The 72,089-nt window shown below is 38.9% G+C and overlaps 1 long non-coding RNA gene across 1 annotated transcript; it reads right to left on the minus strand.

The window, feature by feature from the left end:
* Nucleotides 1-14,710: 14,710 nt before the first annotated feature.
* LOC118574357 lies at nt 14,711-32,538 on the minus strand. The gene is made up of 4 exons (XR_004943722.1): nt 32,436-32,538; nt 31,170-31,335; nt 17,082-17,170; nt 14,711-14,826 (listed from the first exon to the last, which is right to left on the minus strand). It is a non-coding gene; the product is annotated as an uncharacterized LOC118574357 (long non-coding RNA).
* Nucleotides 32,539-72,089: the final 39,551 nt, after the last annotated feature.

The raw sequence follows: 72,089 nt of genomic DNA on the forward strand, positions 1-72,089 counted from the left end.
ACCATTTTCGTCTTTCTGGGTCTGGGTTACCTCACTCAGGATAATTTTTTTCTAGTTTCATTCATTTGCCTGAAAATTTTATGATGTTATCATTTTTTTTTTTTTACTGCTGAGCAATACTCCATTGTATAAATGTACCACATTTTGTTCACCCATTCTTCAGTTGTGGGGCATATAGGTTGTTTCCAGGTTCTAGCTATTACAAATAATGTTGCTATGAACATAATTGACCAAGTGTCCTTGTGGTATGATTGAGCATCCTTATACCAAATACTCCCAATTAAAAAGTGGGGTACAGATCTAAACAGAATACTTAACAGAATAATCTCAAATGGCTGAAAGACATTTAAAGAATTGGTCAACATCCTTAGTGATCAGGAAAATGTGAATCAAAACGACTCTGAGATACCATCTTATACCTGTAAAAATGGCTAAGATCAAAAAATACTGAGGATAGCTTATGTTGGAGAAGATGTGAAGTAAGGGGAACACTCCTCCACTGCTAGTAGGAGTGCAAACTTGTACAAACACTCTGTAAATAAGTATGGCAATTTCTCAGAAAATTGGGAATTAATCTACCTTAAGACCCAGTGATACCAACTTCTGTCTTAAGTAGGGTTTCTGTTGCTGTGAAGAGACACCATGACCACACCAACTCTTTTTTTTCTCCTTTTTAAATTTATTATATTTCTGCTTTAATTTTACACATCAGCCATGGGTTCCCCTGTCCTCCCCCTCTCGCCCCCCCTCCGCCTTCCCCCCAGCCCTTCCCTTCTATTCCCATCTCCTCCAGGGCCAAGACTTCCCTGGGGATTCAATTCAACCTGGTAGATTCAGTACAGGCAGGTCCAGTCCCCTCCTTCCAGGCTGAGCAAAGTAACCCTTCATAGGCCCAAGGTTCCAAACAGCCAGCTCATGCACTAAGGATAGGTCCCAGTCCCACTGCCTGGATGCCTCCCAAGCAGTTCAAGCTATTCAATTGGCTCATTTATCCAGAGGGCCTGATCCAGTTGGGGGCTCCACAGCTTTTGGTTCATAGTTCATGTGTTTCCATTCATTTGGCTATTTGTCCCTGTGCTTTTCCAATCTTGGTCTCAACAATTCACACTCTTACAGTCCCTCTTTCTCGACAATTGGACTCCTGGAGCTCCACCTGAAGCCTGGCTGAGGATCTCTGCATCCACTTCCATCAGTTATTGGGTGAGAGTTCCAGCATGACCATTATGGTGTTTGGTCATCTGATCACCAGACTAGGTCAGATCAGGCTTTCTCTCAACCATTGCCAGTAGTCTACAGTGGATGTATCATTGTGCATTTCGGGGGACCTCTCTAGCACTTTGATTCTTCCTGTTCTCTTGTGGTCTTCATTTATCATGGTCTGTTATTCCTTGTTCTCCCTTTCTGTTCTTGATCCAGCTGGGATCTCCTGCTCCCCTCAGCTCTCTTTCCCTCAAACCTCGCCCTTCATTGCTCCCACTGTCATCCAGGTTGTTCATGTAGATCTCATCCATTTCACACCAAATCTTATAAAGGAAAACATTTAATTGTAGTGGTTCACTTCGAGTTCAGAGGTTCAGTACATTCTCATCATGGTGGGACGTGGCAACATGAAGGCAGACATGGTGCTAGAGAAGTAGCTGAGACTTCTATATCTTGCAGGCAACAGGAAGTGGTCTGTCACACTGGGTGATATCTTGAGAACAGGAGACCTCAAAGTCTATCCCCAAAGTGATACACTTCTTCCATCAAGGCCACACCCACTTCAACAAGGACACATCTCCTAATAGTGTCACTCCCTATGAGATTATGGGGGCTAATTACAAATTATCACAAATAGCAAAAGGCTTATATCCAGAGAATTTATGAAGAATTCCTGTGTAACAACTCTACCCAATATAAAAAGTTAGCAATAGTTGAACAAATCACCAAAGTAGATATTTAAATGGCCAACACATATTTTGAAAGTACTCAAGTTTAATATACTATTAAATGTCACTGCATCTAGCAAAATGGCTAAAATTAAAAATACTTGTAGTAAGTGCTGATGAGGATGTGGAGCAGTTAGGAACTCCCATCCACCACCTGTAGTAGTGTGAAGTATAAAGATTACCATGCAAGACTGTTTGGAATTAACATACTAAGGCTGATTTCTCTACAGCCTATAGCCTAACAATTCTGCCTCAAGGTATAATTCCATCCCCAGCACTGTCAAAAAGTAAACAGAAGTTCACTTATGGATTAAAATGAAGGCATGAAAATAGAAAGCTATACCTACACACAGTATGAATAAACCTCATAGATACATTTTTAAATTGAAACTATTTTTCATAGTACTCAGGGGTTAAACTCAGGGACTCAAGTATGCTGGGCACATGCTTTATGACTGATTTACATCCACAACCATTCTTTACCTTTTTTCCACTCCTTCTCCCTTTTCCTGTATTTTTTTTTAAATTTATTTCTAACAGAGTCTCATGAAGATTAGGGTGATCATTGTTAATCAAGGATGAGCATCAGTTTCTTTTTTCCTCTCATTTTTTACTGACATGTACATGTATATAATGGATTTTAATTGTTCACACTCCTCTATTCCCCCCCTTATCTCCATCCATCTCACTGAAACATTTTTTCTCAACAAGTCCCTCTCCTACTTACATATCTTCTTTTTGTGTGATCCATTGACTTTAGGTTACTTATTATTATATTGCCTAAGGTTATTTATTGGAGCATAGCCAACTAATCTGTAGCTACATCACTAAAGAAAACGATTCCCCTCCCTGAACAACCATCAGTAGTCTTTTAGGAAGGGGTAGGACCCTTTGGGCCCTTCCCCATGCATGATGAAATTTTGAAGGGTCCACCATAGCTGCAATGAGTTCATGAGTGTAATACCTATGCTATGTCTAGAAGACATCTTTTTGTTGTACATTTCATCAATCCTTGGGCTCTTACTTTTTCCCCAACCCCTTTTCTGGTATGTTCCTTGAGCCTTTCTAGAGGACATATAGATGTGTCATTCAAGGCTGCACACTTATTTTCTGCACTTTAACCACAACAGTGGTAGATTTGAACCTAGAGATGACTTCCCAAGCCATGAGCTCTTGACCAAGTTTATAGACCCGGATCTGAGGGGATTTGGGGAGTTGGCCTCAAACCAAACAAAAGGCAGGTTTGCCACTAGTATGTACATCTTGTCTGTCAAGTTGATATTGCAGCCTTCAGGTTTCACAGTTGGGTATATGTATTCACTTTTCTACCTCAGCAGCCTGCATAGCATCAGAGCTTCAACTTCTGATCTGCCTGCCACAGTTTCTTTAGTGGTGGGATTAGAAGAGTGGGCTGTCATGCCTAGCTTTATGCAGTTATAGGGATACCACCCAGGGCTTTGTGAATGTTGGACAAGTACTCTACTGAGCTAAATCACTAGCCCTTATTTTTACTTTAAAAAAAAAAGATTTATTTATTTATTATGTATACAGTGTTCTGTCTGCACATATCCCTGCAGGCCAGAAGAGGGCACTAGATCTCATTACAGATGGTTGTAAGCCACCATGTGGTTGCTGGGAATTGAACTCAGGACCTTTGGAAGAGCAAACAGTGCTCTCTTAAGCCATCTCTCTAGCCCTATTTTCACTTTTGAGACAGGGTCTTCGTAAGTTTCCCAGACTGGCTTCAACTTGAAATCTTCCTGCCAAACCTTAAGTAACTAAAATGACAGGCCTCCACCACTATACCCAGTTTAGAAATACTTTCCAGCAAAATGAGTCACCAAAGGATTATATAACTCTACTTACAGAAACTTCACTAACAGTCTTAATTCTAGAATTCACTAAGAGTGAAACTACAAATGAGATGCTAAAGTAGAAATAGGACAAGTGAGGTGAGCATACAATTTGAAGGAGGCATGGGTAGCATCCCCATGTTAATTTTGCTTTCTATCATGTACATACAAGATAGACATGTTTGGAGTGATGAAAATGGTATGGAATTAATTTTCTGGTGATAATTGTAAAGCTTTGTAAGTATCCAAACCTGCACCTTTTATCTTTATTTTTATTAATATTTTTTGAGATGAGCTTGCCATGTGACTCTGGCTAGTCTGGAACTTGTGGTAGACCTACCTCATCCTCCTAGAGCTGGGGAATTGGACACTTGGAGCTGGTAAGATTAGTTTTTTAATTATACCAGAAATTTTAGTATGGATGGTTACTGTATGCTCTGAATATTCCACATGTGTAAAGCAGCTCTATTCTTGCTCCCTTCTAACACCAGCTCCTGAAAACCCTTATGGCTATTTCATGTCAAGAGAATTGTACAGTATGTGGTCTTTAGAAACTGGTTTTCCCTCACTGACCAAGATTTTAAAATTCACTCACATTGTAGTCTAAATTTCTACTGTTCTCTTTGTTTTCTAAGATTGGAGTTGCCCAGTCTGGCCATCCCCTACTCCTATCAGACCCAGTTTATACTTTCTTTTATGACTAAATGATGTTTCAGATGGACATTTGGGTTGCTTTCATCACTGGGCATACTGTACATACTAACAGGACTGTCAATATGCATACATATATTTGACTTTGCTTTCAATTCTTCTGGACATATACCTAGGAATGGTGACTGCTTTTATTTTTAATAATAAAATAAAAACATTAGTTCCCACTAGCATTTTTTAGTGTTTATATTTTGCAATACATCTTATAGTTATACATGTATGTATCTCTCTCAAGGTTGTGCGTCTCACTTAGACAAAGCCATCAAACATTTAGTTTATTTTTCCTAGCGGTCTCACAGAGACAAGGGGGGGATCGTTCAGAAAAACGAGTTTCTGACCCTTTAGCACTATTTTAACTCACACCATTCTGATAAATGTGCTAGATGTCTAGGAGTTTCATGACACCAACTGTTTGTCTACAATTCAACTCAATTTAGCTACCATCCACTTGAAGATAGCATATTGTAGAAGTTAAGAGCTCAATCTCAAATAAGTCCTATTTCAAATGCCAATTGCTTGTTACCATTTACACTTGTCTGTTGATCTGTATGTTCCCCAAACACTACATGGTGGGTAAGTTGTTATAAAGCTCATAGAAGCCAGGGACGTTTACTTACCATTACTCATTTATCCTAAGGGATCCAAGGTAAGAACAGCCCAAACAAAGTCATGTATTTGGTAACATACTGAAAGACACCTGGCTTCCATTCCTGCCCTAGGCCATGCACTCAGTACCACATCTACTAGAAGCTTTCTGAAAGCTACAGGCTTTCTGAACGTCAGATTTGGAGGATGTTCTTTATATTTGTGATTAATCAGACATTAATGATTGCTGTCACCCTCCCCATTCAAGTTTAAACATGTTCAGAAGTGTAACAGTAATAAGTTAGACTTTAAAGAAGTGATTAGATGTATTGGAACAAGATTTCAGTGTTTCACAACCGAAAAGGACATGAATGGGGGTGGGGTTAGGAGAAGAGTGCCATGTGGAAACTCAACATGAAATACTGAGGTAGGGTATTCAGAAAGCTGACTATGTCACAAGCATTCCACTAGGGCTTGATGGGTGTGTTTATGTGAAAAGTGTTCAACTTTTTAAAGGTGGTGGCGCATGCCTTTAATCCCAGCACTCAGTAGGCAGAGGCAGGTGGATCTCTGTGAGTTTGAGGCCAACCTGGGATACAGAGTGAGTTCCAGGAAAGGCACAAAGCGACACAAAGAAACCCTGTCTCGAAAAAACCAAAAAAAAAAGTGTTCAACTCTTTTGCCTTTTATTAAACTAATAAACACCAAGAAAGTGGCTAGAAGACAATGAATGTTGATGTCATAAACTTAGACTTTATCCCTAGGAGTAGTTAAAAAATAAAATTATTTTTAAGAATTGTTAATTCTTAGGTAATTTTTTGTAGTTGCACAAATGGACTAAGAAAATGACTACTGGGCTAGGAGGTTTTTAGTAATGGACAATGTAACAGTTCCACAGCCAATACTTCGAGTCTGAAGAAAAGGGGACTTGAGGCTCCAACACACTAACCATATTATGGTGGTTTTGGCATCTAGGCACATTCTGGAAGGCACCACTTATTCATCAGGATACAAAAGATCCACACTCTAGTGATCTTGGCTGTTCTTGTAAGGAATAGACCAACTACTACAATAAAACATGCTCTTAGCATCCCTATCACTCAGTAAAGTACAAGGGTGACCGAAATTGTACACTAAGTCTGAATATGTATTTCCTGTTATATCACTATATTTGGCCATACTTAGAGGACCCATCCAATATTGCTGTGTCACTTTGGAGAAGGAAATGAAACTTTGGGTATGAAACTCTATACATCTGGCTCCACAGTAAACACTTTGTTTAGTGATAGGCAAACATAAAGGAGTCTTCAGGACAGCCAGCTGGAAGACTGCACCAAAGGCAGTTGAAGCCTTAGGAAAGATTCTTATCTGAGGGCTTTAGATATTCTCCATTTTTTATTGGAAGGGAAAAATAAGGAACACTTGTGCTTTCTGATGGTAATTTATTTTTACTTCATCTTAAAAAATTCTCAGTAAACCTGTTCCACATAGATACATTCCACATTGTTACATTCTTCATATGCCCAAGTTACATTCCATAGCGTTACATTCTCCATAAATTCTCTTAACATCTTTTTATAACTCCATATCTCTTCTATACACATTTGTTCTCCCTACTGTTACACTCCTTCACATTTATTTTACATCATTTATTCAATCTTTACTCATTCTTATCATCCACTCTCTCACCTTACTCTATTTATCACACTTCTTTCCATACAGCTACATCCCTCACTCAGCGCACACACACACACACACACACACACACACACACACACACACACACACACCCTTGCTCACTCCCTCCTCTTTACACAATTCCTTCACATCCCTTCTTCAGTACATACCCATACTCCCTGCACAGCTCTTTTGACAGCAGTTCTACCCATAGCTTTTCGCAGTCCCTCTCACAGCCAAACTCAGCATAATTGTGAGTTACATTTTCAGGGTCTGACCCATTCTCATAACATATGATGAGTTACAGTTTTTCTCAGGCTAGGAAGGTCTTGCTGAATGGCCAGAAACTAAAAATTGGCCAAGAATGTAGCATGAGTGGTTAATGTTCCCAGACAGAAGATGACATTGATATTCAGGATAACAATAGTTGGCTATGTCTTGAGTGGCTGGGGTACATACAGTTTATTAATATAGAGGTTATGTCTCAATGTAAACAACCTGGCCCTGATTTAGCAATAAACTGGAAACTAGTCTTTGTGTATTTTCTGAAGGGGCAACTTAGTCTATTTTGAATTTATTCTGAAATCTAAAATTAGCTGTCTTTGAGACTGAGAATACTGTTACTTTCCTGTGTCGATAAAGAAAAATATTCGAGGGGGCTGGACACATGGCTCAGGAGCTAGGAACATTGGCAGAAGACCTGGGTTCAATTCCCAGTACCCTCATGGCAGCCTGCAACTGTCTGTAATTCCAGTTTCAGGGAATCTGACACTTTAATACAAATGTACATAAAATAAAGTTTAAAAAAATAAATGCCAAAAAAAAGAAAAATATTCTAGTATTCTGTTCATCAGAATTCTACGGCTTAAACAGAAATCATCTTACTGACCACCCACAGCTATAAGTGTGCCCAAAGATGTAAAACACACTGCCAATAGTCTGTGGAAAGAACCCCACAGCTGTTCTTTTTAGGAAGGTATGTGGTAGCCCATGAGAAAGTTACAGAAATTAACAGTCAGTAACTCCACAGCTTTGCCAGGTGGGGCTCCCAAAAAAGTTATTCCCCTGGTGGGCTGACCTGTTGAACACTAGTTTTCACTTGTTGTGTACTCCCCTGGCCTCCTGCACAATTTACTTCCAAAAATGATAATGGGTGCAGAGATGGAAGAAAGAAAAAATCCCTTCTTGACAACTATTAAGAAAACTATGTAGCTCTCATCCATTTCTCCATCATTGGGTGATCCGTGTCTTTCCTAGGGTCCCGTTATCTAGGTAGCCTCCCTGGAGTTGCATAGCAGTCTAGTCATCTTTGTTTTACATCTAGTATCCTCTTATGAGTGAGTACATATCATGTTTGTCCTTCTGAGTCTGGGTTGCCTCACTCAGGATGATTTTTTCTAGATCCATCCATTTGCCTGCAAACCTCATGATGTCATTATTTTTCTCTGTGGAGTAGTACTCAATTGTGTATATGTATAGCCAAACAAATGGAAGCACATGAATTGTGAACCAAAAGCTGTAGAGCTGTAGAACCTTGGGCTTACACAGGGACACTTTGCTCAGCCTGGAAGGAGGGGACTGGACCTGCCTGTACTGAATCCACCAGGTTTAAATGAATCCCCAGGGGTGTCTTGGTCCTGGAGGAGATGGGAACAGAGGGGAGGGGTGGGGGGGAAGGTAGGTGCAGGGGCAGGAGGGGGGAGGACAGGGGAACCCATGGCTGATGTGTAAAATTAAAACACAAATATAATAAAAAAAAGTTTAATAAAAAAAGAAAACTATGAGTTTAATTAAATAAACCCTTGCTGTACTGAGCCATTTACCACACTTAAAATGATGTCAAAATCTTCAACAATAAAGGGTCTTATTTTTTTTTTTAACATAAGACGAGTGGCTTGGGTACAATAGTAGATGGAATGAACTAGTAAGTAGGAAAACTAAATGCATGCAGAACAGACAGTATAATCTTTTAAAAATTCTAAGTCATTAGCTTTATTTTTGTTGAATTCAGCATGAGGTGACAAAAATACATTATATTAACATCACTGGTGATTAATTAATTACATAGACATTGATCTTTATATGATGTAAAGATCATACCTTTTCTAGTTTTTTCTTTAAGTCACATTAATGAAAAATACATGATTTCTTACTAAAAATCTCTAGGTTATAACTAACTACTAACAAATTACCCTTTAAAACTTCTATTCCTCTACTGAGAATTTTAGCCTCAGTTGCTACTTTCTAGAAAATTTCATATGTTTACATTTATTTACCAAAAGAGTAGGCAAACAAACCACATTATTAAAACTTGTGTTTCTTAGAAGCAATTTCAATTCTCTTCTTCCTCTCACCATGGAAAGCCATGCTTGAGCTCCTTGCCTACATTCCTTGTCATTCCATCACACAGCTGTTCTGCTTTCATAAGGAATGATCAGCAGTAGTGGACAGTACAGTAAATTCTAGAGTGCACTTTCAGGGAACAAATGATGTGGTAAGACACTGGAACATCACAATAAAATGTTCAGATTCTATTGAGACTGGAGAGTCCTTCAAAAAAGTTTTGGGACAATGACAAAATAACAAAAATAATCCAGGTTCCTGCGAGACATCAAAACGGGGAGGAATGGTGAAGTAGGTGAGCAGTGCCCTAAGGTGCTTTACTTCCTGTCAGCAACAACAAATAGAAAGCATTTCATTATAACATGAACAATCTTTGAAAGTTGAAGCAAAAAGAGGAAGAATGCCATAACATCTTATTTTTGGTTTCTTCATTTGACAGGGTGGCATGTGAGACTGTTTTGGATGAAATCACAATGAAACCATTAATTGCTAAGGTGATCAGCGTCGAGGAGGTCCATTCCTCTATTCTTTTCAATGAGAGAAGTCACACTCATTTATGGTTCCCAGAGAAGTGACTCAGAAATATTAGAAATAGATGATTGATAAGGTGGCCAATGGAGAATTGCTTCCAGGTAGCCTGAAACCCAGCAGACAATGTAGCTGTTGCCTAATAAACACAGAAATCTACATTGTATGCCAGGTTCATGCCCCAGACCTGGATGTTCAGCCAACAAATCATCCAGATTATTTCAAAGCAAATCAATGTCAAAATGGATATGTGCCTTATTTACCACAGAGAAAACATAAGTCACAATTGCTGTGATTTATCTGTAGGTGAAATTTCTTCAAATAATTCTGTGGGCTCTCATCCATCCTGCTCTTTTTAAAATGACCTTTAAAGGTCAAAAAATGTATGGAAGTACACACAGGTAGATGGATGGATATCAAGTTAGGTATATGATACACTGACAGACAGTGGAATAGAAAAGGATATCTTCATGGCAGAAAGAGGGGGTAAGGAGAAAAACCAATCAATGGCTCAAATAGCCTTTGCAGTGTTAAACATAGAGGCCTCATCATTCATAAAACTCTTGATGACTTCCCAAACACAATGAATAATGGAAGATTAGACTCTGAAACTGTGAGTGCATGCATGTATATACATGTGTGTGTGTGTGTGTGTGTGTGTGTGTGTGTGTGTGTGTGTGTGTGTGTGTTGCTGCAGATAAAGCTATCATTTCAATAACCATTCTCTGGGTATAATAAATGAAGCTAGATGATGCCACCAGAGACCCAGTAGCCAGATGTAGCTGCTGATTACCAAAGACAGGATCTACACTGGCTACTGAGCCACTGAGGGCACCATAATCCTTCTGAGAGCTAGACAGTTTGTGGCCTTCTTAGGAGAGACTCTGAAAGAAAAGATGTCAATTATGGAAATTAATGAAACAATATCAAGAGTTTTCAGTGGCATATTTTTATCAGGTTGTGAATATATGTAGCTATTAAGCTCCTCTAGATTCACTTAATAAACTTTTAAAACATTAATGTCTAAAACAGAAAATTATTAAAAGGTAACCTTTCCAAAAGTATTCAAAGTAGCACTTTATCAGTTTGTCAATTTGAAGCTGTCCCCCTATAAAACAATACAAGTCTAAATTGCTAGCTAGCTAGGTAAGTTCCGTGTTGATCCAGTCACTCGTTTATCTTTCTAGAAATAATTAGAAATAATTGCTGGGAAACCTTTCTGTATTTTATTCCAGGTATGGAGAATACAACACTGAACAAAGACCCCTGACTCTTGGAACTGAGAATTAGAGATGAAAACAAGGGTAAGAAAAACCAAAAAAAGAATCCAGCATATATGCAGTCATTTCATAGAATAATAGATAGTTTAAAATAATGGTACTGTTTTTATGGTAATTAAAGAGTGTGTGACAGAAGGCCTGACAGTCTGAATGCCTGACAGAGGCATACATATATCTAGGGGAGTGAAAGGGGCAAGTGTCAAAGGCATCAAGGCAGGAACATATCCAATGATTTGAAGTAAGGCACTCTATGTCTGCATTTAACCACCATGGGCAATCACTGTTTTCTACATTTAGGATTATTTTCAAATGTAAAGAACTATGTGTCTTTGCTCCCAGCAAATATACCTTAGAATCCTGATTTTTTTTTTAAGATTTAAAAATTCTGTATCATTCATTTGGAAATATTTAGGAGTGTTATCATCAGAAAGAAAGCTCTCAAAGGCTTACAACTTTCCAATAGCACATGTTCAATGAACATGCAACCAGACCATAGACTGATAATAAAATACATGTAGGACCACAAAAAATGGCTCATTACAATATTGTTAATGGTATGGAAACAAAAGTAGCTTTCTGGAGGACAGGGTTGGGATTGAAGAGGGAAGTAGGCTTGTTCGTTTTTCCCCCTTTTAATAATTATAAACTAACCACATCTATTAGCATTCTCTGCAAAGGAACATGTATAATCAGATACAAAGAAAAGCATTTGCTCAGTTTTGGCAGGCTCTTACCCTTACTGTAAATAAAGCATTTACAAAGCACACAAACACACATCTCATAATATTTTACAACTATTCCTAAATCACCTTTTATAGAAAAAAGCTTCCAGAGTGAGACAAGGCTTTAGTTTGGTTTGTTCCAATGCCAAGGTACAGATGTTCATTTATAAATCTAAGTCAATCTTAGCTACAATCTATAGACTCAGATGTTAGGTATGGAAGAAGTGATGTGGGGGGACACATGGCTCTCCCTGGGAAAGGGAAAGAGAACAGATGTTATGGGTGGTCTGGGGGGGATAAGAATGGGAGGATTAGGTAGGGGAGGGCAGGTAGGGAATACAGGGAGATACAGATAGAATTGAGGGATTTTAGGGATGGCATGGAAACCTAGTGCAGTGGAAACCTCCTAAGATATATGAAGGATAACCTAATGAAGTCTCCAAATAATGGGGGAGAGAGTCCCAAAGCCAGTATTGGGACTAGGTTACCTCCAATTGAGTTGTTAGCCTAAGGGGACACACAGAAATCTCCAAACAATCCAGGCTGTAGAAAAGAATATAAGTTGCTCTTCATGAACAGACAGCAAGACCCCATTGCTGAAGACAACACAAACAAAACTCATTGAGGAAGGAGAGATCAAGCTAGTGCCAACATAAAACCTTCACCCTATATCCTAGTCTCTGATGTAGGAAGGCACTCTGCAGATTATCAAAAGATAAACATAAACACCAACACAGCCACAAAACTTTGATCTACAATCTGTCCTGCCTGCAAAATATATGCTAGGGCAATGGTGCCACAAAGATTTTGGGAGTAATCAAGTAATGTTTGATTTGACTTAAGGCCCACACCACGAGATGGAAGCCATTCACTGAGTGATCAAGAACCAGAAATTAGATAGCCAGGAGGCCTAGGAGAAAAATACTACTAATCTTTAAAAAGGGGGGGGGGGTGATAAAATGACTCATAATGATATTCTGCTATACTCAGGCCTTATTCAAACATCCTTAGAGAAGCTTCCTCCTGCAGCAGACAGAAACAGATACAGATACCAACAGCCAGACATTACACAGGGAGAGAGACCTCAGAACATATAACTCTATATAAGCTGTCTCCATCAAATTCCTCCCTCTCAGAGCTCAGGGAATGCCAAGGAAGGAGGCAGAAAGAGTATAAGAGCCAGAGAAGATGTAAGACACCAGGAGAATACGGTCCTCTAAATCAACTGAGCAAAGAGAACTAAGAGACTGAAGCAATAAGCACAGGGCCTACACGGGTTTGTACCAGATCCTCTGCATATATATTATAGCTTTCAGTTCGATTTTTTTGAAGGAACTCCTGAGTGTGTGAATGAGTGGGTCTGATTCTTTTGCCTTCACTTGGGGCTCTTTTCCTTCTGTTGGTTTACCTTGTCCAACTGTGATGTGATAGTTTTTGTTATTTTATTTTGTTATGTTTTGTTGTTCTTTTCTAATGAGAGACAGAAAGGGGGTGAGTCTGGATGGAAAAAGGAGGTGGAAGGAACTGGGAGAAAGAGGGGGAGTAACTATAATCATGATATATTGTATAAGAAAAATCTATTTTCAATAAAAGGGAAAAAATTGAAGGAAAGGGCATGGAGATATATTTAATTGTAATTAATTATATGCATGCATAAAATTATGTAACAATAAAATTATTCATAATGCAATCAATCCCTATTGTACCTAAAATTTCAAATTAAGAATGATAATTTAAAAAAAACTGTAACAGTACTGTAAAACTAAATATTTAACTCATACATTACAAATAAGTAATAAGTAAATACAAAATAAATCTGTCTATCTTAAGATTAGAAATACTCAAAGATAACCCTATCTTTCCTATAAATTCACTGTATTTAAAGAATTAAGATTAATGTTTTCTTTCCCTTTCTCTTAAATTTATATAGGCAATGCATGATGAACAATAAATAAAAGTTTATTAAAGGTTATTCCATTAGTACCCACCACTAACCAATGCAATAGTGACCATCTTGATAGGGAATTGAGTAACAGCACATTTTCAAAGTTTATAAATAAAATTCAAAGAGAAAAAACTACAAAGTCATTATGCAATTTTATTACTTAGTAATTAAACTCCCACATAAGAAAGAACTGTAACCAAGTGGTACACTGCCTGAATGTAATCTACACCACAAAGAAACAAAACACAAACAACACACAAAAGTCTCCATTCTGGCTGAAGACCATTAGTCTATGGTGGGAAAAGAGAGTTTAAAATGGAAGCAAAGACTCATTAAAAGTTAAGCCTGCTTTGAACTGGGATGGATCCTATTACTTGCAAAGTTACCCTAGAATTTAAAGAGCCCACACTCCACAGTTAAGCAGGAGCAACCTACAGGCTGAACCAGGAAGAAACTTATTAACAATGAAAGTAAAGCTGCCAGGTAGAAAACTACACTTGCATCATAGTTTCCCTAGAAATGAAAGAAACGCTGCTTGGAGGGTCATTCAAATAAAGCAAGAATAGAATCACTCAATGGCGTTTGAAGATTTTTTTTCTCAAGCAATTCTATTTTGCCTTCAAAAAGAATCCCTAACTTTAGAAATGACAGATCTGGGAAGAAATTTTCATCCTAAAGACTATGTGGGAAGTAAATGCAGAAGTACCAGCTACTCACACAGCACTGGCAGAATGAAAGTGTTCAAAGGACTTTTTAAAAATTGTAAGAAAATAATCTTTCTTTTTAAAAAAAAGCTTCTAAACACTTCTTGTTTCTGTGATTTTTCTAAACCCTGTAATTTTGTCCCACGTCTCTAGGAGTCACCGCAGTGGCATGTCACATTTAGTGTTTATGCTAGCAGCCCTCTCTTAAGAATTCAGTCAACTTCTATCACAAACACATCTATGGATGTGAAAGAGCACAAGCCACTCCATGACTTTAACAAAGTCATCATTAATTTAAAAGCAAATAAAAATGTCTTCCATTAGGTGGGCTTTATGTTAAATTTTTTTTTTTTAAAAAATAGACATATACATGAAGTGGGGAGAGAGGGAAAGAAACAAACTTCGGGAGGCACTGGGCCTGTGATTACCTTGATTATGGGGAATTGAGTTATGGCATCATAGGTATATCCACACTCAAACTTCTCACATGAAGTATGTGCTATTCTTCCTTTATCATTCCTCAATAAAACTGTTGATAAAAATCACATGGCTGTGAAAGGGTAAAGAACAAAAAGGTCTAATTAACAGTAAGTATAGACCAGGAAAGTATTGCATTCAAATACACACAGTGTGCCACAGGGTTAAATGATTCTGGAGGAGAAACCAACCCTTGAAATGCAGGTGTCTAATTAAAGTACATTCCTGTGAGCTTAGATTCCTTTTGCATTATGTTAGAGTACTTGAATCAGGCTATCACTATAACCAGGCACGTGGTGGCAGCCTGTCTAACTCTTGCATACCTGAGGTCCTGTGACTACATTGACCAAAAACATTTATACCAGCTGATGTTCACTTGATCCTCACATCTCTCTATTTAGTAAATTGTTCTACAAGTCAACTTGAGGTTTGAGGTGAACATTTCTGGGACATTCCTGTTCATGACACTTTAAAAAAGACATTCTCTGCCAAATAATTCTAGCCTGAACAGGCTTGGGAAGAGTTTGGGTTGGCACAAGATCCTAAACATGCTTCTAAAGATGAAACCTCTTCCAGCTAATAAAGACAGACTCAGACTAGTTTTTGAAAACAATATTTAGCAATTAGATACATGCCTTTAATCCCTCTGAATGAAAAAAGGTCATTTGAAAAACAATTACTGGATAAATACACTTAGAGAAAAGGGATAACTTTAACCTAAGTGACATACAGAGTCTCTCTCTCTCTCTCTCTCTCTCTCTCTCTCTCTCTCTCTCTGTGTGTGTGTGTGTGTGTGTGTGTATGTACAAATTCCAGAAATCAATTGCCTTATATCCATTGTCTACCTTCCTCCCTTCTCTCCCTCTCCCTCCACTCTGTAAAAAACACCTAAGGCATTTTCTAGAAACAGTGTCAGCAATGTGCATCTCAGTGAAGGATTCCTGTCCTTAAAAAGGGAAAATAAAATTTGAATCCCATTAAGGATAAGAAAATATGCACATCAAATAATTATTTTCTGAACCTGTAAATAATAGAAAGAATAAATAAACCAGTCACTTTCTCCAAAACTGAATACTACTTGTTCTTTGTTCAATCACAATCCATTATTGGCCTTTCCATATTGGGTCTCACTTCTGAGCCATGTGTACTTTTCAGGAGATATCTAACATCACAGGCTGTAGGTTTCATTTATAATATTAACCACCTAGCCTCTGTTTTTGCCATTGTCCAACTCTTATGCCATCTAATATTTTCAAGGTACTGAATTTTTAGTTCTTCTGTAGCTCTTCTCAGACAACGTCTATTCAGCTCCAACAAGCTAAAAGAGAAGCAAGCAATGGGCCCTCTATGTGCTGGTTGCTCACTCCTCCTGCCTGTGGAAGGCCCAGTTCTAGGCCTCCTCACAGACGAAAAGAATGATGCTTCTTTGGAGCTTGCTCCCTGATGGCTCTGTCTTTGCTGGTTAGAAACAAAGTCACACTGCTGGGACATTAATTGTTTAGAAATCGGGCCTCCTGTGAGAATACAGGTACTTTTAGATAGTAATGGAGTCTCATTCTTTTGCAATTCCCTAGGTGCCAGCAGCATTTCATAAACATTTGTCATCTAAATCAATCAACTATAAAATGTCTGGGCACCTACAAAGAAAGCATAAACAGAAAACCCTGAAAACCCATGGGCAAACATAGACCCTGTGTATGCCTTTATACACTTAACAGCACTGAAGGGTGCTAAGGAAGGTCAGGGGTGCCCTCTGGAAGACTACAGCCTGCCGCACAACCATGGAAGTATACACAAACCAAACCACACTGTGTACCAACGGATAGAGTTTTTTAAAACTAAGTCTATACAAAAGGTTCCTACCACAAAGGAAAGGGGGGAAAAACAAGCTAATGGATGGGAGTGTGAAGATATGGAAGCACCAATTCAGATAATTTGGAAAGGATTAAATGTGTATCACCATACATACAGACCCTATTTGATAAACCTGCCAGCTACAACACGCAATACTCACCAAAGAGGAAAAGGGAAGAAAATGTGGATTATACTCGTGTATCACAAGGAGAAAACAGAAAACCTAAGTGAGACTTTAAAGAGTGGTCTGAAGAGTGTTGCAAAAAAGGTCAGTGGGGATACTGATTGTTTTATAAACTTTAGAGACTATGAGAAACATGGCAATATATAGTCCTAATATACAACCAAGTACTTGCTGCCAAACTGGTTGAGGCTGTTTGTTACACAATGAAAATGAATCCATTTCTTCAACTGGTCAGAAGAGCAAGTGTTTTGTTGGAAGCAGCTTAGTACAAACCAAGGACCATGACACACCTTGACAACAGCATTCTTCTTCTGTCCTCAGTTTAATTGTAGATGGTGGACTGTACCCATGCTCATAGTGGGTTTTCACATGGCCAGTTCTGTAGAGCAAAAACAAGTGTTTAGAGAAACACTGCCAAGCCAGTGAAAACGAATCAACATTAAGATGAAAAACTAAGAAAAGTAGGTCAGGGAAAATTGGTTAAGTCTGTAAAGTACTTGCCATAAAAGAAGAAAGACTTGAATTTGGTCCACAGCACCAAAGTTTGAAAAAAAAAAAAAAAAAAAAAAGCAACAGCCACCAACAACAGTGGATGGATGGTAGGGTTCTATTGTAATCATAGCAATGGAGAGAGATGAACAGGGCTGGATTCCTTGGGCTTGCTGACCAGGCAGCCTTCTCTAATTGATGAGTTCCAACAAGAAAACCTGTCTTAAAACAAGGTGGACAGCACCTAAGGACAACACTGGTGGTTGACCTCTGATCCATACACCACATGAGAGGAAAACTTCCTTCCTAATGGGAGGGAAGGAAGGAGGGAGACATCTTGTTTTCATTGGAAATCATCTATTCTTATACTGCATAATACACAACACAAAAAGGAAGGTGGGTACTAAATAGGGTCACTACTAGTGACAAAGTGCAAGGAGGAGAGATGACAGCCACTGCAGTAAAACCAGAAACATGAGTAAGAGAAGACAGGCACCCTGAAACTCCTCAGTGGGAGCATCAGCTTCCTGGATGGCTGCTCTCATCTATGTAGAAAAAGAGAAAAATCTGAAAGGTTAGAAAGAGAGGTGAGTGACTTTGATAAGTTTAATTAAAGTAAGAAAATGTTAGAGTCCAGAGTCCACAAGAAAGGGGAGATTATTCCTAAGCCTGGGGGAAGGCAAGAGATAGAGGAAGGAAGTCTTTCTTCCTGTGTAGAGGAACAGTAGCCAACTTCATTACAAGGTCGAAAGGGGAAATAACAGGAATAAAATTGCTGTTTATATTGATGGTAAGTAACACAGGGGAAATCTGGTTCCTCTTTCTGTGAGGGGAAAAAGGGGTCAGGAGAGATATGCCTTGAAAGTATTAACTGTAAGTGAGGTAGGGCTGGATGTGACTGTCAATGTGTCTTAGGAATGTAACTATCAGTTTAAAGGGGAGTGGGGTAAGAGGGCTGGGGTGTGACTCAGCGGATGGCCGTGTCTACCTATCATGTGTAAGACCCTGGCTTCCATGCCCAGGTGCTCCCTCCACTCATAAAAGGCTCTGCATTCTTCTAAGCTCCAAGCTTCCAAGAACCATATTCATTCTCCCTCTTACTATGCCTCAAGACTGTTAGAAATTCTCATAGGAAATTACTATTAATTTTCAGACATGGTCTCTCTTGTCAGCCTTACTCTGATGATCAACCTCTCTGTAGTTTGGGGAACAAAGCAGGGGAAAAAATCCCAAACATGGTCATTTTTTTACTTTCCCATCTTAACAGTAGTAGTGCTAATACGGAAATCCCAGATAGACTAGAGTGAGTGGTCATGTCCATCATCACATTTCTTCCACAGCTGTCCCTATGAAAACTGGCAGAGACCGGAATCATTCTAGATAAAAGAGCAGTAGCAGATGATGAAATAAAGCAATAGACTTTTCCTTGACTGAGTTTCATTTCCAGACAGAATCTTACATTCTTTGTTCACCTTTATTACTATAGCCCCTAATGTTTTTAAAGCTAAAATACAACTGAGTAGGTTCTCCAACCATGAACACAACACTCAGAGACAAGAACTTTCAAGATCCAGTAAGAAAACAAGGTGTGTTTTGTTTCCAACATGCGAATGGGAAACAGACAGAAAGCCTTTAGGAAAAATATCATTTTATCAATACATCAAACAAGTTACAAAACAGTGTGTCTACTGGAGCCCTCAACCAAAATACAAGCCACAACAAAAGCAAAACCAACCAAATAAAAAACAACCCCAAAGTTCTTTGACTCTATTACAAATGAGGAATGAACACAGTACCATTTCCCTACAACTATAAAGGTTCTGAAAAAGATAGAAGGCAAGATTTGATGTTGTTCCTCTCAGTTTCTTAAACTTACGTGCCCCTAGAACTCTCCTCATGTCCCTTCAAAACATGTTTGTTAAGTACCATCTCAAAAAGTACTGAAGGCTATACCCAGACCACTCATAGTTTATCACATAGGCTGATGACAAGTTTGTGTGGCAAATTATGTAATGAGTGATCTGGAGGCAATTTCCTCAAAACCACAAATGGGAAAAAGTATGAGAGACAATGAAGGACATTTAAAGTGACAGATAACTGGAGAATAAATATGCTACCAACACGGTCTAGGTGCAAAAAAGATACCAGGCAACAGATCAATCTTCCAGGAAAAAAAATTTCAACTTGAAACCAATTCTTATTTAGTGTCCTTGTAGGAAGAACTGGAAATGAGCTCAGAGTCTTGACCAATCTCAAAGTGACAAGGGTTACATGATCCAGGAATCAGCTAGGCATTTCTGAACCTGCTTATTCTTTATCAGAAGAAAATAATACCAAACCATATGACCATAGAAAGGCTTGCATACAATGAGGTAGGTACCTTATAATTAGCTTGTGAAGCTGCAGCCTTGCTGCATAGGAACCCTGCAACAATGGTGTGTAAGTTCATGTTTATAAAGCCAGCAGGCAGCTGCTCTACCAATTTGGGGAATGAGAGAACACTTAATGAAAAAATACATTCATTTCAATGACAAAGGGGTGGAGAAAGATGACGATGGCAACAGACTACATTCACCTATCCTAGAAAGTTCTGTGTTTCTATACCAAAACCATTAAAACTCTATCGGGCTTTTCCTCATTAAGAGAAGGCAACTTTGATTTTTACCAAACAGGGACATTTTAAAACCCTCGATCTACTGTAATGATGATGCCTTGTTTTCTTCAGATTCTTCTAAAATCAAGGAATAAGCAAATGCAATAAATGACACATAATTTAGATGATTGGGAATATTGGAAAACAGAATCACTCAAGATTAACATGAATAAGAAAGTGAAATTATCCACTAGATCTGGTTCCCTCGTGTCCCTTTCTAAGTCTTCCCCGCTTGTTAGCCACCCTGTTCTACACTTGATATAATCACTCATCTTTCTAGCATTAAGATTTTCTTTGCATTTTCTAGAAATGTATATAAACAGCATTACATTCAGTGCATTCTCATAAGGGGCGCTCGCTTTATTTAAGGTTGTAACATTTTCCAATTCTGAGCAGTACACATTGAGATACACTGTGATTTCTTTGTTCATTAAGTTGCAGCTGAACGTTTGGGTTTTTCTAGGTCTTGACTATAACTAATAACATTATAACTATACCATTCATGTACATATAACGTTTTTTGGTCGCTCTAAATGGGACAGCTGGATCACATGGTAAGTGCATGTTTTACATTCTAAGAAATGCCAAACTGACTTCTAAAATATTTCTACCATTTCACATTCCTTCCTAAATGTCTCAGAGCCCCAACTCCCTGCATTCAACCTTGACTTAATAGTCAGCCTTCTAAATTTCAGCCATTCAAATAGTGTGTAGTTTTTATTTACATTTCCCTAATGACTAATGATGCTGAATACTATTCATGCACTTATCTATACAGTATGAGTATCTTCTTTAGTGAAAGGTCTGTTGAGATCCTATGCCCATGTTTTATTCTTGCTGGTTTCTCATTATTGAAAATGTCATCAGTTTCCATGAGTGGTTGAAACAAACTCAATCAGATTTTACAGAATTAATGGTACATGAATAAATAAAAAATTCCATGGTAAGTACTCACTCATAGTAGGATACTAGATGTAAAACAAAGATGACTAGACTGCTACACAACTCCAGGGAGGCTACCTAGAAAACGTGAAGACACAGGGAGTGCCCAATGACAGAGAAATGGATGAGATGTACATGAACAACCTGGATGACAGTGGGAGCAATTAAGGGCGAGATTCCAGGGAAAGAGAGCTTAGGGGAGCAGGAGATCCCAGCTGCATCAAGAACAGAAAGGGAGAACAAGGAATAACAGACCATGATAAATGAGAACAGGAAGAAGCAAAGTGCTAGAGAGGTCCCCCGAAATGCACAATGATACATCCACTGTAGACTACTGGCAATGGTTGAGAGAAAGCCTGATCTGACCTAGTCTGGTGATCAGATGACCAAACACCATAATGGTCGTGCTGGAACTCTCACCCAATAACTGATGGAAGTGGATGCAGAGATCCTCAGCCAGGTCCCAGGTGGAGCTCCAGGAGTCCAATTCTCAAGAAAGAGGAGGGACTGTAAGAGTGTAAATTGTTGAGACCAAGATTGGAAAAGCACAGGGACAAATAGCCAAATGAATGGAAACACATGAACTATGAACCAAAAGCTGTGGAGCCCCCAACTGGATCAGGTCCTCTGGATAAGTGAGCCAACTGAATAGCTTGAAATGCTTGGGAGGCACCCAGGCAGTGGGACCGGGACCTATCCTTACTGCATGAGCTGGCTGTTTGGAACCTTGGGCCTATGAAGGGACACTTTGCTCAGCCTGGAAAGAGGGGACTGGACCTGCCTGAACTGAATCCCCAGGGAAGTCTTGGCCCTGTAGGAGATGGGAATAGAGGGGAGGGGCTGGGGGGAGGGGGGGGGCAGGGGCAGGACCGGGGAGGACAGGGGAACCTATGGCTGATGTGTAAAATTGAAACACAAATATAATAAATAAAAAAGGAGAAAAAAATTTTCACAAAATATTTTCTAAAGCCTATATTCTGTTTGGGGAGCTTGAAGAGAATTTAATTACTTATCTGACACTGCTGCAAGGTTAGTGAATGAAGTAATCCTGTATACTACATGGTACAAAAAAAAATGCCCTTGGTTACTCCTCATCCTTATAGATGAAAATTTACTCAATTTTCATCTATAAGTCACATTTCAAATATTCTAATTACACACTACTCCTACCCATTCTATTTTATGAAATAGTAATTTCTCCTATTCAAACTCAGGCCCATATTTTAATGTAGATAAAGTTAAAATCCATGTCACATTGTTTGTACAAATGGTGGCAGATAAAAATATGGTATGCAAACAACACCGTGAATTCCCAGTGGGGATGTTAATGGCATTGGAGGGCAGTTCAAGGCATTGTTCTGAGAGAAAACAGGCCTGGTTCTGTTGTGTGGCACCTCCAGGTCATCGCTCAATTGTTACAGTTGATGTGGGTTTCCTTTTAGATGCCTGGAAAATGACTTCGCTGACCACATCCACATTCTGAAATATTTTTTGAGAACTTGTAACCAAACTGCAGGAACTGACTCATTTTGCAGTGCCCAGCCACCACACAATTGTTTCGAAGACACTCAACTCAAAGGCAGAAACACCAAGGTTTTGGGACACAGGCAGTAAGTTGTCTGGATTTACATGAGAAGAGGGGGAAATCCAAGGGCACAGAGAATAAGGATGGAGACCATGAGATTAGGTCTTGGAAGAAGGACTGAGCACAACACAATCCTTACAGACAAAATGTGCTGCTGCCCTCAAGGCAAGAAGTCATCTTTCTATTTCTAAAATGTAGATGCAGTGGAGAGATGTCCACAGGACAATTTCATACAAAATCATGCCTTAAAAGGCCATTCTTGAATTCCTCATCCTCCCCATCTCCTCAGCAAAGTGATGCTGAGTCATAAGAACTTCCTTGCTTCATAGGATGTGAGCAGGAATGGACAGCATGTCTGGGACACCAGGAAGAATGAAGGGCTGACACCTGAGCTTAGAATCAGAGATTTTTCCCCTGGGACTCCCCTACCTCCTCCCCTGTCCATTTCTCTACTTTTCTCTTGGCTCCATATGCAATGCATCCAAGAGGATGGGTGTGTTTATAACGTCCCAAGTCTCTCTCTGTTTTCACACTGACTTCTTGAGTCAGGGTCAGGGAAGCAGCAAATGTACCCCTTCTCCCCGACACCACACCACTATTCGCAAAATATTCATTTTTCCTTCCACACAAGTGAAACAGATCAGTCAGTTTCAGCCAGAGGCAATGATGATATCCAGCCCAGCTGAACCAAACTATAAACAACAAAAACAGTAATTCTTTTATGCAGGTGGGCTGCTTGCTAAAAAGAATATAAGGGTTAACAGGAATGCATCACTAATTAGTCAATCCATATGATAAGATGTTTGGATAAAGGCTCAGGTATTATGAAGTTAAGATTCACTTAGGAAAGATCTATGAGTATAGTTATCAAGCCCCATCTGTTGTCAGGCCTGGTCTAGTAGAGTTGTCTACATAATGGTATGTATATGCTTTATGTCTGCTCTCACATTTGCCATAAAAACTCCCAGGTGACACTAACTGCACATCCTTTATGCAGGAATCAAGACTTTCAGTATCAGATTACAAAAAGAACAGCAGGGAGAATTTATGGCGGTCATCTACCTTTCGGGAATGGCAAGTACTTGTTTTCAATACAATTTTACTTTAAAAAGGTATATAAATTCCAACCCTTCCCAGCTGACCAACTGCTTTCATTTTCCTAGGTTCCCTTTTCATCAAGTTGTAAAAACAGTAGGATTTAATCATTTTCTAACCTGTGCCAAACAAAATTTTCTTGTAGATTAACGAAGAATTTTACTAATTGACTGAATATAAAATAGAATTGGTAAAAAAAAAAAAAAACCTAACCTGCTTCAAAAACATGCCCAATGGGAAGAGAGTTATAGGTAAACATGAATCAATAGAAACACACCACTATTAAATAGTCAAGCCCCCACTTCTCTTAATGCATGGGATAGGAGGAACTATCCACCTTGAGCTCCTTCATTTTTCTTTAATAGGAGCTTTATAATAAACATCATTATTAGAATCACAAAAGAAGCATTTTATCAAATGAAGCCATCTACAATTTGTAAGATGCAAAAGGGTTCATCTCTCCAGGTTCTCTATGGATATCTTACCCCCTCCTCTAGTTAGTTAGTACCTCATACCTTACAGCAGCATCTTAACTATGGAGAACAGATTACTAAATGGTCCATCTTGGTGTGTCTATTATAGTTCTTATTTTTTCTTACTAAAATTTTCTTCATCTAGCTCCCATCATGGCTATCCCTGATCTCTCTACGGGTTTATCTGCACAAATGTCACTACATCGAAGAGGCATTCCAATCAGCTCTAGATAAGCAGCGGCACTCTAAGCCTGCAATACTCCCTATTTGTCTGGGTGCAAACATGAAGTTTTTTTGTTTTTTTTTTTTTTAAATGAGCATCAGTGGTTGCTTCCAAGCTCTATTCTATAGAGAACGACCTCAGAACTAGATGGAGATAAAGGTAAAATATATTTATGAATATAGATTCTCATTCACTTTACCTTTCTACCAAAAGTCCATCCCGAGGATTCAAGTGCTCACATACATCCTCTCCACCCCCAACTTCAAATAAAAACATCTTGAGAGGGAAAAAACAGGGGAAGTTAGATGAGTAAATTTATTAGTGATTTAGATCAAGTGAAAACAAGAAATTCCCCTCCTGGACTTCAGTGGCCTAATTAAAACTCATAAAACACCAGTGACTAAGACTGTTGCTACCGATTTGTGAAATAAGAAGTAGCAAAAGTCAACTGTGGATTTCAATATTGAGAGGCCCAGGTCTGAAATATGTTATACTTTCTAGAAGAAAATTGAGAAGATCACTGCTGAAACTTTCAGCTTCAGTCAACTTTTACTCTGCCTTTGGACCCAAAGTACTTCCCATCTGTGCTGGCAACAGCCTAGTGGCCGGAAGTAAGTTCCTTTGTTTCCCTGTGCTTTAGGCTCCTCACTTATGAAGTAGACAGTAGCATCAACAGCTTGCTAGAAGGATCACTCGTTACTGCTGGTGGAGTACCTGCAGGAGCAGCTTTTCAAAACACACTAAGTACACAACAAATTGTTGCGTTTTAGTTGATCTGCAGTGCCAAAAGTCACATGTGTTAGCATAAACCCACAGGCTTGGGGCTAAACTGATAGGGTTTGGGAAATACAAGTTAGTGGAGCACCATTATTCCAGGTTCCCTAACATGTGTATTTCTATGTATGATCCAGTGTAAACAACAGAACTCTCTTCAGGTTCTGTGGTTTAGAGAAACCGATGGAGCTACCTAGGGGCAAAGTACACTTCAAGCACAAGCACATTTGATCCTCAAGCTTGGGCCTCTTATGTAATAAACAGTTCAGATTTGGAGATTATTTTGTATGTAGGTAATGAGAACTATGAAAGCAAAGCATTGCTGGGCATAAATAAATTCAACCCATTTTTCTTAGTTAAGAACTAAATTAAGGTCCTTGTGTGTGTGTGTGTGGGGGGGGGAGATGTCAATAGATTCTCTTTTAAAAGAATATTTTGTCTATTTAAAAAAAGAATAAGGCAGAAAAACCACAGTAACACCAATAATAAAGCCCCAAACAGAAGAGCCAGGTGCTTCAGGAATTTTTTTTTTCCATGGCAAGAAACATCCTTGAAAATGAAATCTTAGCCTTGCCTTCATTACAGAAGATTCCACCCTATACCTTACAAAATTTACCTTTGGGGTGGGGTTTCGCTATAAAAAGCCCTGGCTGTCCTAGAACTAGCTCTGTAGATCAGGCTGGCCTTGAACCCAGAAATTTGCCTGCCTCTGTCTCCCAAGTGTGGGATTAAAGGCATGTACCACTGTTCAGTCCTTGAAAGGTTCAAAATATATATATGTATTTTGTTTTGCTTTGTTTTTTGAGACAGGGTTTCTGTGTAGCACTGGCTATCATAGAACTTTCTCTATAGACCAGGCTGGCCTTGAACTCATAGAGAGCCTCCTGCCTCTGTCTCTCAAGTGTGCACCACCACCGCTTAGCTTACAAAGTTATCACCACATTTACATTAATATTTTAAACGTTATTACAAACAAAATAGATGCTATTTACAATAGTTAAGAAAAAAAAGTGCTTCATTTGCTTTACTCATTTACAAAAGTCATCAAATCCAAGTTCTATATGCATCAAATCTGTTCCTTTAGAAAAATAAAAGGAAATGAGCTATAATGATGTATTTACAAAACATAATTTATAGCTAATAGTACGTGTGGTATGCTTTATGTCTTTAATTAGCTTAAACACTATAGGTTGGATAAATCAGGATAAATGGAGAGTAGTGAGAGATAAGTTATAGCATAGAATCCTAAGAACATGAATCAGAAGCTGTTAACATTAAATCACTTACATTATCAATATATAGTAAGTACAGCAATTGACTACTTTTCAAAGAAACAAAGAAGGTAAGTATTAAGATATTTTAACTGAAATACATGTTCAAATTCTGCTGCCCATCTCTATAAGTTCAAAGTAGTTAATAAAATAAATTTACTTTGCATGTCCTACTTAGTCCTTACTCTTCCTGATATCAAGAAAATAAATGGCCAATCGTTTCCTTTCTAAATTATAAAATATATACACAGTACTACTCCATTCAAAACTGGTTCAGTTTTCCCTTTTGAATAAAAATCTGTTCTCCAAATTTTAACCATTCAATCTCTAAACAGTTTGTTTAGTGGAAATAAGTATTTAGAACTATTACTGTAAAAATTTAAGTAACAATAAAAATAGTTGGTGCCTGACAGTGGTGGTGAATTAAACCCAGCACTCGGGAGGCAGGAAAGGGGGAACTCTGTGAGTTAGAGGCCAGCCTGTTCTACAGAGCAAGAGTATAGCCAAGGGATACAGAGAAGCTTTTTCTAGAAAAACAAAAGTAAAAAAAAAAATTAAAAAAAAGAAGAAAAAATTCGGCAAAATGCTTTTTTTTTCTTATCAACAGCAGTTTGAAATGAACATAAGGGAAGCTGAAGACAGAGATCAAACTATATATATCTAGAAATCTTTACGTCTGTTCAAAGCTAACAATACCACGAGTGGTTGACTAAAATGTCAAGCAAGGACATAAAATATGCAACATGCCAAAAGGAAGTAAGTGCTAAAAAGAAAAACTAAGTGGGGACTGAGGGACAGGGAAGTAAAACAGAGGGCTGGAAACTTTTTTTTTTTAATCACTAGAAACATAGAGAAAAGAGAAACAATGTAGACATGTTTTTGAGAAGCACTGTTAAAAGCATCCTTTTCTGGATTTAGTCATGAGGTTCAATTTCCTGGGGCTGCCTGATTTCCTGAAGCCACTTACTGTGCCCAGCATGACTTTTATGCCCAAGAGTCACCCACTCAGGGCTAACCCTTTCCCCCATCACAGCCTAGACCTCCTTCTTGGTTAAAAAAAAAAAGTCCCAGAAGATAGCTATAAAAGGACTTTTTCAAACCGTATAAGTAAATTGCCTTGGGGTTAAGAAAAATTTAATTTCTTTCAGTATTTCACAATTTAAAAAGTCATGTTGACTCACTGATAGAGAGGTTAAGGCACTGGAACTACCATAGTCCCACCACAGTGGTTAATAAACATTTCACACAGGACCCAGGTAATGATCAAAGTGGTGATATCACCACCTTCTGATGGCACTAGGTATAGGGTAAGCAGGAATGAGGGAACCAGGTGACACACCCCACTGACTCAGCCAAGTTTCAGTGCTTGCAAAACCTGGCTCCATTATTTCCTTCTATGTCACTTTGGGCAATTAGCTTCATCTCTCTTGTGTAGTTTTCTCTGCATAAAATGGAATAGCAATCATATTGGCTTTTCAGCTAAAACATGTAAAACATTTAATATTAAAATATATCTCCTGGGTAACTATCAGGAAATGGTAGGCATTGTACTAGATGCCAGGGATATATTTAGAAAAGTACCTAACACAAAGCATTAGTCCAATAAATGTTAATTTTAAGAGTCAGAAACCCTTATCTGGCAGGAGACACTCTGATTATTATAAATCTTATAAAGACGGTGATTACTTTATATACACACATATGCATGTAACTACAGGGGAGGTCTGGTACTCTATTCCAGAATCAAGTATGGTGAATATTTCTGTGATGAAACATACAGACTTAGTGAGCTAAATAGAGACTACAAGTGCCCTCGTGTAAGCTCAGGTCAGGACTTGCTGTCAGTTTATGACAAAAACTTTTCCCCCACTTGTTATATCTGTTTGGATTGAGAAGAAATGGTAGCTTTATATTTATTAAGTAAGGAACAAAACTTACTGAAATCTTTTCCTCACTAATTCTTAATGTGCTAGTGACAAAATAAATTGCCACAACCATTGAGTAATAGAAAATGGGAATTCATTTCCATAAACAGGTCTCAAAAACTTTTTAAAGCATGTTAAAAGTAATTTTTTAATATAAGATAATGGTTTAAGATTCATGACTGTTTAATAATGCAATCCTGTCTATTCCATAAGGAAAAAGAAGACATAAGCTAGTAAATGGCAAGTGAACAGTTGGTTGAAAAGCATGTGTCTTACAAGAACACAGAAGCTTCCCTAGTCAGCCTAGAGGAGAATTAAGGCTATGCCAAAGTGATGAGCCACCATGCTGCTACTAAAGATTTCTCTTCACATTGCATTTGAATATTTGCAGCTCTTGCAGAGCCTACAATAACTGGTTAAATATGTTCTTACTGCTGGTCAGCACTTGACAAACGTGCACAAAATTACAGAAGATGACCTTTTATTATTCCATATGTTGGTACTAAGTATTGCTTTCTTCAAGACCTGTGCTTACCACTCCCATGGTCATTCCATACACAAAAGCTAGTCAAGAAGACAAGAAAGGAATACAGTGTTTCCTACTTAGGATGCTTCATGGTTTTTTTCCCCTTCTTATTATCCTCCTACTCAATGAGACTGTAGCAGAAGGTTTGCATGACATTTATGAACTGAGATTTTACAGCTACATGCCAATACCCAACTATTCTTATCTGAGTTCTAAGACAGTCATTTCATTGGTTATTAAAGCCCTGCTTGGAATTAAGTTTATACCCCCCCCCCCCCCCCCCCCCCCCCACACACACGGAGAGAGAGAGAGAGAGAGAGAGAGAGAGAGAGAGAGAGAGAGAGAGAGAGATTACCTCAATAAAACTTAAATCAGACAAAGGTATAAAGTATACTTCTCAAGTACTACTGGAGAGAAATGAAAGAGGTTAAGGCTCTCAAATGGCTTCCTTTCACTTTGCTGTTTTTACAATCCCACAAATACATGTCATTAATATGCCAAAATACCAATACTTTCAATAACTCCAAGAGGGATTTCAGAGTGATGCTTTTAGATGTATATTTAAAAATACATTGAGAATAAAGAATGACAAAGTAAAATAAAAATGAAGCTTTTGGAAAATTATTCTGGGACATACTTAGTAACATTTACTATTTCAGTTTACATTAAATGCCATTTTTATCACTCAAGACAATGGCTTCTAAATGCCTGAAGATCATCAAGGTTTTACATAGTCTTTTTCCTATCCAGTACGTATTTAGCCCAATATTAAATCACCATGATTTATTCAAGTATTTACATGAAATACAGAGGTGAAAATAAATATTATTCTCTGAATTCACTAGCAGTACTGTCTAGAAATACTTTCATGCTTTGTCACCATTTCTCTTTCTTTCTCTCAGACCTATAAATTCAAGCATGTCAGGAGGGCATACCCTTATTAAGTCAAATGACTTGTGACAGTCACACAAACTTGCAATAACAATGTAGTGATCTATGCAATAACAATGTAGTGATCTACGGCTGGATCTGCATTTCCCAGCCATGCTTGTCTTTCAATTAATTTAAATGGAAGTCTTAGGAGCTATTTATTAGCCTAGGAAAAATTTTCACTATGTAAAGTGAGGGGGCAATTTACAGATTCTACTGCACTCATTCTCTCCCTCCCCATCTGCACCCCACTCAATTAACAGAGTACTTTAAACAAAAAACAGAGAACTTTGATATCCTGTTATAGCGTTCTTTTTTAAGTTGAGGATTTTATGATTTCAAAAGCAGCAGAATGGGAACCAGAAGTCAGGAATGTCATCCAACTTTTAATTTAGTTGGAGATAGTTAAAGCAAAATAAACAATATTATACCCTTTATAATTCAAAGCACAATTCTGTTCACAGGGCATAATTGTATGTTTACATTCATAAATGAAGATTGCTCAGAATACCTATATAATTACTGACGCTTAAAATATTTTCCCTATAATTCTATGTAAGTATATATCACATGATTATTTCAGCTGACCAATAAAACTGGTAAAAATCAAGCAGCCACCCACTATCTAATCTTTGCTTGTTGTGCTCAACCTTTCTCAATACAATCTTTATTAAGCAAAGTCAAGTAATCAAACATTCACATTTAATATAAAACTGTGCTATCTCATTGTTCTTAGGAACACAGATATTCAAAGCTTTATTGTCGTTTTCTGGAAACCTTAAGCATGGTAGCAGCTCAGAATCAAAATCAGAAAACTGAATTTCAGGTTTCAGAAAAAGGAAGCCAGACACAAAGGCACTATGCCACTAAGAGTCGCTTATTACCATCTTGAAAACATTATGGACTATATGGAAATAGGCACCCTTTTGCTTTATTAATGTAATCAAACAGTACAGTCTCAAAATCATGACATGAATGCAAAACAAAATCCATGACCATCATAATCTGCCATTCACAATCAGATGTTTTGGGTGCATTGCTTCAACTTTCATTTTGAAAAAAATCTAGATAAAGTACTCGGCACAACCGGGAGGCAAAGGAGCCTAATAATTCTGAAAGTATGTCTTCAAATTTCAACTTGCTAGTCAGACTGAAATGCAAATCGCTATCCATGCAAAGTTCATTTAGCAATTCAATCAAACAACCTGTTTTGATTTTATGCTTTCCTCCACGGAAAAGGAAACCATGTTAAAAAAGTAAGACCTAGTTACAGTACATATGTTTGGCTGAACTGGTAACACTCAGCCTATTTTTTTAATGACCTGGTTCTTTCTCAGCCTTTACGCTATACTTTGGAGCTGCCTGCTTTTAAAATTCCTACCTTTCTTATTATTTTTTCTGTTCTATACACTTGTTAGGGGTCTGTGAACAATTTAGCAATTCTCCCACACACCATATGCTATCTATTAGGGACAGTGCCACTTTCACTTACCGATTCTGGAAAACGCAGTGTTTCCTGGTGATAGAACACTGCAGCTTCCGTTTGCTGAAACTCCTTCTTCTCAGCTTGGTAAATCTGATTATAAAACGGCTTTGTTCTGATCACACAAGGCACTGTTCCTACAAAAGTTTTCTAACGACTTATCTTTGTTTCATTCCTGTGACAAAATGAATCAGACAAAGGGGAAAGAGGGGACAGGGAATAAGTCCACACAAGTTCTTGGCATACATTTTCAGCTACATTTTTCTCAGTTTAATCAGTAAGCTACATTAAAGTGACAGTTACCAGTTCAGGAAGCCAGAGTTTGATCAGATCAGCCACAAGTAATCTGAATGTCTTCCACTGGTGTGCAGACCCCAGGGCAGCAACGACTTGCTCATCTATCACAGGAGGAATCACTGGACAGACCCCACCCCCACCCTGCAACTGTTGAGCAGTAGCCAGCGGCAGAGTAGAGATAGTGGACAGTCGCCTGGCCTGGGACTTCTTATAGGGAACCAACAATTAGCTGCTAACCAATCACAACTAACACCTAGTACCAAAATCACATGACAGGGCAGTCCCTATGACTGTAGGATTTCTGAATTACTGGGGTTATACAAAGGACACTCATTCAGGAAAGTGGGGGGTGGGTGGTGGCATAAGTTGAAACAGAAAACGCCCTGACTGCGACAACTCAAGCTTTAAAACAACTAACACCTTAGTCGCACACAGACGGAGAAGAAGCTGAGGGCCAGCCAGGATAGAAATAAGAAGAATGTCTGGCATGTATTAAAAAATAATCTCAAAGCAGCAGATGAGTTTAAAAACTTAATTCAGCTAGAAACATACCGCTCATTCCGTTTCTGCCAGTCTCCCTGACAATTTACATTTAAAACTTCATTCTGCACAGCTCCACGGAGCCTTGTAGAGTCACTTGTAGGGAAACGAGGTGCATAATCAATCCTCTTTCCTCCCTCAAAGTGCCTGATAAGATTCCCTAAATCAAAGATTTCTTTCAAAACAGTTGTAGAACTTAAGCAAATTTTAACATCGCCAGGACAAATCTTTATGCTAACTACAAATCATCCCCCTTCCTTGTTCATGTTTTACTGTCCATTTCAAACACACTCTTATTAAGTAAATAAGCCCATTTCATGAAATAGCTGCCAATTCATTTCTAACACCCCAATTTCTCTTAAATACCACTTACCCCTCAGGGAGAAATTTACCACGAACACTCCTACCATTTCTCCATTCTCTGAAAATGGTACTTACAAGTTAAGTGTTCCTTGTTTGGATCCGTCCACTTCTTCTCCCCCTCCCCAACATTCAAAGTCAAAATGTGGTCTCAGCTTAATTTTCCAAACCAGATGCCCTATTTTGCTCAAGCAAAGCTGCAATAGCTATTTCTCTGAAGCAAACCCAGAGCACTGTGCTGCTTGCCATTCCCAATTTATGAAGGAAGCATATGTCAAACAAACCAGGTGGTGACTCACACTGCCTCCCCCAGCCACATTCTCCCCAAAATGGGAGGGGAGTGTAAGTGCAGCGATTTGGATGAGTCAGTTTTATTAGACTGCTGCTGGTTGTAGTTGATCTGACAAGCTCACATTTTTTTTTCTTTTCTAACTTGTACATTTAAGGGTCAGAAGACATGTTCTAATAGGTTTCAAAGCATTCAATCATGTAAACAAGAAAACTCCAAGAGTATTTTTAAGCCCAAGCAAAGCCCTGGCCCCACTCCCTAATGGGTAATGTTACAGAACCATACATTGGAAATTTTGGAACTAAAGCCACTGAATAATGAAGTTTACACAACAGTGGGAAATCAGCATTCTGCCTCATGTCTTTACGACCGGGGAAACCCAGCTGAAATCTCGCGTTGGGGCCTATGTGGCAGGTTCTTCCGGAAGTGGTCGGGAAGGTGAGAGACAGAAGAGGCTTTCACTTTTGTGTGTACTACTATTTGCACTCTAACTTGAACCACTTAGATAGAAACACAAATATGACAATGACCCTGCCCCACCCCAACATCTGAATAGTCTTTTAATATCAACTTGTTTAAAAGCTGAAGACAAAAACTTGAAAGTCACATGGTCTCTGGGAAAAATCCCAAATAAACTGTTTAAAAGTCTCCTTTGCAGTAAAAGGTTCAGTAACAAGCATGACGGGAGTGGCATTACATGGAGTAAGTTGTTCCCAGGTATTACGCAGACAGGAAGAAATGGAATAATGAGCCCAATTCCCCACACAAAAAATCCACAAGGCTCAGGCAAGCACTTGAACTACAGTTATCTCTATTCAGCATTACTTCCTTTAACCTTGAGCAAAGTCAGCAAGTGCTTTGTCTGAGGCTTACCATTTACTATTGCTTAAACCTTGGTGGGTAACTAGCTTTGTTACGGAGGACAAACCTTCTATATTTACAACATAAGGCAATATTCAAACACCAATTCTCCGATTCATAGATGAAGACACAGAAAAGATACAAACACTTAAACAATATAAAAGTTAATTCAGAAGTTGACCATTCATTCACTTTATTAAAAATTCCCCATAAGATTTTACTGGAATAAATATCACTCTAAATTTTCATAAAGATCAAGTTTTAGAAATTAAACATACACAGACTACTTAGAAGCAGGTTTTCAAATTACATTTCTCAACTAGTTATTAAATTTTGTTCATTTTCAACTAAGATGTATTCATCTAGCCACTGACATTGTCTTAGTAAAGCTTTATTGCCTTAAAGACAGCTACCTTCCTCTGATACACAGAGAACATTAAGTTTATAATTACACAGCTTTCAATGAGAATAAAAAGAACATTAATAAAATCAAACAATCAAAACTGGCGTCTGCAGAGACCTTTAACATCTTTGAAAAGTCTAGAGAACAGCTAGTGTTTCAATCCTGGTTTCCTTATTCCTAGCTGTGCACCTGAATTGAAAAGGGCTGGAAACAGTGTTTGAGTCACACACAGCATAGTCTATTATAAACAAAATAAAACAAAACAAAACATTTAAAACTACTTTAACATCGATGATAAACACTAGACCAAGCCATCATTTCTACAGAGTGTTAGTATCTGTTTGGGCTTTTCCCATCATATTTTCTGGGGTCTCCTAAAGTCAATGAAGAATGGATCTAGGACCAGCTAGAACCAGTCAGAGAAAGGGCATTCAGAAACTCCCATCACAGCCAAGTGTGGTGACAAAAAGCCTGCCATCCCAGCACATGCAGGAGGATGGAAGGTTGTAGGGCTGTGGCAGAAGGATAAGGAGTTCAAGGCCAGCCTAGGTGAAACCCTGCCACAAAACAAAAAAAAAAACAGAACTCTCATTCTAGTTGACCCCAATAGGTCAAGATACTAGGACTGTCACCAGCCGGGAAAAGATAAATGATTGGAGGAACATTATAGCCCTATTCAGGGCACAGCAAACAGTCCCTAATAAGAGGCATTAAGAAGAGTACAGACAGCACCAGAAAAAAAAAGTACTCCGTTGCTTTTTTTTTTTCCTACATAAGGCCACAACATAAAACCCCCCTACATTTACCCTAAGGGAAACCCAGGCAGTTGGATGGAGAACCTCAGTATACATTCTCTGTTAGATTATCTTTCATTAAGAAAATTTACTTCTGAGTACAAGCAGCTCTGGTTCCACCTGAAAGCTTTATGAAGCATTTCAATCATTCCACAAGCCCTCAGGTAACAAAAGCTAATAGCATCCAGTCTGCATGTGGCAAATAGTTGAATGATAAAAAGGACAGCAAGCAGATATCTCTGAGGTGCAGGCACACTTTATAAATATGTACATACCCTGTTCGGCTGAAGACAACTGCTCCAACTTGTCTTCAACATGATGGGGGACAACAAGCATAATGAGAGGGTGTTAGGGATTACAAAAGAATGGCTGGGGAAGGCCCGACTCACCCCTTTGAGGGAGCTTGGGTGAGAGGAACATATCTGCTTCAACTCTGTACTAAAAGGTTGGTTTGGGGAAACAGCGTGGAGTTGTCTCTCTGTCAGCAACCCAAAATACCAAATAACCTGACTTTGTCAGTTCCAGAAACCTCAACTACAGGTCAAAGTAAACAGAGACAGTCAAAGATCCAATACTGGCTCTGGGAGGGTGCTGCCCGAAGGACCCTCTTTTTCATCACCTAAGATTGAGTGTAAACAAGAAAATACAAGGAAGAAATAGAAATCTGTTTCCATGATGCTCCCTACATCACCCAGGGTGAGCAGCCACACCGCTCCCCCAGTAGTTTTCTTCTACTCCAAGGGTGGAAAGAACAGCCTCAAGCTTCCAATTCACACTCTTCATTCGAAGGCAAATAATTCCAGGCATGATGATACATGTCTATAACTCCCTGCCTTGGGAAGCAAAGGCAGGAGAAACACAAGTTCAATATCACCCTGAGCTACATAGTGAGATCCTGTATCCAAAACAAGATCAGTTTGCTGTTTAGCAAAGTACTCTACTTTGAGAGCACATTATATAAAATTTCCAGTATCAGAATTATCTCATAGGAACTTGCCTGCATGGCTATGCTATGTGAATGCCTCTACAAACATGCACACAAACTACATGCAGATTTATGTAGGACACAGGGAACATGTCTTTATGAGGACTGGACTCTGTTCCAAGCTTTTCTTGTCATATAAGGAGCTGCCTGCCTTCTTGAAATGATTTCACACAGAAGCCGCATACTTCACTCAAAAAATTTTTTATTACTTGTCTCCTGCCCCACCCATTTTTAAGAACAAACTGACTCAGTTCGATGACAACAACATCGTGGGTGGGAGTGAATACAGGAGTGGGCAGGGGAGGAGGAGAAAAGGAGGAGAAGAAAAGAGGAGGAGGAGAAGGGAAAGAGGAAGGAGCCAAAAGCTGAATCACAGCCATGTGAGTAATCTTAGGGTTTCTTTTTTCTTCTTCCTAAGGATATAAATCAAATTAAGCTTGTTTTGCTGTGGGTGAAGGAAAGAGAATATAATAATATCATGAATCAGAGCAATTATCAACTATGTGACAATCACTGAAAATTAATTACATTTACTGTTTTCTCACAGAAAATGGAAGAGCATTTGTTAATCAATACAATTTTTGACAAAAATCCTGAGTTTGAACTTGATGATAGCCCTTTCAGATTCTTTAAAAAATATTCCATTTACACATATATTTCAGAAAAAGAGGCTTACTTCAGAGCCCACTGTAAGATAATCTTTGGCCCTTGGAGGCTAGTGAGAAAAACACAAGGATAATACTGAGTAAAGGCCAGGTTACACATTATCTAGCTAAGACAAAATACAGAATGTATAAGAACAATTGCTCCGAAAATGAGTTTAGCCTCTCCAAAGTACCCACTAGAAATGATGAGTGCACTAGTGGGCAAACCCCAGAAGACAGGCATCTCTGTCCTAATAGTTTGTATTAAGAAAGTTAGCACATGAACCTTTCAAAGTGCCTTAGACAGAAATACATGAATCCTCATGAATGAATGCATGAATTTACTAGGAATAATCAGAAAAAGATGGACTAAAGTTAAATAAAAATCAAGCATTTAAAAATGTGTGTAAGAGTATTACATGGAGTAGGGATCAGCTCTCTCAGGCACACCTATAATCTCAGCACCTGGACACAAAGGCAGGGGAGTACTGCTGACTTCAAGGTCACCCATCCGTACACAGTGAGACTTTCCACTAGAAGAAAATGGCTAGATTAAAGAATAGTTTTAAACAACCAAATTAATATTTTCTGTTCTTGGGTAAATAGAGATATTAAGAAGTCAAAAGGGCATTTCCTCCCTCAGCAGTGTTGAGTCTTCGACCCAGGTACTCAGACATGCTAGGCAAGCACTCTACCACTTAGCTGTTGTTTTTGCTAAAGCAAGGAGCTAATGAGACATTGTTTTCTACAAATCCATTTCCTTACAGAATGATCTACAGAGCTTGAAGAGGACAGTGCTTTTTATCACATTGTTAGGTTTTCCAAATTCATTTCTATTAATAGCACAGTAATTTTGTACTAGTACCATTAATGGGGTCTCTAATAAATTATTTCAAGACAACTTTGAATATGCCAAGGCCTTTAAGCTTCTTGGGTTCTTTGTATTCCTCAATTTGGAAATTTTAATTAGAACGATGAGTTCTTTTTGGATGAAAATTTGTACACCCAAGTTTACCTATCTACCTGAATAACAGTAACAAATCTTAACCAAGATATACTATCTATCAATGCTGGGTTTATATACAATGAACCACATCTGTTCTCAGACTGGATGACTTTGCTATCTATACCCTCAGTCTTCACAAACTCTGCCAAATTAATAGGACTCACTTTTCAGTCAGCAGTCTCCAAATTCCTAATCTCAAATTTCCTATGTATCAAAAACAAAATACTCAAGCCCAATTTTGCCACATCCTCTTCTGTTGTAAATGACTAAAAGAAATTTCCAATTAATATTTAAGTCTTTCTCTCTCAAAGAAAAGAATGGTTCTATAGTTGAGGAGATGGTTCATTTGAAAAGTACTTCACTTGCAAGCACAGGACCTACATTCAAGTTAAGCATAGTTCCCAATCTTGTAGCTATGAAGTTGTCACTTTCAGTTTTCCTATAATGTACCTCTCTACCTACCTAATTTACCCTGATTCACCATTATCCAGCATAAGACCAAGCTATCAAAACCACACAGCCTGTGGAAAAGCAAATACCAGGATGGTGTTGGGACCTGAAACTACCACAAGATTAAAGATGCATTTGGTGTGGGCGGCGCAGAGGGGCCTGCCTGTTGCATGAAGTGAGGGGAAGAAAGTCATAGCAAATGGAGATTTGGACTAAGGCTTGAAGCAAAGGAGAATACTTAAGAAGAGCTGGAATAGTGAGGACAAGGTCGGTGGAGTCACTTAATACACACACACTCATATCATTTCGTTTGTGAAGGACCAGGTATGGAACCTACAGCCCTGAATGTCCTAGACATGATAATCTTCAGTGTCAACTTCACTGGATTTAAAAATCACCTAGGAAAAAAAATCTCCAAGCATGTCTTTGAGGATGTTTCCAGTCAGGGACCCTGAATGTGAGCACCATCACCACATGAACTGCTGAAAGTAGTCTGAGCACCTGCCTCCAGATGCAATGTGACCTCCTACCTTGGCTCCTGCTGTGTCAATAGCACATACAATGAATGAGTAAGAAAAAAAAAAAAAAACACCCCTTCCTTCCATAAGTTGCTTCTGTCAGGTGTTTTGTCAGTGGTGAGAAGAGTAACTATTATACCAGGCAAGCACTCAGTCACCAAGCTGTATCCTGGGCCTTTTTCATTTTCATTTGAGACCCGGACTCTAGGATCAAATAATTCTTCCATTTCAGCCTGAGTAGCTGGGGCATGTCATGCCAATAGTACCTCTACTTTTAGCCTAACCTTAAGACCAGGAATTTTCCCAACGTGAGAAACTGGCTATGATAAAACTACCTTTTTCTCTATATTCCACCCTAGCAAGCCATTAGAAAAGAAAGCCACAGTGGTACAAGATGTCACCACAGGTCAAAAGATGGATGCTGGAAATTCCAGACTTCTTTGTGGTGACCTCTTACCTTAGGAGCCCACAGCTTTTTCAAAAGAAAAAAAATGAAAAGTAAACTTACGGCTCTCTGAAAAAATGTTACCCTTAAACCAATCATAACAATCAAAGTCAAATCTCACCAACGGAAAATTAGTCCCATCGCTGACAGAAAGATGTTGAGTGGGGAAACCAAGAAAGCCTAACAAATACCTGGCCAGCCTGCATCTTTCACGTGAGTGGGTAGTGTGCAACAGCACCATTTGCTTTCACAGAAACTGAAATGTAAACACTCCTAACAAAAAATGACAAGATTAAATCTCATAAGTTTGTCTCACAATTTCATCCACAGTGAACCTCGACTGATTTAATGAAACCCCATTCTTTCAGATTAACATTAGGAATGTAGCAAACTTTGACACATACATAACATGGGTGATGGTCAAACTAGTTTTTCATTGCTTTGTTTTGAGGAATTGGGCAATATCCTCTGCCTTCACTGCTTGGAAAGGTTCAGCAGGTCTGTATGTAATGTTGTAATTGGGCATGATACAGCTTCAACTACGTCTACATTCCAAGGTATTGCTCTGAAAGGTAGAGTCCCAGTCATTTTCCCAACTTCACTAATAAATTCACTCCCTACCACTATCATGCCTTTCTGCAAGGCTTTTGTTCCAATGCCAAAAAAAGAACCTATCACAGAGAAGGCATACAAAATCTATACAGAACCAGGGACACAGACAATACACATAGTCAAGTGAACACTCATTGCCAACTTGTGGATGCCAGGGTAAACAACGCTATAAAATAACCAGTGCTGGGCAGATAACAATTGAAGTCTCATCCACTGCAATATGGACCTCAATTTTAAAAATGTGAAGATCTCAGGGAGGATCTAAGAGAAATCCCCTTATACTATGTAAAATGCTGTAGATGTCGTGGTTTCCCTTCCAACTGGGTAAATACACATTCCCTATCATTTTTTTCTGACAACATTGCCCAGTGCACTCATTCAGTCCTTCAATACCTTTCAAAATACTTCCTAACTGCTAGGCATTATTGCTGGGTTTAGGGAATATAGCAATGAACAAGAGACAGAGGAAGAAGTGCCCTAATGGAGTTTCCAGACTACAGCTAAAGGAAATAAATACAGAACAGTCAAGCTGGTAATAAAGTGCCAGAAAGAATAGAGGAGGCATGGGAGGGGTAGATTAAGTAGTCACAGGAGCAGATTCCATAAATATCTGGGCAGTGAATGAAGAAGGTATGGCAGAGAGGAAAGAACTTAAGGTGGAAATATACTTTCTCAGGGATAAAATCAGTAGAAAGTCTAGGGTCACAAAGCAGAATGAGTAGTGAAGAAAGAAGAGAGAAATGAGATCGGTTAGGCTGGACAGGCACAGGGAAGCAATTTACTACACAAGGCTTCCTGGGCCAGTCATAAAAGTTATCATTCCTTACTCTGAAAAACAAAACTCTATGAAGTTTCTGGTCCTGAAAGTTGAGAGTGGGCTATTCAAAGATCTTTGGAAGGTATATTAGGACAGCTTTTAGTTACTATGGCAAACTTTCTGACATAACACACAGAGAGAACAGGTTTTCACTTGGTTCACCACTGCTTTGGTGTATTGCCTTGGGTCTGTGCTGAGAATAAGGACAGTTAGAGAAGTAAATGGTAGGAAGAAGACTGATGAACTTGAATATGAATGGGTTGGGGCAATGACAGGGAACTCAACAAATGTGTTCAGGGTAGTTTTATGTCAATTTGACCCAAGCAAGAGACATCAGAGGAGGAAGCTCAAACTGAGAAATGTGTCCATAAGATCCAGCTGTAAGGCATTTTGTTACTTAGTGATTGATGGGGGAGGGCCACCCCAGGGCTGGTGGTCCTGGGTTCTATAAGAAAGCAGGCTGAACAAGCCAAGTGAAGCAAGCCAGAAAGCAGTACCTGTCCATGGCTTCTGCATCCAGGTTCCTGCCCTCACTGCTTTTGATGATCAACTGTTATATGGAACTGTGAGCAAAACAAACCCTTTTCTCCCCAAGTTGCTTTGGTCTTGGTGTTGGTCTTTCATCACAGCAATAGTAACTATAACAAAAGGAAGTAGCAAGGAATACCCTTCAGGGAAACAATGGCATCAGGAGACAAAAATGAAGAGAATATGATCAGCTAATAAGCTGATAAGCTGATGGATACCAGGACCAGTACCTCATACTGAATTTCAACTGCAGAGGTCCTGGATGCTCTTGATAGGGGAAGATGGAAACATCATTCTTAAAGGAACTGAGGACTATAGAGCGCAGGACAGAGAGGCATGCCACTTTGTCCTAAGAGATAACTGCCAAAAAGAAATGGAACAGTGGCTTCAGGAAGAAGTGGGTGGTAGAACAGATGACAAGTGAACACAGGCCAATTGCAGGAGCCTAGCCTTTTGATAAGGCAAAATGGAAGTTAAGTTCAGAACACCCATGGAGGGATACTATTACAACCTGTTTGATTTTCTTCCAAGCTCATCTACCTTCTGTTAAGAGTTTGTTTAAGAACTTCTCTTCAGAGTGGGGTAATTTGATGTCTTGTGAAATGGCTGCTTATTGTTGCTGCTGCCATACTTGGCAAAGGAAGCCCACAACCTCCATCCATGTTTTTAAGGCAATGAAACAAAACACTTTGTTGGTGATATAATCTAGAATAATCTAATAGCCTGTGACTATAGACTGAAGTATCAAGCAAACCTTAAACTATAAATGTTCAGAAGAGCTATGAGTAATCAATGGTGCTTAGCTTATTTTTTTGCTAAGAAACAAACTCTGAACAAAAGTACATCAATAACTGTAACTGTTGTTGTGTTCAAAGACACAACAACCATAACACAACAACCACAACAAACATTGCTTGAAAACACCTAAGTAGGCCAGACAGTGGTGGCGCATGCCTTCAATCCAGCACTTGGGAGGCAGAGCCAGGCAGATCAAAGCCAGCCTGGTCTACAGAGTGAGATCCAGGACAGGCACCAAAGCTACACAAAGAAACCCTGTCCTAAAAGAAAAGAAAAGAAAAGAAAAGAAAAGAAAAGAAAGAAAGAAAGAAAGAAAGAAAGAAAGAAAGAAAGAAAGAAAGAAAGAAAGAAAGAAAGAAAGAAAAAGTATGTGGCTTTTTCAGATCTGTCTCATGAACAGGAGTTTGGAAATGTCTCCATGAATGACCTCAATGGCTCCAATAACCAGGAATAGCAAGCACCAAGGGCTACCTCCCAGAGAGTTAGCAAGCATCAAGTAGTATCCATCTGTAGCCATACAACAAATTCTGAGCAGAGGTCTTGGAAATTGAGGACATCAAATCTTAGCACCTAGGACATTCAGGACTAGACAGAGCATAACTGCACACTTAACATTTTCTGACAGCAGGCATAGGCTGTAAAAAGCAGTCTCGATATTCTTAGGTTGCTATCAAGAACACACACACACACACACACACACACACACACACACACACACACACACAAAGATGGGGTACCTGAATTAGTTAATCCTAGATAAGGACAGTGAAATGGGGTTCAGAATACAAACTGCCCAAGTCAAATACCAGCTCTACCCAATTCTACTGGTTACAGGATGTAATCTTGGAATTTGCCAGAATTAACATAAAAACCTTTCAGGAAAATCACAAAAACAGAGCAGAGGAATGTTAAATGTACTAAGGATACCAACTGTACTATAAAATTTGAGAGCAAGAAAACCTAAGTTGCAATACTGATTTTTAGATTGCTTCAATGTGCCAACACAGTTATCATGAAGATTAGAATCACATAATCCACATTTTAGGAGAAGGCAAAGACTAGAAATAGACTGTATTCTTGCCTCAGGTCCTTTTTGCCCTCATCATCTCTTAGGTTCTCTTCTGGAACTTCAGAGGGACAATGGCATAAAACGCTGTATACTGAACCACAGAAGAGATTCTGCCCTACCAGGAAATGGCCCTATGAAGGCTCTCCACTATTAGAGCCAGATTTAAGCAAGCTTAGCGAACCAAGGCTACCAACTCTCAATTTTGCCATCTCTGCACCTTATCATGGGATTTGGAGCCTCTTGAAACAACTGACACACAGTTATCCAGTGAAGCTGTGCTGCTGTGTAGAGACAGTATCTTTTCTCATCTTTTTCTTTTCTTTGATTCTTTGTTTTGCTTTTGTGGGTTCTGGGGCATATGTCTATATGCCTAGAGTACAGCTAGACATGGCAAGTGTCTGACCACTGAGCTACATCCTTAGCCCTGTAAGTTGAAGTTTAAGTGTAGTCTCTGCCCAACACCTCATCAACACATCAGTTCTCCCTGCCTTTCCCATCTCAGGCAACTAAGAAATCCCAGTGATATCTCAGCAAGGCGTCCCCACCTGTTCTGTAATTTTAGCCCCAAATGGAAGGAAACAGGCGTTCGGAACTCAATGGAACAAGGTGGCCTGAGTTGGTTTCCATTTTCAAAACTCCATTATTGAGTATGGAACAGATGTGTTCAAACAAAGGGAAATGGTGTCTCCACATATGAAAATGTAGATTTGTGAAGAGCACATAAATATTGGTTTGTTCTTTACAAAAAAAAGTTTCCTTTAAACCTTACAATGTGCTAGGATCTGGGACAGGAAAAACACACATGATGAAGACCTGGCCCTTAAGAAATCATGATGTGATCACAGAGATCTGGTACAAAAGTGAGGAATGATCAGACAGGGTATATAACTCTAGTACATTGTGTACAGTGGTAGATATGTACAAAAGCCATAGGGTCTATCACCAACACCACAGCAAACAAACAATCAGGAGAAGACTATAAATCATCCACGGAGGCATGTGGACTCCAGAGGAACAGAAAGAACACCTTCAGCTTCTCCATCCTTTCTTCAAATGATTGGTGGGGGAGACAGCAAAACACAGTAACAGGGATCATGGCAAATCTTCTGCCAGAAGCTAGAAGAGCCTCTGCTGGCAGCTGTGTTCTCTGCTACCTGCCGCAGTCTCAAACTCCCACAGCACTCAGCCTTCAGAACATTCAAGCGTGTTCTAAGATGAGCAGCACACTAATGAGCAGCAATGACTGCCAAGACAGAAGGGTGAGATGGGTGCAGTGCCCAGTTGGATTTGGAAAGAGTAAAAGAATGTGACTGGCAAGGATAGAAGACAAAGACTGGTACTAACCCCTTTCTTGTTTTTGTTGTTTCCTTCTCCCTGTGCCCCTTTGAAAGACAGATCATCTCTATATCCTAGGCTATCCTTGTATACTACTGTCCACCTCAACATCTCCCACATGCTGGATTTACAGGTTTGCAGTACTCCATCAACCAGGAATGACTTAGTCTTTCTGCCTGCATTTTTATTTCTAAAGAGAATGAAAGAGCTGCACCTGTGGCCAATGAGACATTCAGTGGTGTTGCAGAAACAACTCCATAAAGGGCACATCTCAGAGGCATCACCCTCAAGGAGGGAGTCCTGCTACCTATTTTAAGCTAGCATCCTGACCAAGGTCTTACCCAAGACACCCCATTCCACATAAAGATCCCTGTGAAAAGAGTCTTGTGAAACAGGAAGATCCTAAGCAAGATACCCTTCCCAAAAGCCAAAGCCACTAATACAGACAAAAGATGGAAGCAAGCAGGGTTGAGAGTGGAACATGGAACTTGTTTACCAGGAAAGGCAATTGTCAGCAGCTCTATTTTCCTAAATTAGCCATGTGAGAACACAGATCCAAGGATCCCCATTTCCTAGGTTTGGATTATTCTTTTGGATGCGGTGGGGTTGGGGGGAGGGAGTTGTTTTTGTTTTTGTTTTGAGACACAGTTTACCAACGTAGTCTTGGGTGTCCTGAAATTTACTATGTTGACCAGGCTGGCCTCAAACTCACAGAGATCCAATTATCTCCACCTCTATCTCCTAAGTGCTGGGACTAAAGGCATGCGCCATCATGCCTGGTCCAATTTCCCAGTTTTTTGAAGCAGGAAACACACTGTAGTGTTTCTAAATATACAGAGTAAAATTACATGCCAGTGAGTCAATGTAGAGTTCCTTAAATGCTCCTACCTTCTTGCCCATGGTCTAACATACATATGAACTCAAACTATAATACAAAATCAGGATATGAGGAAGATATTACATTAAGAAGCAAATTATATGTCAATGCCTTTCATTCTTCCTGCAGCAAGATGGTTGGAGGTGTATTTCAGCAGCAGAGTTCTGCCTAGCATATACAAGGACTAGGGTTCCAAGAGGAACAAACTAGAAATAATTACCACCAGCAAAAACATTGTCATTGGGGAATGTTAATGCAGTTTTAATATAGATTCATGCTGATGTGTCCAGCTTTTACATGGGTGTTTCAGATCCACTCTCTAGTTCTTACACTTATGCTACAGGAATTTTACCAAGTGACCCTTGTCCCCAATTCACATTTCAAGGTTATTGAAAGAGTGATGCTTTTTTTCAATCAAAGGGGGATCCTACAGGTAGGAAAGAAACAAATCTCTGACTGCTTGGGAGTGGAGAAATGGCTTTGTGGTTAAGGCAATTGTTGCTCTCTTGGAGAACAAGGGCTTGATTCCCAGCACCCACATAGCAGCACACACCCTCAAACGTAAGTTCCATTGGATCAGATACCCTCTTTGGCCTCTCCAAGAACCAGGCATACCTATGTTGCATAGATAGCATAAATGCAAACATTCATACACATAAAAATAAAAATGATGTGAAAATCCTTAATTATAGCTTCTCAACAAAATCCAGTGTCCTTGAAATGAGCAGATTCTAGGAAAGCTAGGACAAAATAAAGTTGTTCTTATTTAAAGCATACACAACTATGGTGTTGATACTACAGCAGAGCAATGGCCAGTGCAGGCTAAGATTTAGGGGACAAGAAAAGACTGGGATTGAAAGAGATGAACTAGGGATAGGCTGTGTAAGATAAGCTCATTCAGTGAAGGATTTCGGGCAGCAAGGTCAAGGTGAATCATAATTCCCTCACTACAGCTAATGGATGTCCACGTGACACCCCTCACTCGTTTCTACCCCTTTCATTTTCCATGCCTGCCACACAGACACTGAACCAGTTCTACATGCTTCTAGCTACTGCAGGTATACCTCAACTTATACTCAGATCTTTCCCTGCAACTTTTCACAGGTCAATGGTTTCCCTAGAATTTTTTTTATTTCCTATTTCTCATGCTTCTTTTAAAAAGTTTATTGTAGAAATCTTCAAAGTATACACAAAAATTAAGAAAATAGTACATAGTAAACCATCACTATGAAAATAAATAAGCAAGTGAATACTTAGGCCAACAGATAAGATTTTATTTCCTGTTGGTTTTGTTTTATTTTCAGACAGGGTCGCATATTATGGCCCAGGCTGCCTAGAACTCACTATGTAGATCAGGCTGCCCTAAAATCATGGAACTTCCCTGCTTTACCCCACAAGTCTTTGGATTATAGGCATGAATTCACCACACACAGTGAGTGATTTTAATTTTTTTAATTAATTCATTTAATGTGTTATATGTGTGTGGATGCATGCCATGGACGTGGAGGTCAGTGGGAGCTGGTTCTAGCCTTCTACTATGTGGGTCCAGGGATCAAAATCAAGTTGTCAAGCATAAGCCAACTCACCAACCTGAGACAATTTTAAAACGTATTTTTCACCGGTGGTGGCGTTGGCAGCGGCGGCGGTGGCGCACGTCTTTAATCCCAGCACTCAGGAGGCAGAGGCAGGCGGATCTCTGTGAGTTTGAGGCCAGCCTGGTCTACCAAGTGAGTTTCAGGAAAGGCGTAAAGCTACACAGAGAATCCCTGTCTCAAAAAAACGAAAGAAGAAAAAAAAAAGACTTTTCTGGAGTGTTTGGTCATTTTCTTTAGGAGTTAAATTATTACCAAATGAAAAGTTAATATTCAATTAACTGTATCATGTTCCACATTTATTTGAAAAGATATTATAGAAAATTGTTTTTAAATGAGAAGTGGTTCTTTTGTACCCTCCTTTCTCCTTTCCTTTTGCTGTTCATTTGTTCTATAGGTCGGGGTGGCATCTTCTTAAATGTAATTTGAAAAAGCACAGACCATCTTCCAAATAATCAAAGCAAATGCCACAATTAAAAATGAGACGGGTTGGGGATTTAGCTCAGTGGTAGAGTACTTGCCTAGCAAGCACAAGGCCCTGGGTTCGATCCTCAGCTCCACACACAAAAGAGACTGGTCTTCAAAAACTAGAATAAAATGCACTCGTTATATAAAATCAGCAGCCTTCAGTTTTAGCTAAATCTCATCCTTCTTTTATCTCTGTGTTACCTCCTTAAAGTTCCTAACACAGCCCACCCTCTGTTTCCTAACCATTTCTTACTCTAATCTATACTCAGCACAAGGAGGACAGTGTGTCTAGAACAAGTCTAGAGAGCAATTCTTCTGATGCTCAAAATCTCTACGCTGAATAGTACAGGGTTTGCAGGAAATCTAGGTTCATTATCTTGTCTTGTCCACTTTCAATATTCTCATACAAGACATGTGGCATAAATGAATTGTATCATGTAAGAAACAACTGCATGTTTTTTAAAAATGCAATGAACTTTCTACAAACATTTTGAACTTGATACTCTCCATGAGAATGCACCCAAGTTCTGAATCTGCAGCATCCCCAGTGCACTCTAGTTTGCTGAAAGCTATTTCTGGCATGCAAAATAACCATCATTAGTCTATATGACCTTCCTCCCTATTGTCCATTCTTCACAATTTGTTTTTTATTTTTATTTTTTTTTATTTTTTTTGCTTTCGAAGGTTCTCCTCTCCACGAGTTCTGCACAGCCTCTTCATGAAGGTTTTAATTTGTGGTAAGCCTTCTGAAATGTCCAAGAATGATAATACTGTACCAGATGTCATGGTTAGTTATTTTTACAGCTCTCTGGCTACTTAGGATACTATAGAAGAGAAAGTGTTGTGGGGGCAGATGAGAACACAGGCCTGCTCTGGGACTGCAATGCAATTCAAGGTAGAATTTTGTGGGGCAGGAGAGGTAGCTTGGTGGTTAGGAGCACTTGCTTCTCTTCTGGAGGACGCAGTTTTGGTCCCCCAACATGCACACAATGTGATATACAACTATCTGTAGCTCCAGCTCCAGTTCAAGGAGATCCAACACTACACTCTCTTCTGGTGTCTATGGTACCTACACAAACGGTGTGCATAAACTCACATGGTGCGCACACACATAAAAAATGAATAAATTAATCTTTTTAAAGCCTACAGTAATGCCATGTGATGCTCACAAAGCAGTGTCCTCACAGTATGATACAGTCCTGTCTTTGCCATCCCACTGTTTTTTTTCCCCCACTCCAAACAGTCTCCTTACTGCTACTCCAATGCAGTGCTCCTGACTGGTTTGTGTTATTTAAAGCTTGGAGGCAATTTAATAATGACCTTACACACCTTACACCTTTACACACAAGTTATACTGCATGCAGACCAGGTCACCAGCTCATTATCACCTCATGACAAAGAGCTCCAGGCAAAATGGGAGAAGCCCAAATGATGACGGAAAAACAGCTTGAGAAAAATATATTTAAGTGTATCCTACATATGAAAACTTTTGAAAATGCAGTTCACACCTTTAATGGTAGTCATCTTTAACAACAGTCAACTTCAGTTTCTATCCCTTGAGATGTCTCTTCCAGGCACCTGATTTCCAAGGCACTCATAATTCCAAATATGACATTATATTCAAAATAATACAATGAAAGCCCATGCTGTACCTTTCTCAATAGGAGGAATGGAATTCCTAAGTTTCAGCAAGAACCTGAACTAAGTAAACACTTCCAGTGCTTTTTCCACTTCAATGAACCCTCTCAGGCAGTCATAAAAACACAGCACCCCCACAAAGATGTTTAATAATAGCAGCTCATATATCCCCCAGTACTTACAACCTCCCACCCAAGTATCTATGGTGATTCTCACTCCTCTCCTTAATTCCTCCCAGAATATTGTATAATTTGTTGGGGAGACATAAAATTTTTTCTCTCGAAATTAAGAATTTATGCCAGAGATCTCTGGATAAAGGAAGTCCCCGAAGTGCAGGTTTATTTTTCTAACTCTTCACATTTGACAATCAGGAAACACTAGAAACGGCTCAAATGAAAGCTAAGTTTAAGCATGCCATGCAGTTGAAAAGTAACCAGTGAAATATTAATTACAGCTGAAACATGACATACTCTCTTATGTTTCTTAGGTACAATATATTCCCGTGGTTAAAAATACATTCCATTTCCTCTAAGTGCAAGTTCAGTCTGTCAAACTGCATGATAACACCATAAAGTTGCTGAAATTCTGAAACCCAACCTGCTAAATATTCTGAACAGCCCTTCTCTAAGTAAAAGTTAAGAGAAATCTAATGCATCCTTTACAGCCATCCACATCTGAAAATCATGTCAGGGTTTTAGAATCATCCACTATAAAACTGCTGAATATCAAACTGGACAAATTCTCGATCTAAACTTACATCTCCTTACTTGTTGTAAATGGTACCCAAATAAAAATTTCCCTTGTGCTCCTAAGAACACAAAAGGATTTAAGAGGTCTGCAAGATCCCTGTAAGCAGACATTGGCATAAGCCTTTGCATACTGTAGTTTGTATCTTAAAAGGTGTCAAAGGAAAAGCAGATGAAATGCTGTGATGTCCACCCACTGCCACTTAAGACTTACTGCCCACGCACTGCATAGCCCCTGCCAGCATCCTGCATCCACCCTTTCTTTCAAGCCTACTACATTAGACCATGGAAACTCAGGATGTGTGGCCAGAGGCCCCTGCTTTGAATCCAGTTGGCCTGCCACCTGAAGTCACACTTGCCCTGACATCCTGTGAGTGGGCTCCAGCTGGAGCCAGACCTTCCCCACTGTGCAGTCCATCTTGCTCCTGGAAATACAAACCCCCACTCCCTGAAATATTCCATTCTCACTTCCTGCTCCTAACCTCTCAGGAACAACAGGTCTTTGAATATCCTTCACCACCCTGGGAATACCTTAAACCATTTCACCATTCACTAAGAGAGGCATTTCCATCTTACTTTAGATCTTCACAGAAGCTTGTTCCCAGATCCCCAGGAAACTATTTTTAGCTATGATCAAAACAATCAGTTCTACAGGAATTATAAGCATATTTCAAACTCCAAATCCCAAATATGACTCACAATTTATATACAGCAAAGCTCTCATGAAATAGGTACCTGTTCATTCAACAGAGTGAATCTGCTTGATTAGATTCACAAAAAAAAAAATATTTTCATGGTCCTTTTACTAAACTGGAATAGAAAGACCAGAAATTCTTGAGTTTGTCTGGGCCTGATGGTACATTCCTATAATTCCACCTACTTGGAAGGCTAGAGCAGAAAGATCCTAAGTTCAAAGGCTGCATGCACGGGCTATAGAACGAGGAGTATTGTGTCTTAAAACAAAAGGTAAAGAAATATGGGTGGGCATATAGTTCAGTGGTTCGATCCTCAATGAGGCATTAGAACAGAAGAAAGGGTGTGTGTGTGTGTGTGTTTGCCTGGGATGGAGCAAAAGGCTATCACTGAACTACATTCCTAGCACCTTTGTTTTAATGAATAGGTAAATGACATTTTAAAAAAATTCACAAACATCTCCATTCTATTGAAGATTTTATGGTTTTGTTTCATGGGCTGATGGAACTAGGGCTGTTCAGTGATGGTTAGTACCCACATCTCCCTCCAAATTTTTTTAATTATATTTGTGTTTTAATTTTACATATCAGCCATGGGTTCCCCCTGTCCTCCCCCCCTGCCCCCACCTTCCTCCCAGCTCCTACCCTCCATTCCCATCTCCTCCAGGGCCAAGACTCCCCTGGGAATTCAATTCAACCTGGTAGACTCAGTACAGGCAGGTCCAGTCCCCTCCTTCCAGGCTGAGCAAAGTGTCCCCGCATATGCCCCAAGCTCCAAACAGCCAGCTCATGCACTAAGGACTGTAGAAATGATTTTAAGCAAAGATGTAAAGCTTGAAAAAGCTACAGTCATGTCCTCCATAGTTTAGTCTCACACCATTATGAAATTCACAATGAGACACGAATAAGAGTCAGGACATTCTGTCCCCTGTCTTAACCAGGGTTCACAATTATAAAACCTGGAGCAATTACATGAGGACTCTGCAAAGTCAATAGTGGGAGGCAGTCGAAGAAAGACATCAGAACTTAAAATACCAGCAAAATTGTGCCCAAGTCCAGGCTTAATTTACTGGTGCCAGATACTAGTTGCTGGCAGAGGGAGAAACAGGATGCCCACAGCTCTCTGGCTCTAACCATGAAAGAAAATTGCTGATACTTGTAGCCTCCATTTCTCTCCTTCCCCCTGCTATCTCAGGCCACCATCCCCAACTATCCCAGGAGTCTAGATGGCAGCCAGCAACAAGAGAAGTCGGCAAAGCTGAAACAAAACCTCCCTCTGGGTTCAGCAGAGCTGGGGTTCCAAAAAGGTGGGGCTAAATCCCTTTGTTGTCTAGTCATTTGGCTGTAAAAACTCAGACACTGTTGTAAAGTTCATGCCGGAAGACAGTAACTAAAGTCCAAGTTTTCTGGCCAAATGACAAAAAAAAAAAAAAAGTCCAGTAGAACTGGAAGTATCTCAAAAAAAAAAAATTCATATAGAAGAAGGAGCTTAGTAAACAAATATCCCTCCTAATTGTTAATAAACTCACAGGCTTACCTCTGAGGCTTGGACATATAGATCTCGTCAGAAATAACCTACCAAAGAATTGGCAGCAAAAGTGCTGAAGCTCCAGATTGGCCATCTGGAGCAGACACACAAATGGTACTGGATGACAGTGAGAACATAGCTTACTGAAGGTAAAATGGTAATTGCTCATTGGGCCTAACCAGATAGTCAGTATTATTCAACATGAAAAGATAACACATGCCAATGCCAAAATGGCTAATTAAAAAAGTTTATATATATATATATATATATATATATATATATATATATATATATATATATATATATATATATATAAAGAACTGTTAGAAATTTGAGGAATTAAATAAACAAAACCTGGGGATAGATGTAAATGTTAGCTCATTTGAACAGTAAAGGAATAAAAGAAATGAGAAGAAAAGATAATATGCAGTTCATGGGAGGAAAAGCTAACAACATATTGGCTGAAAATATGTATCACAGACTATAAACACACAATTTCAAAAAATGGAATCACCTTATGTGGAGTAATCTCAAAATCTGAATGAAATTTATCTAGAATAATTCCCCCCAAAAAAAAATCAACTTGAAAACTAGATGAGGCAAACAATTGATAGTTTTCTATTGTACAACTCTATTTAAACAAGTCTACTTGTTCAACAATTACTCTAAGTAATATACAGAAATAGGATTCTACCAATTAATTGAGCCAAATTATTTACAAAACACTCAAACCAACAAAACAAAATATGCAGCAAAAAATTGTGTATATAGAGAAATTTATAGCATTAAATCCTTCCATTTGAAGCAAAGGAAGGCCCCCTAATCAATGACCCAAGCTTCTACTTGAGGAAACTAGAAGCAAAATGTAGTTAAAGCTAAAAGGATGGAAATGACCAAATAATAAATAATGACTAAGAGCTGAGAGCAATGAAACAGAAAGCAGAAAACTTGGGAGGAAAGCATTGAAACCAAAAACTGATTTTTTGACAATATACATACAGCAGTTAAAACACTTGACAAAAATGATTTCAAAAACACCACACATACACACACACACACACACACACACACACACACACACACACACACAGAGAGAGAGAGAGAGAGAGAGAGAGAGAGAGAGAGAGAGAGAGAGACTAAAAACAATAAAACCCCACAACCTATTAATCTCAAGAACAAAAAGGAATATCATTACAGATCTCTAGATACTAAAAATGGAATGCTATGAACACATATTTGACTAAGACCTCTATGATATTTTTTAATGTCCATAAAAAGTATTGGTCTTAAGAAGTGTGTTCTTTTAAACCATCAGAGTCAGGTTAATGCAGTCCTCATAAAATAAATTGGAATATTTTCCCTCTCTCTTTAGAAGAGAGTGCCTTATAGGGATTCTTGCTTCCTTAAATGTTTTCACATCAAGATCTGGAGATCTCCTTTGAAAGGTTTTTAACCATTAAGCTACTCAGAGCTACAATTATTCATGTTAACTATTTGTAGTAGTTAATTTTGATTTCTAACCACCTTGACTGAATTGAGAAACAAAGCACAGCTCTGGGGGACACTGTGATGACATCTGTATAGAGGCCTTTGTAATTGATCCAGTGATTTAACTCATTAATGGATTTAAAATCAAATAGACTATTGGAAGGTGATAGGATAGGGCAAGGTGGGACTTGGTTAGAGGAAGTATAACACTGGCCTTACGTCCTGTGCGCAGTATCTTGCCCTGGCCCTTCATGTTATTGGTCCACTCTGCTTCCTCTGCCACATCACAAACTGATCTGCTCTGCTATGTATGTCTCCCCCATCAAACTACACTAAAACCTCTGAAGTAATGAGCCAAAATGAATCTTTCTTCCTGAAGTTGTTTGTCAGATATTCAGTCACAGTGGTAAGAAAACTAATTGTAACGCTGTTTCATCAGATGAAACTGTAAGAAAGAGTCACAAGATCCATATGAATAAACCTCCTGTACCCTAGGAAGCCCAGCAAAGGAGAAATAGATGTGATCTACATGAGCAAACCATGGGTGAGGGGGATAAAGGACGACAAGTGATGGGGCATGGGAACATAGGGGAATGGGAAGAGAGGAGGATCTGTGGTTGGTATGTAAAATGAACAGAAAATTTCTTAATAAAAAAATAAAAATAAAATGAAATTGAACCCTGACCTGGTATCTTCTTAATTATCACAGAAACGTTTCCAGTCTTTTCATACCAATCAGATACTGGTGGTGGGAGGGAGAGTTGAAGAGGACTGACACACTACTGTGATGATGATGATGATGATGATGATGATGATGATGATGATTACCATAGCCATTCAAATCTTTACAGAGTATTGAAATATTCAATGAACTGAACGAGGATCTGGATCTGCGTGGCTGGAGGTTAAGGACAAGACTGGCTTATGCTACAAGAGGCACCAGGTCTAAGAATAAACTGGCCAGGAAAGCCAAGAAATTAATTCTCTCTACACCTTCTCAAATCAGAAAAACATTCTGAACCACCTTCTGGGACTCTCACTCACCAGCTCTCTAGCCATTAACATAGCTTCTGTCTATCTATACATACCACAGATTTATTTAATGCTTTATTCCTTTGAAGTGAATTCAGCTGTTAAAGAAGAAGTTTGAAAAGCACTGCACTCAGCTGTCCAAAAGGAGATGACTTGGGATTCTGGCATAGCTTCCTCAGGGAAGCCGTGGGACAGCCATTCCCATCCAAGGCAGGGACTTATATAGAGTTAGATGAGGTTTTTTCATGGTATCCAACTGATTGGCTACTGTCTCTTAGTCAGAGACAAAGATTCAAGGTTGAAATCAACCTCATAAACCTCCTGGCCTATCCCTTACTTCACAGATGACTGAGGTCTAGCTACAGGAAATGACTGGTCCAGGACTGCATACCTTGTAGAGGTAAAAATGAAATTGAGTCCAAGTCCCAGGGTCTCATCATAGCATCCTTTACACTTTATCCTTTATTTATTTACTAAATAAAAGTAAGCACTGATTTGACCTCATATGAGGAGATATGCTGGGAGAGGGTATGCTATTACCACAGAATTTCAACTTTAGTCAATATATCCATCAAACTACTACACATAAAACTCAACAAGAAATGAGTGTTAACTATTAAGGAGAAATGAAGAGTGCAAATAAATTACCAATACAATAAATAAATCTTCCGAAGACTTAGCTGATCACCACCAACACAGGCATAGTGAACTCACCACGAAGTCACTTTGAGAAATAAGGGGCACATATGTGCTTCTTTTTAGTGATCAAGTAGAGAATCATTCTGTTACAATGTGAGAGGAGAACCTTGAAGTGGTAAAATAAAGAGCTAGACCAAAAACAGTGACAATGTAGAAAAGTAATGATTCGAGGCCTGGACAAGGTTTTAAGCCCAAGACCAAGATGGCCCAGATACTGCTGAGGCGATAACATTGGGATTAAGAAGTCTCCAAAACAGGGCCCAGCCACCAGCATAACAGTCCAGACAAAAGTGACTCTTAACAGTTCTCTCCTTAAACCCAGGAAGAGCAAAGAAAAGACATGATGAAAGTTGCACCTCTCTTTCAGCTAAATCCTAATATAATGAACACTTCTAATGGACAGTTTCTACCCAGACTTAACCGGCATTCTCACAGTGGAAAACATTTTGACTCTCTAATGTTTCCCTACACTTTCAAGGAATAAACCCATCATGGAATCTGAAACTTGAGGGACAAGTGGCTGCCATTAAAGATTTATATATAGTAAATCACCACATAGAAGGCTTTAAGAAAAAAAGACTCCAGTCTGCAACAATAAACCAATTCCAGTACAACAAACAATCCAAAGATAGGTGTGGTGGCTCAGGGACTCAGGAGATGGAGATTAGGAATAGTTTCTGCTACAAAGAAAATGAGGCCACCTGATCTACATGAGACCCTGCCTCAAAACAAACAAACAACAACAACAAAAAAAAAAAAAAAACAAGAAGTCCAGCTTTGTTAACCACAGCTACTGACAGTTAAACAAAACTTGGTATACAATCCCTATGAAAAATAGACATTTCTGAAAGAAATATAATCAAGTCACCCACAAGGTGGCTGAGGCAACCACTCAAAGAGCTCTCCCCCCCCCCCAAAAAAAAAGAGAGAAATTGCTGGAAGTTTCTAAAACAACTATAATCTTGGGTGAAATGACTTCTATCAGTCTGAGAAAGGAAAATCTACAGACAAATTTGTGAAATGGGATTACCAGTTTGGGCGGGGGGGGGGGGGGGGGGGCGGCGCTGAGGATCAAACCCAGGAACTTGTGCTTGCTAGGCAAGCGCTCTACCACTTTCTAGCTATGTGACCTTGGGGCATACCTTCAATATCTCTTTATTTAGCTATGGCCTTATTTCTAAGCAAGGTCAAGCATCTTTTCCTCCCAATGTCAAGGAAAGAATGAAATGTAGTGAGCACTTGTCAGAGTCTACCACATAAGAAATACTAACCAATGAAATCGCATGAAAATATGTTTCTGGACTTTGTACTTGCGTATATTCCACAAGGGAGCTTTTCAGCTAGGTGTCTTATGATCTGACCCTCAAGTGGCAAGTAAGAAGGAAGAAGCTACCCAAAAAGATGTTTCACCTGGCCCCAGTCACTTAGACCTTCCATAAGCTCAGGTACTTGGAGAACACCAGCAAAGGTAGGTCTCTTCAGAACTTGAAGAATATGAGCTCTGCTCCATAGAAACCCCCATCATTCAGCCAGTAAATGAAAAGCAGCTTAGAGATAATTTCTGTGAACTGTGATTTGACAGGAAGTTTGAATACATCTATGACTGAGATTTCAAAGAGGAAATCTGAAAGTGGCTGGTTAATTTGCCCTGATCCATAACGTATGGCCAGACAAAAATGATGCTAAAATCCTTCCATTTTAAAAGCGTAACACATGTATATTTTCAAAGCAAGTTTAACATGGTTTTTTGGTTTTGGTTTTAGATCCTGAATGATATATAATCAAAAGGTTGATACTTACAAAGCTGAGCAGCACTAGATCTTTGAGATAGAGTAGAAGTATCATCTTGACCTTTTCTCAGGCTGTTTTGTGCTTCTTAATTTCCTGGGTAACTTCAAGGATGCTGAAACTTTTCAGGACTCAGTTTCTCCATCTGTTTATCAAGAAGCAGGCAGGGATGGATATAGCTAGCTAGGAATCACTGGTACCTCCTGTAAGCCACATATTTTATTACCAAATATGGTTATCTTCAAATATGTAGCTCCTGAGAAGGAATGAGTTTTTAAATTACACAATAATCCAAGTTCAAAAGAAGCTTTTTCTAGATGCTTTGTTCACCCTAAACAGGACAGTCCATTACAAACCTCTCCTACTACTAGCAAAGAATGAGTCTAGCTACATGATGGAACTCTCTTGCTTAGTATGTGGTTGCAATGATCACTTAAAGTATACCATCAATGTGATAGCTTCACACTACAAATGATGGAAAAGGAACCCATAGCTTTTCAACAACAGCCTTGCTCAGCCCACACTAAGGAATGTAAAGATGTAGACAAAAGGAGTCTGAGGATTTACAGAATCATTTTGTATTGATGAGCAACTCATGTTTATGATATATGCAAATTACAACCAACAAACCACCTGTTCTAGAACAGTCTCACATTACAGTGGAAGAATGGTCATGAAAACCAAACATAGCCAAAAGCAGTCTATTTTAAAAGCAGAGGTGCTTTAGAGTCTATAAGAGAAACAGATTTATAGTACTTATACAAAAACATTACTTTTAATTAGATCAATCTACAATTTAGAAAAAAGATTAGATATACTAAATACTACATGAATTCAGCCTATAAATTTTATGTGTAGTATTACATGTTTGGGGAAATGTAGATACCCATAGATGTTTCATACTGATAACTTAAGGATCTGATAATCTGAGGTTGCTTTACACAGCATAGCTGCATAAGGGGATAATTGGACAATGGGCATGGTTACCAGGTGTTTGGTAGGGTCTGCACTTGGCTGTGCAGTATGTTTTGATCTAGCAAGGGGGATGTCTTTTGCCCTGCACCTTATCATTGTTATAAAAAACCCTTTTGAAGAGACAGAAGGGGCAGGTGGATTTTGAAACAGGTCCTCCCAAAGCTAACCTGTGTTTTTGTCTGTCTCCTCTCTGGTTTCTTTCTATCTCAAAGTTTCTTATTCCTCTCTCCTCCACATTTGAACCCTTTAAAAGGTGGGAGCTTAGCCATAGAGTATGTAACATTATCTAAGAACAGTGACAAAGTGACCTACTGTCTTACGGAACTAAAATGTCCAAATAGCCCACCAAAGCCAGCAGTCGGGGAAGCAGTTACCTCACCTAACAGCTGTCTTCTATGATGCTCCTGCTTTGGAGACTGGAGAGAAATTACTACAACCAAAGCTTACTAAAACGCCCATTGTGAGTCATAGGAAAGTTAATTAGGAGACATTACATTAAGACATCAAACTTTACCTTTATATTTCTAGAGGAAAAACAAACTCATTTTCTTAATCTACCTCATGTCTTTGGCCATCAACACTGTCCCTAAAACATCTAAATTAACACCATTTGAAAAAGCTTGTCCTAGAATAACATGAAGCCATTTTTAATAATAGACAACCACAAGAAGAACTATTAAAATTTCCCACTTAATGGAAGAGGAGAAATATATAAAGGAAGCCAAAATGTTATTGAAATGCTTAATGATAAACTCATATTTTGTGTCAAAATAAAATGGAGGTTTGTGAAATACAGTCACATCCCTATGGAGCATTAGTGTTAAAATTATGTTCTAAAGAATCCAAACTCAAACTTATAAAATTCAGCCAGGATAAAGCACACTAGGCAGATTATTTCTGTCATTTCCTTGGAAGGTTCTTTTATAGCTCAGAAGATGTAATATAACCTAGTGTATTTGTGTAAACAGATTCATATGGATGGCTGCCTTTCATGCAGTCCTAAAATATGCTTGCTTCCTGTGTTCTATGAGGTCATTTTTATCATTTGTAGTTTTTGTAAGTTTACTTTTGCATGATTAGAGGCATTGGCAGGGTCAACCCTGGTGTGAGGAACAACAGCAAAAGAGGTACTTGTGCCAAAGCCTACAGAAAGACCTTGGTCTTCATTGAGACCTGAGGTTTCAGAATGACCTCAAGGCTTCAGTGAGTGTCCACCTTAGCTGACAGAAATAATAGTTAATAGTCACAAACACCAACTAAGATAAGAGCAGGTGGCAAGAAACTTAACCTAGTTGGATTAACAAAGACATGAGAGAGACAGTGACAGAGAGAAAAGACAGGGTTAAGAGTCCTAGTGTTGGGTAGCTGTGATCATCTTCATTTTTGAGTTGGCTGAACTTATAAATCACTTAGGACATATATCTGGGCCTATCTGTGCGGGTGTTTCCAGAGAGGATTAACTATACATCCATACTGTTTTCTGTCCTTAACTTAGTGTGTAGGTTAAGACAAATTAAAAATGTACTAAGAAAAAACAGGTCTGAAAGGACAACACATCTGTATTTTCCTAGTCAAGTAAAACATTCAGAGAAAGGAGGCATGAGAACTGCCAAAAACATTCTGCCCCCACAGTTTGGCTGCTTCATGGGCTGATCATAACTCCAGGCCTGTTGGGATCTTTGACGAGAAAACATCGCTCCTTCTCCTAACTGTCATTAATTGATGGCAAGCTTTCCAAAGTTGTCCCTGCTGGCCCAAGCCTTTCCTGAGTCATTCTTTGTCAGGGAGGCAGTTTCATTTCATACAGCTCCACCATCTTTAGTGACAATTATTTTGGAAAGGTCGGTGAGTAACAATAATAAAGAAAATCAGTATATCCTCAGGAAACACCAGGCCTTTTCATAGCTTTCAGATATATGAGTGTTCACTATGGTCAATATCTAAACAGTCTTAGGAAATGTGTGATTGTGAAGTAAGAAGCCACAAACCACTAAAATGACACCCAAACTGTATTTTACCTGATTTACTGTTCTAACTTCTGAAATACAGCCTGGAGATAACAAAAAAAGGCAAAGACCAAAATTCATTTCTAACGCTTAATAAAAATTGTAATGGAGGGGTTGGGGACTTAGCTCAGTGATAGAGTGCTTCCCTAGCAATCACAAGGCCCTGGGTTTGATCCTCAGCTCCAAAAACAAAACAAAATAAAAATTGTAATGGAAATGTTTAAATACATGCTTTAGTAAAAGTTTAGAACAATTAGAGCAGATGGTAAAAAACTATTTACTAACCAGACCAATGTGCATGTTTAAATATCACAATTATTTTAAATATCTGAAACACATACCTTGGTATTTTCAAAAAATATTTGGGGGCTGGAGAGATGGCTCAGTGATCAAGAGCACTGTCTGCTCTTCCAGAGGACCTGGAGTCAATTCCCAGTGCCACACAGTGGCTTATAACCATCTGTAGCTCTAGTTCCCCAAGGTTCAATTTTCTTTTTAATTAACAGGATCTGATACCATCTTCTGACTTCCACAGGCACTAGGTATACAAGTGGTACACCTACAAGCAGGCACAACACTCACACATAAAATAAAAAAATAAATCTAATTTGAAAAGGAAACTATTTGATGCATTAGGCTGTATCATTTTAGCACATTTCTTTTATCTTCCTACCATCAGAAGAAAAACTGTTAGTCAACTGAGGTTTACTTTGTAATTGCTTTGAGATGTCTTCCCTTTTTTACCTGCCATGTACATGAGACCAGTGACCAAAAGGCAACATGTGAAATTTCCCCAAGGTTCAATTTTCTTTTTAATTAACATGACAAAATTGTGAAACATGAGTGACTTAACTTTTCAAGACAAGTAAAACTTAGAAAACCCATTGCAAACATAAAAACATTTCTCATATGTGTACAAACAGGATAAATATTTTTAGGTCAGAAGTCTTGCCTCATTGCTACACCTTTGCATTTTTCCAAGTTTTGGCTATTTTTAAGAGATTTTTACAACAACCATTATCCAAAGAAGTATTTTTAGTAAGCAGCCTTTGAACTGATGAAGAACTGTTTCAGATTTTGGAGCCTAAGGAGGCATGAATAAAAACACTGTGAGATCCTGGATGGGATCCTGGAACAGAATAAAAAAAAAAAAAAGTGGAAAAATTCATGAGTCTAAATCGAGTCTGGAAATTGGAACTTTTGTACCATGTTAATTTCTTGGTTGTTATAAGTGTGTATACCATGGCTAACTGAGGAAGCTAGAAATTTTTCTACTATTTCTTTAACTCTTCTGCAAATGTTAAATCAGTTCAAAATAAACAATCTTTAAAAATAAACAGTACAGGAGAAAAAAAATAAATTATTTCATATTATATTAAGAACCTAAGGGCACCAGGTTAAGAGCACTGGCTGCTTCGTCCGGAGTACCTGGACTCATTTCCCATCACCCACATGGCAACACAACTGTTTGTAACTCAAGTTCCATGGGTTCTGAAACCTTCACACAGACATTCATGCAGGGAAAACACCAAACAACTCCACTAGATGGCATTCTATTTTCTTCAGTGACCAAAGGCATCGTCCATCCCAATAGAAATGTTTTTTCTCTAGCCTATTCTTGGCACCAATGTATATAAAATAAAAATAAATAAAAATTTAGAGCCTAAATCATGTGGAGGTGTTCTTTTTAGGTAATACATGCCTTAATCATAGAAGACCATTGCAGGTTCAAGACCAGTCTAGGCTACAGAGGTAATTCCAGGCAAGGGCTACACAGTAAGACTCTGTCTCAAAACAAAAGAAAACAAAACAAGGAGCGTAAATCTTCTGAGAACTCAGGGCAGTGCACATGAGTGAAATGACTCCACTAGATGGCACTCTATTTTTTTCAGTGACCAAAGGTCTCATCCATACCAATAGAAATGTTTTTTTCTCTAGCTTATTCTTGACACATTAAATAGGCACAGTTCTTTATATAATACTTTATGATTTCACTGACTGTACAAAATAAGTTTCTGCTTTATTCCCTAGAAATGTCTTCTTTCAGGGTTCAAGCTTCATTATCATGCCAGAACACTAAGATAAGGTTTACCACCAATCCAGTCACTAAACACATTAAGCCGTTCCTTTGTGGTACCATCCTTTGTACAATCTGAAGAAACTCATTCCTTTTAATGTTTATCAACATGATAACTTCCTGTCTTCCTACAGACTTCAAAACCCTTCTGCATTCAGACAGCCAATCCCTGGAAGGCAGCAAACAGCCTCTCTCTCAGGATGGACAACACCTCTCCAGTCAAAAAAGAAAAATGATTTCTACTGCTCAAAATAATTCTTAAAAATAATTCAACCACTTGTGGGGTCCAAATAAAAATGAAAACATTCATGCTGCCCATCTACCTATTTCCAAAGATCTAAACTTTAATAAATGGTGAAGTGTTAATCTCTTAATTTTACAGATTAACCCATTATAGTATTTTTTAATGAACTGGGTATTGAAGACATGAATTAGCTTTTCCAGAGGACCCAGGTTTTTGTATTCTAAGCACCCATATGATGGCTCACAAACATCTGTAAGTCCAATTCCAGGAGATCTAACATCTCTTTCTGGCCTACAAGGGTACCAGGCATGCACGTGGTATACAGGTATGCATGTAGGCAAAATACCTTTACATAAAATCATTTTTTAAAAATGAACTGGAAGTTGGGCATGGCAGTACAGGCTATGATTCATAAGACTGAGACAGGAGGATCACAATTTCTAGCCTTGTAAAAATTTCAAAACTAAACTTGGCTGTAGATAGTTGAAGAATTACTCCCAAGTTCCCCAAAGAGAATCCTTTCTTGTGACCAACAATTTGGCTCCCTTTTCTATAAAAGCAACCTTTAAATAGCTCCCTTCTACTTATAGACCTTGAAATTCATTACTGTTACTCATTATGAGTTCACCAGTATTAGTCAGCACAAGTTGGTTAGTCACCAACTTTTAAACCAACAACCACCTCCTCTCCCCTTTCTGCTTTTCCTTTCCCTCCAGGATTTTGCAACATTTGAGAGGATGAATAACTATATCCAAGAAATCCTGTTGGGCTTTTCTTGTCTATCTGTGGTCTAAACAGCAACCTGACCCCTACTAGTAAAATGAATACAGTTCTTTGAGGTCACATGCTTTTCCATGAAAAGGTGGACACCTGGGTTTTAGGGAATAATCTTCAGATTCCAGACCTTATTCCACGTGTTTTGTTTGGCCATTGTTTCTTATAACTTTATTAGCAACAGCTTTCCTATTCAAATGATTTATCACTTTTTTCATATAGTAAGTACATAGGTACCATTCCTTCAACAGGAAAAAATAATGCCCTATTGGAGGAATGGGAAATGATCCAAGATCCAATTGTTAAAATTTTCAGTCAAGTAAAGTCCAACAAAATCAGATCCAACTTAGCTTTTCATCTGTAAAGACTTTACCAAACCTGTCATCATCATAGCCAGCTTACTAGAGTGAAAGAAAAAGGCTCCCACTATGAATAATCCCTAGAGACATTATGGGATATAACTGCCTCAAAGCAGAAGCTCCACCAGAAACAGAAATGTTAAAGGAAAAACTCCTGTAACCACAGAGGCTACCTACCAGCTTCCCTGCTCTCTGGAGTCCTTCCTAGCCCATCCAATATCCTCTTCTCTCATAGCACCCAATGAGAAAACCCAGTACCAACCCCAATGAGCTCATAGGTCATCCATCCTTTCGTGGCTGCAACAGCCCCATTCCTGCCCTGCCCCTTTGTCCCCTATTTGCCTCCAACACATTCTAGTGAAGCCCAGACAAGTTTAGGAGAAAATGTCACCATTAATCATGCTCATGTAATTCTAAAAAGAGTTCAATGGACATGTGGAGAGATAGGTATAGTATAGGAGGAGTGTGAACCTAAACCACTTATACTAGAATTTCAGCTGAGTGACTTCCATATTATTCAAGTGTGAATATCTAATATTAAATATAACACATGGAAATCCCATTTCTCATCATGTGTGACTCAATTTAATTTTTCTATGTTCTCTATGGTTTAGTTGTTTTACTTTCCAAGAAAAGCTTCCAGAGGAATATTTGACAAAAAGCAACAGTAACATAACAAATGAAGAAAATGTGGTTCTGTGTACATGCTCATGAACACAAACACAACACACATTTTCAGTAACACAAGTGAAAGTGGAGGACATCATACCAATTAAAACGGGCAAGTCAGAAAGAAACAAATATGCATGGCTCCAATTATAATGAGAAATCTAAAGTAGACACTCATTAAAAACAAAGTAGAATGTGGTTGCCAGGAGGTTGGGGGAAAGGTTTTGTTTAAAGTAAATACTTGATTTTCCAAGGTGAGAAAGTTCTAGAAATCCATGGCTTATCAAGGTGAACATGAAACATTACTATAGTGTGCATTCAGCATGGTTTAGATGACAAATTGGCCTTGTTTTATCTGTCATAGTAAAAAGAAAAAAAACAAAGTACCACCTTTGTTCTCCATTATATATTCACTAAACCTGCAGTTTGATATTTAAAAATAAAAAGCTGATATTTAATGGTTGATGTCATTTTGAAAATGAAATAGTGAAAATTAAAGTTGCTTTGAACACTCAAATCATTATAAAACACACTGAAACTACTGCTTGGGGCAAACGTCATTTTAAGCACATGTGACATTTTCATAGCAGGAAGGATCCTGAAATTTTTGTCAAATGGAATGCATGGTATGCTGAATGGGCTTCTAACTCAAATGTGGCTTTTAGCAAAAGGGTATCTCACAAGACAGTCTTGGAAACTAAACACTGTGGCTATTATAACAAAAGCAGCAAAGTGAATCATTCATTTGTTGACAGAGAAAGGGCGGGTTGGTCAAACATTATTAGCCATGGTCCCACTTTTTCACTACTTCCAGCCTTGGTTCCCCCTCTACCACACCTCTTTATTCATCCATTCTTCTGAATTACACAAGTCACTCTAAGGAAATAAGATTGTCAGGAACGATAAACTCAGGCTAGCAGGGAAAAAAAAAAAAAAGTAGCAAATTCACCCAAGCCTTGCATGTAGAGGATGCCCACTAGGACTCTTAATTTTGACTTTCCACCATAAAAACTATTGCATGGGGGGTTGCACTGGCATGTTAAATCATAAAACAAGGGCTGATAAAGTGAGTTTTCCCAGTAGTAGCTTAGGACTCCTTGGCATTGGGGAATCTATCATTCACAAACAAGTTGTCCAGAACATCTACCCAGATTTATCATTCAAGTATATGATGCCATGAACATGTATTTGCTTAGTGTGCTATTTCTACACCCCTCCATGTTGTAAAGACAAAACAGAAGTAAAATGTGCTTTCTGATATGTATGTATGGGCATGCCATGATTCTTCCTGCTTCAGCTCTGTCTCAATGAAGGAACAACTGATACCACTATCACACATATGAAGCACTGCCCCAGAGGTACGACAGAAAAAAAAAAAAAAAAGAGAGGCCTGTAATGGTGTGATCCTGGCAAGCCTTCCATGGAGACACTAGCATAGGAAAAGCTGTAGGGGGTGCCTATCTTGGATTGCACTGTCAGGGGTCTGAGGAATAAAGAACAGAGACATAGGACAATAAGGCTTAGGGATGCAAAATGAAATGAGCAAGCCTACTAAAGTCCCTAAATTCAGGCTGAGGATGTGGGTGACTGGGCATGTATGACATGCACAAGGTCCTGGGGTTCACTCTCCAGCACGACAAAATACACCAGTACAGGGAGGGCCTCATGATAAACAGTTCAAGAACTAAGAGCAGTATATATACCCTGAATCTGCAAAGAGGAAGAAGGTTGTGTCCCTAGAGATACTGTTTAAACTATGTAGTCAGGAACATACAATGCACATAAAACTGACAAGAATTTGAGAAAATTCCTGCTGCTTATAGCCAACACTCCCTGAAATGAGGAATAAAGTCCACTGTGGTGTCATCTCAACACTTATGATGCTAAGGTAGAAAAACTATAGAATTCAAGGCCAGCCTGGGCCATTATGATTATAACCAAGATTGTCTCAAAAAAGCTAAAACTAAGGGGTAAATAATTGGAGAAAATAATTATTCTTCATCTTCCTGTCAATAGCACAAGAAATCTCAGGCTTCCTCACTTTAGGCTTAGAGCATGCACACCTTATCTTGGCGGAAGGGGGAGGGGCAGGGGTGATGTATATGTCTTATTTTTTAATTTTTTAAATTATCAGATAAAACTGTTATCATATACAACACCATGTTCTAAAGTACATGTCCTGTGTAGTAGTTTACTGTAGCTAATTAGCAAATGCCTTACTTCACACAGCTAATAGCACTTTTGTGGTGAGAACACTTAGTTAACATCCATGCTCTTTTAATTTTGTAATATAATATCCGATCTATAATAGACTCCATTGCCTACTATTCCTATCTAATCACATATCCTTGATCATCATTACAAGTCCCTAACCATCCCAGGAGCAGCCACCATTTCTTTCTACTTGAGTGAGGACTATTTTTCCTGCTGAGTGATTTCAGATTTACAGATCTAAATCTTGAGCCAACTTCTGGATGTGGTAACTAACCAAACTCATCTTTTCTTCCCTTATCACCTGCTGGAAAGAGCTGATCCCACGATAAAAAGAAAAGGAAAAGCAATTATCAAGGACAGACAAAAGGGTTCATGGCCAACCACTGGTGGCAGGGACAAATAATTTCAAAGGAAGTTAATTGAGGGGAAGAAATGAAAGGAAGGAAAAGAAAAGGAGGTCACCATGACAAAGAGTGAACAGGGGAACATGAATGCATACAAGAGACCTTTCTTTTTATGTTGAACAAGAGAAGAGCTGCTCTACCTTGTGTTCCACTTTTTCCTCAGGTTCATCCACATGCTAAAGCGCTTTGAAGTTTCAAAGCGCCCATTATGTGATACAGTGGGACTATTTCCTACACCTCTCAGTTCCCAAGGTCAAACTGATCTCTCTCATATTTTAAATTAGATACCAAGTCAGCACTCTGGACAGTGAGATACCAACATGGCCACCTCAATGACTCAGTTTTAAAGAAAAAAAAATCAAGGTGTATAGTTCTTTTTTCATCCATGTACGTACACCTATAAAAAGCTTCCTATCTTTATTATTGGTACCTGGGGATTTCTATATTTGTAACAGAATATCCATGGACAACTGCTTCCAAGCACATACTAGATTTGGCCCCATATGCCAGTTTGCCTTAAAACCAAGCAAACCCCTTAGGTTGATTACTTATCTGAAAATTTATAAAGGATTTTCAAATTTTACTTCATTCAGTGTCCACAGTGCACTCTTGGTGTGCTATGTCCCCCACAATCAACACAGGGAAAACAATAACAAGATTACTATCAAAGATAAGGGGCAATCACAAGAAAAAAACCTTATTCTCCAGTTCAAAACTGAACAGATCTGTTCAAAGACCCTAAGTATTATTTGTTAAGCTAATTTGACTGCTGAGTCTGCTCTTAAGTGACATGTTCCAGTAAAGCAAACAGTCGCAGACTACCAGTATGAATTCCAAATTAAGTCTTCTAAGTAACTTTCTTAAAACATTTTAAAAAGCTGCTTCTAAATTCTTACTGTTCCAACTATGCCTAATTCTAAAGAGTGCTCATATTAAGTTTTTATGATATTAACTATTTATTATAGTCACATTAAAAGGCAAGCAAGAACACACCTGTAGCCCAGCATGAGTGGCTAAGGCTGGAGGATGACTTTGATATCTGCTTAAGGCACACAGCAAGTTCCAAGTCAGCCAAGTCTAGACAGCAAGAAAGGTCTATAAAAGGCAATTATGTAATAATTCAAAACCAAAATGTTGGAGTTCATCCAGAGCCTAGGTTCAAATTCCTCAACCAAATAATTAAAATGTTTCCTAAGAACCACCTATAAATATGCTATTCAAACTTAATATGCACATGATACCCTTAAGGATATTGTTAAAATACAGAAGATCTCATTCTGAGATGGGGCCCATACACAAAAATAACAAAAAAGCTGATTAAAAGCTCTTTAAATAACAGAGAATCTGTAATAATCATCTGATACCATTTCAAAGCTGTGTCCCTCTTAACTGACTTAAATGAAAATAGAATTCAGAAGTGGACCCTTAGGAGGTTACTAGGCCATTAGGACTGTCATCATGAATGCTATCTGTATTCCTAGAACCTGTTGGCACTTTTGGTTTTAGCAATGTGGGGATTAAGAGACAGGGTGTCAACTAAGGACAAAGAAAGAGAACATGCCTCCCTCACCAGATCAGTGACCTTTATTTTAGACCTCGGTAATTTTTTTATGGTTTTTAAGTTCCTGGTATTCTCTTTCTCTTTTTAGTGTATGTGTGTATACATGTCTGCGTGTGTGCATATGAAACAAAGTTCCAGGTATCCTCTTCAGTTTTCCACTATATTTTTGAGAAAGAGTCTCTCACTGAACCTCTAGTTCTCCAAATCAGCTAGGCTGTCTAGTCAATGAGTTCCAGGGATCAGCCTATCTCCATCAACCCAGCACTCAGTATTTTGCTAGCAGTCCTTGGAACTTGAGGCCAGAGGTTTTAGATCAGCTCCCAAATAATTATGATGTGCTTTGTAGAAGGATTTATATTGAGGGTGTATTTCAGTGATTGAGGGCTTGCCTAGCAGTATGAGACACTAGATCATTTTCAAAAACACAGCAAAAAATAAAGTTTAATGAGTTTAATCCACAAATTCAACCCATCTTTTCTTTCACGATTAGAAAATCCACTGCTGGGCTGGAGAGATGGCTCAGTGGTTAAGAGCACTGACTGCTCTTCCAGAGGTCCTGAGTTCAATTCCCAGGAACCACATGGTGGCTCACAACCACCATTAATGAGATCTGGTGCCCTCATCTGGCCTGTTGGGACACATGCAGGCAGAATACTGTATACATAGTAAATAAATAAATCTTTAAAAAAAAAAAGAAAGAAAGAAAGAAAATCCACAGCTGTGTGTACATTTGAGTTAAAAACCTAAAAATGTCAAGTTTTATCCAAACAGCAGAACACCCAATTCCATGGTCAAATTACATCTTTGGAGGGAACTAGCATTTGCTAGCAATCTATCAGTGTGTCAGGCAAAGTGCACACCCTCCCACAGGGTTTCCTCCATTGCAAAGGCAGCAAGTACCTGTTGACAGAGCCCTATTTCAAGGTGAGAATCTGCATTCAAGACCAACCAGCCTGTACCAGGTGTGGTGTGAGCACCTGTACTCCAGGCTACTGAGCAAACAGCATCAGCCTAAGCCCAGGAACTTGAAGCCAGTCTAGGGTAACACACTGAGACCTTTCCTCAAAACACAAACTGACTAGGCAGCTTATTTTTGTTTGTTACTTGTGTATGTGGACCTGTTCATAGGTGTGTGTGTTTGCATATTTGAACATATAGAGAGATGCCAAAGGTCAGTATTTAGTGTTTTCCTCAGTTCCTTTCCATCTTATCTCTTCAGGCAGGCTCTTTCACTGAATGTGGGAGCTTGAAAACTCAGCTAAACTGACTGGCTAGCAAGCTCCAGGGAACATTCCTCTTAACATTGCCTTTCTAACCTTGGGATCATACGTATGTGTCACCACACCCAGCTTATATGTAGATACCAGAGATCGAAATCAGATCCTCATATTTCCACAACAATCATTTTACTGAAGAGCCATCTCCCAGGCCCCAGTAATTCCATTTTATTTATTATTATTAGTGTATGTGTATGTGAACACATGTTGTATATAAGTAGAGGTCATAGGAATAACTTTGTGGAGTCTGTTTTCTTTTACCTTTATATGGGTTCCAGGGATAGACTTCAAGTCTCCAGGCTTGCATGGCCAGCACCTTCACTGCTAAGTCATCTTGCTGGCCCTGCTTTGATTTTTTGAGACAAGTTTTCTATGTAGCTCAGACCTGCCTCAAACTCACTATCCTCCTGTTTTATCATCCCAAGTGTCGATATTACTGATGCATGCCACCATACTCTAGGTTATCAATTATATTTTTATTTTCTGCTTATAATTATTTTATGCCCTCCAGGTAGCTGGTGAAATTATTAGTTTAACTGCTGAGTTTCCTGATTTGAATTGAACCTGACACCCTCTTTCCTTTGCCTAATGGTTCATCCCAGACAGAAGCTGTTTGTTCAGCATTTATTTTAACAATATAAAACTCAGAAACAACCTATAGGCTACCTATGATAATAATTACAAGGACACCTACTAACATGAGAAAATACACAATGTAAAATTAAAAGAACAGACCACTGAGATTATAGCTAAGGAAAATTGTAACATATTCATGTAGATAAGAGATTACAAAATAGGATCAAGATTTTGATGGAATTAATCTTATTTTGTCCTCTCTTATAAGTGTGTTAGAGTCATACTGTTTCAATTATATACATGTGTGTCTTCAACTTTCAAAATGAAATGTGAGAAACTTTGTAAAACACAGTTTTAGACCTTATAAATTATGAGCATGCCTTGGCAAAAGTGCAAATAACACACCTTAGAATTGTCCTCTTTATTGTGCAATAAAACTTCAGGGTCATTGGTTACTAGTACCACAACCTTGTGGAAGCAAACTACTCTGTACTGTTTCCTCAGCCATAAAAGGATTTGCTGTCTACTTCTTGACCCTTTAGCACATTAAACAAGGCAATATAGAGAGCACCTGACTCACATAAGCTTTCTTTCATTATAGCTATCACAGAAAACAGATGTAATCATATCTCAATGAGGCATTAACTAGAGATAAGTCAAAGCAATTCAAGATTTTCAGAAGTTCTTATATTCAGACAGAAGGGCTGTGAAAGCACAGACCACTTTTAAAGACCGTCATGATTACAGTGGGCACACCTACGGTTTCTAGGATGTCTTTCAAAAGAGGACAATCTCTGGAGAGAGACATACTGTTTGTTATCAGAAAGGGAGAAGGGCTATAAAGCAGAAAGGAAGAAGAGAACCCTAACATTTCAACACCAATGAATTTTGGGGGAGTCCATGACCAAAACTGTATAAATCCTGTATATGCCTATAAATCTTAAAACTTGGGATGCTGAGGTAAGAGGACCATGAGTTTAAGTCAAGCCTGAGCTATAGAGATGGTATCTTAAACAAAACAAAAACTATTAACTACAAAAATCAGGGTTTCAACTAAGAACAGAAGCAACTAGCGCCTTAGTGGTGGCCTTGCCTTGAAGCAGCCCTTGCTACTTCTGTATGTCTGACTTCCTAAGCTTTCGTCTTTGAAGGGAAAGACTGGCTAATATGACCCCACTATCCCTTCAGGTCCTCTATTTCAATGGTTTCCAGGAGACAGCTCATAATTTGAATCATGTAAGCTTGACTATCAAAACAAAAACAACAAAAAACTTGAGGTGTGATTGAAAGTCAACGTGTATATAATTGAAATACCCTTGGGCCATTTTCACATCTTGCTTTTGACAGTGACAGCCACAAGAAACAGATGGCTGCTGCTGAGGACTACATCATTAATCCCAATGATAACTGATGCTTTTTACAGCTCTTTGTTTAGACAGAGACTTCACACATGAATAGGTTCTTCTTGATCCCCAAAGCAGACTGAAACAAAAGACTACTATAACTAGTCTATCCCTTGTTCAACTGAAGAAACTAAGGCTTTTTAGAAGTGAACGAGAAGGGCTGACGAATTAAGAGCACTGGTTGCTCTTCCAGGCCCCGGGTTTGATTCCCAACACCCATATGGCAGCTCAGAACAGTCTGTAATTTCACTTCCGGAGACTCTGAACCCCTCTTCTGCCCTCTGCAGTCACCAGATACACATGTGGTACACAGACATACATGCAGGCAAAACACCCAAACACAGAAATAACAAAGTAAAAAGGAAGTGGGAGCATTTGCCCAAGACCCTACAGTAGATAAATAACAAGCCTGGGACTTTGTAGTGGGTGGCTGTTCCAACTTTGACCTGGAAGTACTACCCCCACTGAGGCTTCGGTAACTGTTACGCCTACAAGGCAGAGCTGAGAGAGGACCCCTGAAGATCCAAAATCCAGAGGGGCTGGCTCTCTTGGTTCCAGGACCCTGGAGGCTGGAGGAAGACTTAGCAGAGCTCTCCAGAACACCACTGGACTGTGCTTCACCTTTCCCAGACCCTGTTACCTATCCCTTCACTTGTAAGTTACCCTACAAAGTAAATAAATAAACCTCCCTTTTAACTACATTAATACTTAATACTACAACCAATATGACTTGAATTCAAATACTTAAAATTCAGAATTACTGTTTCTTTTTATTTAGGCTCATTCTGTTTCTTAAGACACTGACATACCCTGCCTTGTTTCCCATTGGTGTCTCACAAACTCTAAATGAATTAAAAGGAATTTGCATTCTAATATTCTGACTTGATACTGACAATATTATTTTATCAAAAAGAAATCGAAAAACAACCTTAATTTCCAAGTGATAAATGGTTCACTGAAATCTGAAGGACCAAAACAGGATTAGGAATCAACCTATAAGAATGTGTATCAAGCTCCTACTAGTAGTGATCATGAGTGCTTGGTGCTGCTCCCTGGCTCAGGTTCCACTGGATCTGGAGGCAGCCTCTGCT

Source organism: Onychomys torridus, chromosome X, assembly GCF_903995425.1.
Source record: "Onychomys torridus chromosome X, mOncTor1.1, whole genome shotgun sequence".
NCBI classification, from domain to species: domain Eukaryota; kingdom Metazoa; phylum Chordata; class Mammalia; order Rodentia; family Cricetidae; genus Onychomys; species Onychomys torridus.